The sequence below is a fragment of the Medicago sativa genome, chromosome 6 (assembly GCF_051527215.1).
Source record: "Medicago sativa cultivar Bolivia chromosome 6, Bolivia_mono, whole genome shotgun sequence".
Classification (NCBI taxonomy): Eukaryota; Viridiplantae; Streptophyta; class Magnoliopsida; order Fabales; family Fabaceae; genus Medicago; species Medicago sativa.
Genome location: NC_140754.1, coordinates 75865934 through 75930123, shown reverse-complemented (window position 1 = coordinate 75930123; position 64190 = coordinate 75865934). Strand labels below are relative to the sequence as shown.

At 35.5% G+C, this 64190-nt stretch overlaps 3 protein-coding genes, 3 long non-coding RNA genes and 2 other non-coding genes across 8 annotated transcripts; 3 read left to right on the top strand and 5 right to left on the bottom strand.

Moving 5' to 3' along the window:
- Nucleotides 1–5466: 5466 nt before the first annotated feature.
- On the bottom strand, nucleotides 5467–5573 carry LOC146916876 (small nucleolar RNA R71). Its single transcript, XR_015017078.1, has one exon. It is a non-coding gene; the product is annotated as a small nucleolar RNA R71 (small nucleolar RNA).
- Nucleotides 5574–14115: 8542 nt separating this feature from the next.
- LOC146916875 (uncharacterized) lies at nucleotides 14116–14621 on the bottom strand. The gene is made up of 2 exons (XR_015015346.1): nucleotides 14489–14621; nucleotides 14116–14388 (listed from the first exon to the last, which is right to left on the bottom strand). It is a non-coding gene; the product is annotated as an uncharacterized LOC146916875 (long non-coding RNA).
- Nucleotides 14622–17247: 2626 nt separating this feature from the next.
- LOC146916874 (uncharacterized) lies at nucleotides 17248–17992 on the top strand. The gene is made up of 2 exons (XR_015015343.1): nucleotides 17248–17641; nucleotides 17742–17992. It is a non-coding gene; the product is annotated as an uncharacterized LOC146916874 (long non-coding RNA).
- A 1539-nt stretch (nucleotides 17993–19531) lies between these two features.
- On the bottom strand, nucleotides 19532–20695 carry LOC146916873 (uncharacterized). Its single transcript, XR_015015344.1, has 2 exons — nucleotides 20582–20695; nucleotides 19532–20032 (listed from the first exon to the last, which is right to left on the bottom strand). It is a non-coding gene; the product is annotated as an uncharacterized LOC146916873 (long non-coding RNA).
- Nucleotides 20696–22080: 1385 nt separating this feature from the next.
- On the bottom strand, nucleotides 22081–23476 carry LOC146916872 (uncharacterized). Its single transcript, XM_085718754.1, has 2 exons — nucleotides 23320–23476; nucleotides 22081–23030 (listed from the first exon to the last, which is right to left on the bottom strand). Exons 1-2 carry the CDS (start codon nucleotides 23374–23376, stop codon nucleotides 22422–22424), a joined length of 666 nt encoding a protein of 221 aa, XP_085574880.1. The 5' UTR covers nucleotides 23377–23476; the 3' UTR covers nucleotides 22081–22421.
- Nucleotides 23477–28115: 4639 nt separating this feature from the next.
- LOC146916871 (uncharacterized) lies at nucleotides 28116–29042 on the top strand. The gene is made up of 2 exons (XM_085721760.1): nucleotides 28116–28463; nucleotides 28569–29042. The coding sequence occupies exons 1-2, from the start codon at nucleotides 28116–28118 to the stop codon at nucleotides 29040–29042; spliced, it is 822 nt and encodes a 273-aa protein (XP_085577886.1).
- A 10648-nt stretch (nucleotides 29043–39690) lies between these two features.
- On the bottom strand, nucleotides 39691–41043 carry LOC146916870 (uncharacterized). The gene is made up of 2 exons (XM_085717142.1): nucleotides 40909–41043; nucleotides 39691–40639 (listed from the first exon to the last, which is right to left on the bottom strand). Exons 1-2 carry the CDS (start codon nucleotides 40963–40965, stop codon nucleotides 40031–40033), a joined length of 666 nt encoding a protein of 221 aa, XP_085573268.1. The 5' UTR covers nucleotides 40966–41043; the 3' UTR covers nucleotides 39691–40030.
- A 22236-nt stretch (nucleotides 41044–63279) lies between these two features.
- Nucleotides 63280–63385, top strand: LOC146916869 (small nucleolar RNA R71). The gene has a single exon (XR_015017171.1). It is a non-coding gene; the product is annotated as a small nucleolar RNA R71 (small nucleolar RNA).
- The last annotated feature ends 805 nt before the right edge of the window (nucleotides 63386–64190 follow it).

Below are 64190 nucleotides of genomic sequence, written 5' to 3'. Positions count from 1 at the left end.
AGCAAAATGGTGTGGTTGAGAGAAAGAACAGGACTCTTCAAGAATCTGCAAGAGTCATGCTTCATGCCAAACACTTACCTTATCGTTTCTGGGCAGAGGCTATGAATACAACTTGTCATATTCACAACAGGGTAACTCTGAGAACTGGTACAACAACAACTCTCTATGAGCTATGGAAGAGAAGAAAGCCTACTGTTAAATATTTTCATGTGTTTGGTAGCAAGTGCTACATTTTGTCTGATAGAGATTACAGAAGGAAGATGGGTCCAAAGAGTGATGAAGGAAGACACACAAGATCCAACTTAAAATCAACATCCAATCCATACCAAAAATCACGTCCATATGCGTCAACGGAAGACACACAAGATCCAGCTCAAAATCAACATTACCAAAGCTAACAGGACACTTAGCACACACTAAGGAAGTAGTCACCGAACCACTAGCCGGGGTGTCGATAACCATCCCTCGCGATAACGGAGTCACAACCAAACCCAAACGTTCAACACAACTAACCGCGATAAAAGAATGAGTAGCACCAGTATCAATAATTGCAATCAAAGGAGTACTATTGATAAAACACATACCTCAGATGAGATTATCCGGATGCTCCACCTCTTCCGCATTTAGTGCAAACACCTTTCCCGCCGCCTTCTTCGGCTTGGTACACTTAGTACTGATATGCCCCTTCTTACCACAATTGTAGCAAGTGATCTCCTTCCCAACATAAGTACACTCAAATGCCTTGTGACTCTCTTTCCCACACTTGTAGCATTTATCACCATTATTGCAATCATTAGCAAAATGTACCAATGTGCCACACTTGAAGCACCTAACCTCGGCAACATTCAACTTAGAGCCTCCACCACCTTCTTTCTTCTTTCCGTTATCCTTGTTATACGGTTTCCCAAATCCATGTCCTTTTCCCTTCTTCTCATTCATCACCTTGTAATGGTTCACCTTGACCCTTCCCGCTTCATCAAACATACGACACTTGTGCACCAAAGTATCAAAGTCACGGATCTCCTGAACACACATATACTGGTAGATATTGGGCCTCAAACCGCTCTCAAACTTCACACACTTAGAAACCATAGCATCCTCCGCATTGATGTACGGACAAAACCTTGAAAGCTCTTTAAACTTAGCCGCATACTCAGCCACTGAACGGTTCTCTTGCTTCAAGTTCAAGAATTCCACTTTCTTCTTGGTCCTCAAATCCTCAGGAAAGTACTTCCTCAAAAACTCAGTCTTGAACCTAGCCCAAGTCACAGCCTCTCCACTAGCCTCAAGCCTTCCCATAGCATTGGTCCACCAATACGCAACTTCCTCCGCAAGCATATGAGTAGCCAATCTGACCTCCTGATCCTCACTAGTCACCATAGCACGAAAGATCCTCTCCATGGCCTGCATCCATGTCTGAGCTCCATCCGGGTCATACCTACCTTTGAACGTCGGCGGACTGTTTCACAAGAAATGATCAAGCCTCCGCTCCTCAGCTTCTTCAGGATCACGATGACCAACCGCCGCCTGCTCGTTAGCCTGAGCCAACACCTGAGCCATCGAAGCCAAAGCCTGTGCAATTGCCGCATCATCTCTACCACCAACCATCTCACTTCTACACAAAACCAACCAACAGATAAGAACAACAGCACAACAAAACAAGTATCGAAGGTAACTCATTACCATTCGCATACTAACAGGAAAATTCAACGGATGCTAGTCCGGTCAAGACTGACCAGGCTCTGATACCAACTTGTAACGCCCTATTTCTATTAAAGCAATAAAACACGCGAATATAACAAATATTCAAGAAATAGACGCTACGTCTCAACTAAAACCCAAAGATCATGCATATATATATATATATATATATAAATATCTCAACAGTCGCAGCGGATACAAACATATATCTCCAACATATACATGCCATGGTCAAAATACATCATCATATAAATTCTCCAAATGCCGACAAGTGGGTCAACTAAACATAACATGAAATAAATTCAACAAACAACAAGACACTGACAACCTAATCAGAGCCTAAACCTACGACTCCAACCGATAGCGGAGATAACTCTCGCCATCCAAGTACTCACCAAAAGAGAACTACTCCTGCACAGCGTCTACCCATCCATACAGACAGGTAGGCGGTAAAAACCACTGGAGGTTAGCTTTACATTAATCATAATCGAAAAATAACAATTTGATATGAAGATATCATTTCAATTCTCAATAGTTTGCATGAACAATTAACTTCCATATATCCAATCATACAACTAATCCAAGTATAATAAACAAGCACTCATTAAGTACACTTAGCACCAACAAACATCATTCACTTATCACAACAAGATAACATTTCAATATGCAATGCGCCTATACTCGACACATATATGCATGTGGTACCAAATGTCCTCAAGGTCGTCACCCATGATTCAGCAAAAACATCATATGTAAGAGTACACCTTCTCTTACAAATCACCTATGTAAAAGTACACCTCCTTTTACATTTCACATATGACTCAATATGATCATGATGCATGGACATACAACAACAACCAGATAATGCACCACTTCAACATAACAATTATCAACGACAATGTAAAAGTACACCTCCAATTACATTGAATATCTCAACAATTGCATTATCAAGTATTCATGTCCACACATTCAACAAAATCACGATTCCAATAAGAGTCATCAACATGGATCATCATACATCAACATCAACTACAAAATATCACAACAATTTCATTTACTCCTCATAAACCAAGTAAAATGGAACAACACAACATTTCGTGATAAATATCATATTCAACCTTCAACAATCATCCACATGTCCTCAATTGATCATATAAAACCATTCATGAAATATTTATAAGGTAGTTGGCTTAAAGAAACCACTTTCAACCAAGTTCGTCTATCTTACTACCATTTTCAAAATAATTGAAGCTATTGAACCAAAACCAAGTAAACAAGATCCAATGCCTCAACTAAGTATACCTTTAGGCTACATATAAGTGCAGTAGAGTATACCTTGGCGTTTCACCGGCTAAACATGACGAAATCATGAAATTCACAAAGTTCGTCTCACTTAATCACTTTTCAAGAAAAATCCCGTTTTCAAGGCAAAACAAACTAAGACTTGATGAAACCAATCACAACCATTTTTAGAAATCATATAATCAGTACACAACCTTAACCCTACTTCAATTCCATGAGAAAAACGAGTTTTCCAGAAAATTGATGTTTTGGACCATTTTTCAAAAGTTAAGTGAAATTCACAAAATCAAGTCCAATTCGATTCAAATGAAGTTCCAGTAGGTTTAAGAGTGTAAACAGAGGTTAAACAAGTTAAAAGAAACATTTTAGAAAGCTCGGATTGGTCCCCAAGTGCACAAAACAAAAGATCAAAAATGGCTGAACAGGGCATAGCTCGCTTAAGCGAAGGCTGCTCGCATAAGCAACTAGCTTACAGAAGCTACTGGACCTCGCTCGCTTGGAGCTCGCTTAAGAGAACTGCGTCCAGAAACTTTAGATGACCTTCGCTTAGAGCTCACTTACAGTTCGCTTAAGCGAACTGTGTCCAAAAGGCTCTGGGCACGCTTGCTTAGAGCTCGCTGATGGCTCGCTTAAGCGAAGCTTCTGATGAGTCATTATTTAGTCTATTTTTATATATTATTTAGTTTCGTTTTATTTAGATTTAGTTTTATTTTATTTTAATATTGTTTCCTTTTTGAGCTATTTTACTTCAATTGTATATTTTTATATTTCAGGAATGAATATTGGATGGAAGGTGTCTTGGAGCAAAAGAAAGGAGTCTGGAGCTGATTTGGAGCGAAAATACGAAGATTCGGGAACAAAAATATCTTCCCCTAAGTCAGAAGCTTGGCACGGCCCGTGCCAACATGTGGCACGGCCGTGCCACCTCACAGAAGGCCTTTTGCTGCTTTTGCTTAGAGCCCAAGCTATGCTGTTTTAGTTTTACCGAATAGCCCTTGTAGTTGCTTAGATTTTAAGTCAATTGTAAGCTATAAATAGAGTAGCTCTACATCACAAATATTCATCTTTATTTCATGGAATTCAATAGTGACAATTGTTTTCTTAATAAAGTTCATCTTTTTATTTCTTTACTTTCTTGCAATTTATTTTATGTTTTCTCTCTTCTTCCCCATGTCTATGATGAACATGAGTGAGTAGACTTCTCTTGTCTTGGGATTGTTGGATAAGTCTAATGACATAATCCTAATCGAACCAAGCTTTAACCCTAATTTCATGTAACCTTAATTTCTAATCTAAATTCACCGTTTAAACATGAATTAACCATTATCAAACTGTGGAAACGAAAGTGGAGGGTTTGATAATTGTTAATCCATCATCTCAAATATCAATTCATAATGCGAAAGCGGAGCTTTGATATTGGAACAAGTGAATTTAGACAAGAATTGCAAAGGCAGTGAAATAGTCTTTGCAATTCTTGAGACATGTGTAGTTTCAATCCTTATAAGCTTCTTCTAGTAATCAAGTCAGCGAAATAGGCTTGGTTGCTTGGTGTAAACTCTCACTGGACTTGGTGGGAAAGGTGAGGGGCTAAAGGGAAACCGGTCTTTAGAAATTAGGTGTAAAACATGAAATTAGAAGTTAAAGTCTTGGCTAGTGAAGGACTTGTTATTATGACGAACCAATGACCCCAAGGCTCTTTTTATTATTGTTATTTACTTTCAACCAGCTGAACGTCCTATTTTATAATCTTTCTTCTCCTCTAATCATTCTCTAAAAGTTAGTTAAATTGAACAACTCCCTAGCGGAACGATACTCTCTTTTACTACTACTTCGATAGACCGTGCACTTGCGGTTTGACCTATCAAGTTTTTGGCGCCGTTGCCGGGGAGTTAACTAATTTAATTAACTTTTTCTTAGTGATTAGAATTCTCTTCTTTTTATTTTCTTTTTCTTCTTTTACTCTATTCTTTTCTTTCTGTTATCGTTAACTTCTTTGGTTCTCAATTTTTTATGCGAAAAACCAGAAATCGAGTGGTATTCATTCCCGAGATCGAAAGGTTTTTACATAGAAGAAAGAGAGACGCAGAAAATAATACCGCCATGGCTGATCGCACTCTCAAAGAGTATGCAAAGCCGTCTACGGCTGAGCCACAAGCTATTATTGTGTACCCAACGGTTGAGGATGACAACTTTGAAATCAAGTCTGCCCTACTTAACTTGGTGCAGCAAAATCAGTTTTCGGGATCCCCCACCGGGGATCCCAATCTTCACATCTCTGTTTTCCTACGAATTAATGGAATCCTAAAGGAGAACCAAGAGGCCGTAAGACTTCATCTCTTTCCCTTTTCCTTAAGGGATAGAGCTAGCGCTTGGTTCCATTCCCTTGAAGTTGGTTCCATAACTTCATGGGATCAAATGAGGCAAGCATTCCTTGCCCGATTCTTTCCCCCCTCTAAAACTGCTAAACTAAGGGACCAAATCACACGGTTCAATCAAAAAGATGGGGAATCTCTCTACGATGCGTGGGAGCGGTTCAAGGAATTGCTTAGACTTTGTCCCCACCATGGTTTAGAGAAGTGGCCCATAGTCCACACCTTTTATAATGGCTTGTCTTATACCACTAAGATGTCTGTTGTTGCAGCTGCAGGTGGAGCTCTAATGAACAAGAACTACACGGAGGCATATGCCTTAATTGAAGATATGGCTCAAAATCATTACAAGTGGACCGACGAGAGAGCCATCACTAGTTCTCCACCCTCCAAAAAGGAGGCAGGTATGTACGAAGTCTCTAAGTATGATCACCTTGCTACTAAGCTTGATGCACTAACCCAGAAATTTGAAAAACTAAATGTTAGTGCTGTCACTTCTGCTTCTACATCTCCTTCTTGTGAAATTTGTGGTATAACAGGTCATGTTGGTGTTGATTGCCAACTAGGTAGTGCTATTAATAGCGTTGAGCAAATGAACTATGCTCAATACAACCAAGGGATGAGGCAAAATCAAAATTTTTATAAAAATCCTCAAAATCCCTATGGACAAGTAGCACCACCTGGCTATGCAATCAACCGTCAGAAATCTAATTTGGAAATATTGTTGGAAAATTCTATTGCAAATCAAACTAAACAACTTCAAGAACTTAAAAACCAAACTGGATTTTTGACCGATTCTCTTTCCAAACTCAATACCAAAGTTGATTCTATTGCTACTCATTCTAAAATGCTTGAAACCCAAATCTCCCAAGTGGCCCAACAAGTGGCCACCCTTTCTCAAACACCGGGAGTCTTTCCTGGTCAAACCGAAGCCAACCCTAAAGCTCATGTTAATGCTATTTCTGTTGAGGGTAGTAAGTTAGGAGAAACTATTGCTAAGGTTAAAAACATTGAGAAAGAAAGTGTCCAACATTTAGGTGAGAAAACTGAGAAACCGCTTGATGTGACCCAAGCTCCTTCCCCTTTAAAACTTGCTAAGCTCAACTTGGGGGGTCAATTTAATAAATTTGTCAATATCCTTAAGAAAATTTGCATTAAGATCCCCTTTGCGGAAGCTTTGTCTAGGATACCTCTATATGCTAAGTTTTTAAAGAAAATTTTTTCAAAGAAAAGGGCTATAGAGGATAGTTAGACAATAGCTTTAGCTAAGGACACTAGTGCAATTATACAAAAGACACCCCCTAAGCTTAGAGATCCAGGTAGTTTTGCCATACCTTGTATGATCGGGAGTGAGACCGTTGACAAAGCCTTGTGTGACTTAGGAGCTAGTGTTAGTTTGTTACATTTGTCCCTCTTTAAGAGGATGGGAATAGGAGAGTTGAAACCTACCGAGTTGGTCTTGAATTTAGCTGATCGCTCTACTATAAATCTAGTTGGTTTTGTTGAAGACATACCCGTTAAGATAGAAGGCATATACATCCCAGCTGATTTTGTGGTAGTTGACATTGAAGAGGACGATGACGTCCCTATAATCCTAGGTAGACCTTTCCTCGCAACTACAGGAGCCCTAGTTGATGTTCAAAATGGTAGGATTGTCTTTCAAGTGAGTGATAAAATGATAGGCTTTGAGTTGGAAAATGTTATGAAAGGTCCCGCTCTTTACTCTTGTGCATTGTTTAAAGATCATAATGTGAAAGAACGCTTCATAGCGTCATCTACACAACATGATCTCTTTGATCCATTCTAAGGAATCTTTCTAACTGTCAAGCTAATGACAATAAAAGAGCGCTTCGTGGGAGGCAACCCACGCATTTATTTGCTTTATTTTGTTTGTTTTCTGTTGTTTTAAGTGTTTTGTAGGTAATTGTCCGAGTACGATTCAAGGAAAGTGAAAATTTTTGAAGCCCCTGTGTCCAGAAGGTTGGCACGACCCGTGCTAAGGTTGGCACGACCGTGCCGGACTTTGCAAGCAAAAAGGCCAAAATCCAGAAACTTGGCACGGCCCGTGCCAATATGTGGCACGGCCGTGCCCGACCCCTAACACACTATAACCTCAAAATTTTTCTTTCTTCTTCCTCATTCTCACACACAAACATCTCTCTACCTTAAAACTTCTCTCTAAAACCTCCATAACCATCCACCTTCATACCTTCATATCTCCTTCAAAACTTCATCAAATCACTCAATTCTTTCACCAAATCATTCTAAACATCATTCCACACAAACCCCACCAATCAAAAACAACCTTCATCCACCCAAACCCATAATTCACCAAACCCTTATTCCCTTAACCCTAAACCTAAAAACCATAAATTCTTAACCAATCTCCACACCCAAACTCATAAACCTTACTAAAACATCAACCCCAAACCTAAACCAACCTTTTCCACCAAAATTCCTTCCAAACCCTATTCTTCAACCAAACCACACAAAGTCAACCTAAGGTCAATGGCTTCAAGTAGAAGTGGTAAAGAACCAGCAAGCTCTTCCGGAGGACCTCCATCAAAGAGTCAAGCACAAGAAAAGAATCGTGGAATCAAGTTCACAGACAACAAGCAAAGGGATAGGTATAAAATTCTAATCTCTAAACCCTTGCATCCTTCTAGATATCCTGATTCTTATAGTTTGAATGTGCTAGGCATTAGAGATGATGTTTATAAGTTGCTAGGAAATCTAGGTTGGATTGATATGCTGAGACCTATGCGGGGTTATGAGAATTTCACCTACGAGTTTCTAAGTTCTATTGTTTTCACTAAAGTTAGGTTGAATTTTGATAACCTTAACCATAGAGTAACCTTCCGGCTTATGAACATTGATTATGATATGTCTCTTCAGCACTTTTGTGATGCACTAGGGTTTGCAAATGAGGGGTACATCCATGACTCTTGGGATCAAAGTCTAAAGTAGGTTGACTATCAACCCGTTGCCTTTTGAGAACGTATCACCGGCCTCACGCAATTTGTCACAAGATCCAACAAGGCCAGTAACATTCACAATCCCGTGCTTAGGTACCTTCAGAGGGTAATGACTTGCACTATTTGGGGTAGAACCGAGCTAGGGAACACTAGAACCGATGAGCTCTTCATGTTGTGGGCAATGCTTTATAACCACCCCGTGAACACTTGTTTTTACTTGCTTGATTATCTTGACCATATAGGCAATAGGCCTGCCGAAAAGGGAGAGATAGTAGTGGGGGGGATCATCACATACATAGCTAGGCAATTTGGAGTAGATGAAGATGAGGGGATAAAACCAATCGAGGGAAACAATAGGCTAAACATAGACGCCCTCATTGCTATGAATTTCATAAAACTTCATCCACCCATGCAATACCGACTCAATCTCAATGTGCCTATTTTATTACTACTTCCTAACCCATCTCGGACTAGCATCGAGTTGGAAGAAAATTTGTTGTATGTTGATGATGATCAGGTACATGAAGAGCACAATCTTGATGTGGGACAAGGTGCTAACTTGCACCATGAGAGAGAGCACCATGACCAAGAAGCCGGTGAGCTAAATGACAATGAAAGATGGGCATGGATGCAAGCTGAGATTGAGAGGATGAGCACCGAGCAACAAAGGCAAGGTGTTGAACTATCGGGGCTAAGAAATGATGTCTAAAGGGGCAACCGTATGACGGAAGAAAATAATGAAATGCTCCGAAGGATGATGCACCACTTCAATCTCCAAGGTCCTCCTTATGGACCTCAATAAATTGTGAGCTTTCCTCTTCCTCTCTTCTCTTCTCTCTTTCTCCTACTCTTTCTTCTACTCCTTCTTCTTCTTCTACTTCCTCTTCTCTCTTCTTTTAATCTTCTTTTCTTTTGAATCATTGAGGACAATGCTTCTCCTAAGTGTGGGGGGAGCCTAATAAAGTGTCTAGAGTCCTAGTGTTTCAAAACTCCCTTGAACTTTATTCTTTTGTTTTGTTTTTATGGCGAAAGGCATGATTAAGTAGCTTGTTTTTAATGAAAATTATATGGCATAAATTTTTTTCTTGTCTCTTCTTAAAAGGTTGTTTCTTGTACATGAAATTGATCTCTTGTGTTTTTAGTGTTCTTGCTATACCTACATCATGTTTTATTGTGAAAAATTCTCCAATGAGATAAGCACTCAGTCGCAATTCTTGAGTAAGTGTATGAGTAGGTATTTTAAGGAGCACGTTCTAACTTTAATGGTAACTTAGACCCTTAAAAGTCTTTAGGGTAAAAGTAGTATAAGTTTATGTGGGAAATAATGTGCTTTATTGTTATATTTATAATGTGTTAAACTAAAATGGGGCGGGAGAATGGCACCAACATGTGGAGGAAAGGACACCCTCTCTCTGACTTCCTAAATGTGGTGGTGACTCCCTAATTGAACTTAAGTTCCAAATCCCTCAAAAGAGGAAATAAATTCATCAAAGCTAGGGGAAATGACACCCTTTCCAAAAAGACTTCCTACGCGGAGATGATTAAAATTTTTGCAGCACTACTTAGGGTGATTTAGAATCTAGGGGGAAAGGACATCCCCTCCATAAAGACTTCCTATGAGGATAGATAGCCCCTAAGCAATCTGCAGCCCTAGGACTTTTCTCGGTTACTTTAGTGTTAAGGATAGAACATGTTCCTCATAATATCTGTCTTATATAGGAGAAAGAAAAGGGTTGGACTGCACACACACACTCACTTGAGACTTGTTGGGTTGAATAGGTTCACAAGGAATACTTGAGGTTATGATTAGTGTACATTGAAATAAAATCTTAAGAGAGACATTGGTTTTCAATTGTGTTGCCATATGATATATCTTTTTGTTGCTATACTATGTCTATTGCATTTTGCTTGAGGACAAGCAAAGATTCAAGTGTGGGGGAGTTTGATGAGTCATTATTTAGTCTATTTTTATATATTATTTAGTTTCGTTTTATTTAGATTTAGTTTTATTTTATTTTAATATTGTTTCCTTTTTGAGCTATTTTACTTTAATTGCATATTTTTATATTTCAGGAATGAATATTGAATGGAAGGTGTCTTGGAGCAAAAGAAAGGAGTCTGGAGCTGATTTGGAGCGAAAATACGAAGATTCGGGAACAAAAATATGTTCCCCCAAGTCAGAAGCTTGGCACGGCCGTGCCACCTCACAGAAGGCCTTTTGCTGCTTTTGCTTAGAGCCCAAGCTACTCTGTTTTAGTTTTACCGAATAGCCCTTGTAGTTTCTTAGATTTTAAGTCGATTGTAAGCTATAAATAGAGTAGCTCTCCATCACAAATATTCATCTTTATTTCTTGGAATTCAATAGTGACAATTGTTTTCTTAATAAAGTTCATCTTTTTATTTCTTTACTTTCTTGCAATTTATTTTATGCTTTCTCTCTTCTTCCCCATGTCTACGATGAACATGAGTGAGTAGACTTCTCTTGTCTTGGGATTGTTGGATAAGTCTAATGACATAATCCTAATCGAACCAAGCTTTAACCCTAATTTCATGTAACCTTAATTTCTAATCTAAATTCACCGTTTAAACATGAGTTAACTATTATCAAACTGTGGAAACGAAAGTGGAGGGTTTGATAATTGTTAATCCATCATCACAAATATCAATTCATAATGCGAAAGCAGAGCTTTGATATTAGAACAAGTGAATTTAGACAAGAATTGCAAAGGCAGTGAAATAGTCTTTGCAATTCTTGAGACATGTGTAGTTTCAATCCTTATAAGCTTCTTCTAGTAATCAAGTCAGCGACTAGACTTGGTTGCTAGGGATAAACTCTCACTGGACTTGGTCGGAAAGGTGAGGGGCTAAAGGGAAACCGGTCTTTAGAAATTAGGTGTAAAACGTGAAATTAGAAGTTAAAGTCTTGGCTAGTGAAGGACTTGTTATTATGACGAACCAATGATCCCAAGACTCTTTTTATTATTGTTATTTACTTTCAACCAGCTGAACCTCCTATTTTATAATCTTTCTTCTCCTCTAATCATTCTCTAAAAGTTAGTTAAATTGAACAACTCCCTAGCGGAACGATACTCTCTTTTACTACTACTTCAATAGACCGTGCACTTGCGGTTTGGCCTATCAGCTTCGTCAGTTCAGACTCTAACTTTCGGGTTTCAAGCCCCTTTCACCCCAAAATCCCAATTTTGATCATTCCAAACCCCAAAACTTAATCTCAAAGATGTTTATAGGTCATATACTCTTCAAAACACTTAAACATGCATAAGTTTGGAGATTAAAACATCAACACAACAAAATTCATCAATTCACCAAACTTCAACAACTTTCAACAACAACAATAATTCTCATCACTAATCCACCAATTCATGATACCCAATGCATCAATTCATCAACAACACATTTAACAACAACAACAACAACATCTAATCATGAATTCATCCTCAATCTAACAACCACAACATTACTCATCATCAATTTCACTCAAGAACATGTCATATGCATATATACCATTTTGACATACAAATTCAACCACAACAACACAATTACCATTCAATTCATGTACATAATCATGTCATCAAAATTAAGCACGAATTTGTACAATAAAATTCCAATTAACCACGTAATCAAAGAATTAGGGAAGAACTACAACTATTAATTATGATTAAAGTCTAACCCCCTTACCTTAATTCTTCACAATCACCAACTAAGGCTTCACTTTAGCTCCCAAGACTTGAATCTCTAGCTTCCTCTAGCTCCCTCTAGATCTTCCTCTTCAAACCCTTATCTTCTCTTGCTCTTTCTCTCTCTACCTCGTCTCACAAAATGAAAAATGATGGTAAACCCTATTTTCCTCTAACACTAGAGTTTATATAGGTTCTACTTAATTGGGCTCAACTCACAATGCCTTAATGGGCCTAACCCATTAGAGGAAAAAAAACATATTCATAAAAACCCTTACCTATTGAAGTGTATCCCCAAGGTTTCAGATTCTTCCATACTGGCATAAGCTTCTCCTTCAGAGCAACAATAGTCAGCGACGACGAACCTTTCGACCAGACAACTCTTGAGTGTAGATTGTTCTTACATGTCTCTAACCCCTGTTCATATTCTTCATCAGGTATCAATATTGAAAAGCGATCACCCTGGGTTTGGGCAACTGACTGATTGGGATATCGCAAACATTGGACAGTGCTTGCGCGAACGTTTTATTGTCCAAGGGTATGTTAACTGGTTTGGGGGTGGGTTCGATTTTGATGGATGCAGATCAAGAAATTTCCATGGTATCTCAAATGGTTTGGGGTGTGGCGGTGGCTAATTGGGCATGGCAGTGATGTTGGTTGCAAAACTCATCGAAGAAGGGAAGGAACAATGTTAAGTGGCTAGAGCAAAATCCCTTTTTCACCATCTGGGAATTAGGAAATTATGATTTAGAGAGAATCATGTCTTGGTGTTATACAATTTTTTCATCTTCTAAATCAAGCGATATTAAGCAATTTTTATTTGAGTTGTCTTGGTGTTGGCATGTCTCTAGCTAGGCTCTACCAATTCAACAGGATTTAAGTAGTTGTCTATCTTGAGCGTAAATATCTTTTTTTTTTTTTTTTTTTGTTTTGTTAAGTAGCTTTAGTGCCTAGAGCTCACACAATATGGTATGTTTGGTTCAAAGGAAAGAAAGTGATGAGGAAAGAAATGTTAAAGAAAGAAACACTTTCCATTGTTTGAAAACCCTCTAAAAAGGTGGTGGAAAGAAAGAATCTGGTGGGACCCACGTCAAAATCCTTTCCACTCACTTATGGACGGAAAGGTTGAGACACATCAATATTTTGATTGAAAAGTCAACAATACCCTTACTTTTATTGCTTTTCCCTTTTTACTATTAGTTAAGTGTGTATTTTTCTTTTTCTAATTAACTGCTTTTTAATTTTGTTATGTAGCACTGGGCTTACAATTGCACTATACTCACACCTAAGCATACATTTTTTTTTCCATTGAAATATGTGGACACGTGTTTATATTTTATATATATGTATGCATTACTATATCTCCAGGGGTATTTATGTCAATTATAAAATATAGATCTTTCTTTTCTTTCACTTTCTAATTCAATTTCTCTTATACCAAACAACCATAACAATCCATTCATTTTCTACTTACTTTCTTTCCTTACACAATCTTTCCAATCTCTATCTTTCCTTTCACTTTTATTCCCAAACCAAACAAAGCCTAAATGTGGAGAAGTGGGGTGTAAATGTGGAGAAGTGGGGTGTCCGGGGTTCGAATCTCAACCTCTGCATAGAATATGTATTGTCCCTACCAACTGAGCTAAGCTCACGGAGACTCTTGAGCGTAAATCTTTTAATGTGTTTATTATTCTTTCTTTCTTTTTTTTCAATTTCTTTCACCTCTTTCAAAATTTCAAAATATAATTGCATTTTTTTTTGGTCATTTTTTTTGGTCAGGTAGCCTAGTGGCTAGAATTCACCTTATAAGGTGAATAAGTGGGGTGTCCGGGGTTTGAACCCCAGCCCCTGCATATAATAATCCATTGTCCTACCAACTGAGCTAATGCTCACGGGACTGCATTTTCTGGTTTTATTATAATCTAAAATGAGGTTTTCTCCTACATTTAAAATGAAAAAATAAATAAATAGTCAGAGCATTGTTTTAACAATGGTTAAGCAATGGCTAAATGTTTTTTCCCAAATTGGGATCCTAAAATCCTAAAACAATAGCCATAGTCGTCTCAGCCATGAATCAAAAGTTGCTAACTTCTTTTTTCATTAATTCAGATTCTCAAATCCAGAAAACAAGTATTTCAGGGAACAAAAACAAAGTCATAAGATACAATCAAACACAACATTACATGGGGACATAACTGATGCAAACTGATGACAAGAGAAACGTTTGATGTGATCACCACATGGAACAATGTATATCGTAGCAACATTCATTATTAATACACTTCATAATAACAGGGAATTGGACCTTTGGACAATCTTTGATAGTATCACAACGAGTTTTAACTGCATCGTCAATTAAGAATTTTTTTTTACTAAAAGATAATAAAATATTGTTTATAAGACAAAATAAAAAAAATAGAAAATGGTGTTAAAAATGGCATACGACGGGTTTGCGCTTCAACAAGAAATAGAGAAAGTACAATGATCAAAGCATAAATAAACTTGACAAATTTAGCCATATTTTTACTCCTTTGGAAGTAATAATGAATTATTTTTGATTGTTTTATAAGTAAACATGGCATGCTGTGTTTACTTGAATTAAATAATTTTTAGTACTTTGGAGTTGTAAAAAGTCATTTAAAAAATTATAATTAAATAATTTTTAGTACTTTGGAGTTGTAAAAAGTCATTTAAATAATTCGGCCTATAGCATTAATATACAATTCCGAACAGTTTTCGAACTTGTTCAACATTATGAAACTTATCCTACTACTATAACCTCAGAACTGGAGAACGCCTCTGACTCCAATGGGGATGCATAAAATCATAGTAAAAATACAACCCAATGGCCGTTGGAGTCACAACATGAGCTACTTATTCTGCTATGCGCAACTAGGGCCGTTCCGATCAAATTGGAGGCTAGGTTCTAATAATAAAAATCGGCCACTAGTAAACAAGTGCAACATTTTTTAAAAAATTCATCATCTATTTTGATTATAACAAATAACATAACATAAACATCCTTTGTAACTAATATTTATAAAAAAAATTGGGTTCCTAATCATGTAAGTTTTATGTAATTTTAAGATAATTAATGTCAGAGTGCTCATTTGGTTCATTGGCTTTCATTAACCTATTTTGGCTCAAAGGCTGCCAATTTTTTTAGCAGATAGTGTTAATATTAATGATAAAAAAAAAAATCAAAATGGAAAAACTGGGACTTGAACCCGCATACATCAAGACTAAAACAATTGCTCTGTCAGTTTTGCTATACTCAAAATCATATCATTAGAGTTCTACTCTTTACCCAACAGTTAGTACCTCTGCGTGAGTTAACTCATGCTACCCATGCATGCAACGTGAGTTAACTCACGCACCTTTGGCCGGTGGCATGAGTTAACTCACGCAAATTGGCCGGTTGTTCATGCACCAAGAACACATTTTTTTGGACGGTGATCAATGAAATTTAATTGATTTTACACGTTTTTTTTATAAGTTTTTACACGTTTTTTGACCTCATTAAGTGTAGTTAAAACCTATGTTTTAACTCACGCAGTTTTAACGTATGTTTTAACTCACGCCCCCAAAAAGACACGTGGCACCTCACTTAGGGTGTCACATCAGCGTAGACCGAGTCAAAATTCACTACTAGAAAAAGCAAAATTAGAGAGGGAAATTAGTGACGGAAAAAAGAAAATCCCTCACAAATTCTTTGGTCGCAAAATTTAGTGACGGAATTTGAGAGGGATTTCGTGTTTTTCCTCACTAATTTTTGTTTTTTTAGTAGTGATTGGTCTTGGGGGCCAAAACTGCCACAGTTGCAAAACTTAGAGGGCGGTTTTGTAGTTTTTTTTTCTTAGGGGGCCAAAATCGCAACTTTGGAATAGTTAGGGGGCTAAAACTGCAATTAAGCCTTTTTTTTATGCAGATTTAATTTTACCTCATTGTAAATGAAACCATTATATCAATAAAATGAGATTTTATGCCCATTATTTTTATTCATTTATTTTTGTTTATATTTGCATTTATTTTATGATTGCGTATGGAATAAATAAATTTGAATAAAGTGAATTCGAATAAAAATTGCGTATTAAGTAAATAAATTGGAATAAAGACTAAATAAACTCAGCGTGAATTCTAATAAAAATTGTGTATTGAAGAAATAAATTTGAATAAAGACTAAATAAACTCAGCGTGAATTTGAATAAAAACTGCGTATTGAATAAATAAATTTGACAACTACACAATTTTATTTAGTTTTAATTTCATATACATTACATTCTCCCCAAATATATGTGGTATCATCATGATGTTGGATTTAAATTTAATTCTTGAAAGTTTGCCGAAAATGTTGGCATTGAAGTGGTATACTTAGTGTAAAAATTTGCAAGTCTGTTCGAAAACTCAAAAGAATGAAGACAACAACACGTGTATTCTACAAAATCATCTATATAGATTTTCACATTGAATTCCCTCGTATAAAATGAGTAGGAACGTAAAGGAATGAGGTGAATTCCCTTACGTCTCACTCATCTTATGCCTTATTTAAGGTAAAGATTCCGACATCCTATTATGTCTTATCTGACGAAGAAGCATAAGAAATAACTCAAACAACTCAATTCCTACAACATTAGATCTAAGGGTAGGTAAACCCAGTGGTGGTTGAGCAGCACCTTTTTCTTTTAGAGCCTTTTTTTTATTTACTTTTTTCTATTTTTTTATTTTTTTCCCTTGTTTTTTTTCTTTTCTTTTTTGAGTGTTTTTTTAGGGGCTCTTTTTTGAGTGTTTTGGTTTGTCCCGACCTCTTGTATATATTTTTTCCATTTTTTAATAATATATTTGAGTAGGCGGCATATGATGGGGTGTCTTTTAGACTCACCTTAATGCCTCACCTATCTCTTGGCTTTCCAAAAAATTAATTAATTGTCTTTCTTTCCTCATGCAAGATAACAATATTTTCTCAACTCATATAACATCAACATGTAATATGTAGTAAGTTTAATATAACATGCTCGAAAAAAAAAAACTCATCCAATAGTATTTTAATTAATAAAAAATGTGCTCTCACCTCTTCGATGCGTTTATACATATATTTTTTTTACCATTCATTTCTATCATATACAAAAGGCTAAAATATATAAATAAAAAATATATTTCCTCCATCTCTAATTATAACTAAATAATCGGTCTTTGTTGAAAAAAAATATAAATAATTGTTCTAATAAAATGGATGTATTTGGTCCTATTTAGAACCAAAATCAACTTTCTTTCACCAATTATTACTCGATTAGAGACATTTAATATTAATTATAATTTTGTAAATGGCTTGTTACAACTCGAAAGTACAACAAAAACACATGTCAATAGGTCCAGACCTTAATCCTGGTTGGCTTTTTATTTAATTGGTTACGATAAAAAGAAATTCAAGGTACTAACAATTATTTAATTCATGTCAGAGCGTGAAATTTTACTTATAAAACGAACAAAAATAATTACTTTTATCACATCCAAAGGAGGAAAAGTATGGCACAATTTCTCATCTTTGTTTATACTTTGATCATATTTCTTTCTCTATTCCTTGTTGAAGCGGAACATCGTATGCCATTTTTCACACCTTCTTATACTTTGATAATTTTTTCTTACACAATATATTTTACCACCTTTTAGTAATAATTTTTTCTTAATTGAAACTGCAGTTAAAATTCGTTGTGTTACTGTTGATGATTGTCCAAAGGTGACAAAGCCTATATATATGTGGTGTATTAAGAATTTTTGCAAGTACGATATATCAGCTAGTTAAAACATAATGATGTTATATCTAAGTGAATAATATTATTTGTGCGTCCTGATATTTCAATTTCTACAATTCAGTTCAAATTTCGATTTGTACTTTCTCTAGATTTTCAATTCAATTGTATTTGTATGAAATGCACTCTGTTTTACTTCACTTGATATCATCCCACCGAGTGCTCCTACACTACATAGAATTTAACATATACAAATGGCAAAAACCCATTAATAAATCTTAAAAAAGCATTGGTATTTAGTTATGTCAATTTTGATTTCCTATACCAACGACGAAGTTCTGTCCCAAAAGCATGTACCTACACGATAGATTTACCTACCACATGTTTTCGTGGGTTTAGGGCGACATTATCCGTTGGTATAGGTAATTTTCTTTTACAAATAATATTGTTGCGTTAAATAAATATATTATTTTGTAATAAAAGGTTTTTATTATTTATTATATGTACTACAAAATATTTAAAGCAAAATGGAATTATAATTCAATTATATTGTCAAACTAACAAGTCTTACAAACTTCTGAAATGAACAAGTCTTAGAAACAAAACATCTACAACAATAAAGAACACAACATTGTATAAGAGAAAATAATCATATTCTTGAGGTTTTTCAAATTGATTATTCATATAATATTACATGTTAATTTTTCCCCAACATTGTAAAATTTTCATCCCAAAATTTTTGCCATTTGGAAAAAATATTTCTCACAAAAATAAAAAACAAAAACCTCATTTGCATACCTAGGAAGAACATGTCTAAGACAAACTTACACTGTCTATTAATTTCATTCTAGTTCAGTTATATATTTAACCCTATAAATGATATGAGTAAGTGGTTACTTGTTTGGTGAAATATTTTCATCATGATCTTTTAACATAAGAACTCGCAAAAACAAATTTCAATATTTAATCTCTATGATCCCTAAAAAAAAATATCTAATCTCTATGAGCTTCAATATTAAGCCAATATCGACCAACTGGTTAAATAAAATGCAACCATTACTCACCTCCCAAAGAATCCACAAAACCAAATCAAATTCCAAATCATAGCCAAAGCAAACATATATAGAATAATGTAAATTCCTAAAACCTTCCAGCGAGAGAATCTCCAATTTCTCTCTAAGTTCACTTTCTCTTTCACTCATTAAGGAGGAGTGGTTTTTGGTCATTTTTGAACTAAAATCATCTCACTGCATCTTTTTTCCCATTTCTTTCGATATGAATAAGTGATTTTCACATATCAAGTTTTTTCTTGTTTTCTTTTATGGTTTCACCGTCTGAGTGCGGTGTTGTCTTGTTTGTCGTCTTGTGCGGTGTTGTTTCAATTCACATCTTGTTGCGGTGTTTAATTGGTTCATATTGAAAGATCAACTTCAGTCAATCACAAATTCAATCAATAATTTGGACGTCAACGTTGCAGATCCAAGATCATGGATATTCCGGTGATTTAGATTTTATCATATTATTTGTAGCATTTTGTCGTTGTATGCTAATAACTTGTATACTGCGAGTTTGTTTGCGATTCACCCTTTATATTTTTAACGATGTTGATCATATTATTGTATCTGATGTATTTTATCAATTTGAATGAATAAATATCGTTTTGTTTTTGTAAAAAAAAAAAACATTATAGAAGATATCTTCTTTAATTATATCACAACGTACACAGTAAACTACGATAGTTCAGAATGGTGCAAACATTATTATTATTTTTGACAGAAGTTCAGAATTGTGCAAACATAGAAAGGCTAATATTGCAGCTGAAAACTAATGAAAACATAAATAGTCAACAAAAAGTCAAAATCTAGTCCGGATGCCCCAAGAATTGAAGACAAGCTTTGATATGAAGACAAGCTCTAATGGATGAAGTCAATGCTCTGAAGAACATCAAACAAATTTTGTCTTCTTCTAATATGGACTTAATATGAGTGGATTTCACGATGACCCATGAACGAAATAATGGAAAATACAAATTGATCATCAAAGTATACTAGGTTGTTGTCCCCAATACACCATACACGACATATTCTCTCTTCTTCCGATCTGAAGAGAACTTGAGGCATAAAGGTACTGAAATTGAAGTAATATAGCAACCTCCAATTTTTGATTGGATTAAATGTATATGTGATGGTGTTGCAATTGGTTTGAGCGGATTGGCGGGCTGTGGAAAACAACCTAGTATACTGGAGGAAAATTTGGTTAGAAACAGATTCAAAACTTGTTGTCCAAGCTTTTAGTTCAAAGTCTTTAACAATGCCTTGGAAATTAAGGCAAGGATGGTACCACTGTCTGCTTATTACTAAGTCTATGGATTTTTCTTCTTCTCATATATATATAGGGTAGACAAACTTGCCAATATTGGCTTGTCTGCACAACACCTAACTGTGTTTAGCTATGTACATGAGGATATTAGGGAGGATTTTGTTAGAAACAAACGAGGGCTTCCTAGCTTTAGGTTTGTTGCTTACTGGGATTTTGGTTTATGTCCCCCATCTTTTTCCTCTTGATGTACTTTGGTTACCTTCTCTTTTAATTATATTATGGGCAGCTCTTTACTACCCTTTTGCAAAAAAAAAAAAAAAAACACACACACACATGCAAATAATTAAACTATATAGAATTGGTAGACCCTAGAGGCATGCCAACACCAAAATAGTTAAAATAAAAGTTTGCATAATATTGTTAGAATTAGAAGATGAAAATTTTAGTTGGTCATGTTATATTAAAAGTACCTGTGTGATTCTTTCTGCTCTAGGAAAACCAAACAGAGATCTAAATCATATCAAGTTGCTTCCTCTGCCAAAAACATTGACAACAAGGGGAGAACCCCATGATTTAAATTTTTGTCTACTGGTCTCTATTAATTTCTTAATATATGTTATAAGATATATAGTTGTCTGATTTTTCTAGTCAAGATGCAGGCAATTATTTGGTGGAGGGAAGGGTGTGGAATCTAACTTTCCATGTTGTTTTATTCTGTATATATTAACTTACAAAATTTATTTACCTAGTTTCCGTGTTAGCTCCAATGGATCAATTACAAGATTTTAATAAGAAGAAATGAAAAATAAATAATAGGTGAACGTGCGGTTCCTAGAGGGATACATGCAACTTGCACAAAATATATTTCCAATAGAATAAAATAAGTATTGTACTCGTGAGTTTAGATCAGTTGATGGGGACATTACAGAATATATGATTGCATAAGTATTGGCTAAGGTTTGAACCTAGATACCTTACTTCTCCACATTTAAGATGTGTGAGCTTCAGGAAACTTGAATGCTAATTAAATTGTTTGCAAATAAATAATTTATGCAACTAAAGGAATACTCTGGTTCTTTTTATAAGAAACATTTGACTTTTTTGATTTATTGTATAAATGACGTATTCGATTTATAATTTAGACAAGATACATTAATTCTACAATAAATTTAAAAAGTCAATTTTTTCTTATAAATAAGATCGGAGTATTATACCTTAACGTACTCAAAGTGTTAGATGTATGCGGTACAGGCTGTTACATGTACCTTGCTTCAAGCGGATGTCTTATTAGGTGTTTCTTTCACATGATATGTGAGTTCCACGACACTTAAAAAAGTCATATCCATCAATAATTGACCCTGTATTAATTGGACTAACAATGTAAACAATTAATTCATTCGAAAGAAACTCAGCATCTTGTAACAAAAAAAAAAAAAGGAAAGAAGCTCAGCCTCCGCCACACTTAATGTACTCCCTCGGTTGCTGATTATAAGTAAATTTGACTTTTTAGGTTCATTCAATTAAAGATGTATATAATTTTCTTTCAAAAAAAAAATGTATATAATTCATATTGTGGACCACATACATCATTACTAACACCTTTTTTTTTTTTTTTTGAGAGAAACCTTATTTTTTTTTTTGAGAGAATGTACAAACACCTTATATTTGTAATCACAAAACTTTGTATCTTACCAAAGGACTAATTCAAATAGTAACTGGTCAAGAATCATAACATTCCAATTTTCGAGTTAAACTCAATTTCCAATAGAAAAACATACAAGAGTTTCTTTTCAAGATTTTCATGTACCTTTGTGCTCAATATCAAGGAAGTTTTTTGTTAGATGTATTTTGTTGTGGACTAGTGGCCGTTCCATGTGTTACAAAGAAAACAAGGACAATATTAAGTCTATAAAGATTGCATTTCATCTCTTTTAATTTAGAATATATGTAAAACATGAAGAGAAAAAAATTAAATCAATTTTTTTAATATATATGTATATAGTTTTCTTTGTACAATTGAATTGAAATTAAACTCACTCCTAGTTTCCTTATAATAGAACAAAATTGATCAATATTTCCTATTCCCAAAAAATTAAATGTAGAATCAGTTGCTGATTTTGAATTCTCTGCGATCACACCATTATCGATATGAACTGTCAAATCAAGATTGACCCATTTATGTTCCACCACACATTTTGAACACGATATATCAAATTAGGAGTACAATTCGTTCGATTTTGATCCAATAACGGTCCAGATCCTAATCTAGTTGACCTTTTCCCCCCAAAATAACCACTAATGTAATAAAACTTAAATCACTTTTCCTTGAGGAAGTCTAACTCTATAAACATGTTCTTCACCAGTACATTTATCAACCTTCACAATCCAATGACTTCGAGGACTATTACTCCTTTCAGATTCAAATTTAGGACTAATAGCATTATTCTCTCCAAATCTTGTCACCAACAACCCTTGTCCAATAGGAAGCAATTGAGTTTTTGTTCCACAAGATCTCCATGACCCTTTAGAACTAAATGCATTGTAACCAACAACAACTGTACCTTTTTGTTTACAACAACCAATTTGAACACATTTAACAATCTCTTCATGATTCATAAGGTTGCAATCAATTAACACAAAATCAGCTTTGTTTAACACCAATAATTCTCGTGCTCCTTTTCCAATCATGAATTGAACTTGATTAGAAGCTACTCCTAGGATTTTTTTCGATGTGGTTAGATCTTCGTTGGTAGGAACAATGCATATTACTTTGCCATTTGTTTGATTAGCAGCAGCCACTAATGCAAGTGTTGTTGAATCTGCTGCACCAGCACAAGCTACAACCATTAATTGTGCATTGTTTCCAGCTGCTATTGCGGATATAAATTCAGCTACAGCAGGTTCTTTTGCCTTTTGACCCTATTGAAAAATAACAATTAGATCAGAAAAGTATGAGAAAAATTGAGATGAAAATTTATAAATGGTGATTTAGTGACTGATTTAGCGATTGAGTTAGAGTAAAAAATGTCAAATTAGTCGTTAACATTAACAACTAATGGTTGGCGATGTTTTTCAAATCCCTCTCTAAATTGCTAAATCGATCACTAGACACTGAAACATTTTGGTTATTAAATCGGTCAAAAAATATCGAATTTTAAATAGTCAAGGTAGAAAAAAATGTAACAAGAAAATATTGAAGAATACTCACCATTTTCATAGTGCTGAGATAGGCTTTTGTGGCATTTTCTGCTGACCAGTAAGCCATTGTTTTGATGGTATTGGAAGAGAGGATTTCTTCAAATGTTTGATGCAAATGTTATTGTGTTGAATTTGGTTTGGGAGGTTACACATATGTGTGTGTGTATATATAGGAGAAAACATATGCCGGACATATGCATGTGGTGTTTCACTTGGCTAAGGAAGTGAAGGAAAATAGTATATTATTTATAAAAATAATAAATGGGGCTGTTAACTTGCACCCACCTAAAAACACTAAGGTGCAAGTTAACAAGCTGCACCTACTTGTACTTTACTAAAACACCCTTTTGTCTCTATTAAACTTTATTTTAATTAAAAGGACATTTTTGTAAATAGCATAAATAATATTTGTTTATAATAGAAAAACATGGGTGTTTTGGTAAATAACTAGTAGGTGCAGCTTGTTAACTTGCACCTTAGTGTTTTTAGGTGGGTGCAAGTTAACAGTGGGGGCTGTTAACTTGCACCCACCTAAAAACACTAAGGTGCAAGTTAACAAGTTGCACCTACTTGTACTTTACTAAAACACCATTTTGTCTCTATTAAACTTTATTTTAATTAAAAGGACATTTTTGTAAATAGCATAAATAATATTTGTTTATAATATAAAAACATGGGTGATTTGGTAAATAACTAGTAGGTGCAGCTTGTTAACTTGCACCTTAGTGTTTTTAGGTGGGTGCAAGTTAACAGCCCCATAATAAATATACTATATTATAATATAATGGAATTTAATTTAATGTAAAACAAAAAAACAGAACTAATTTTAGGTACAACTTGGGCAGGTTTATGTAAAAAGTGTTAATTTGTCAACAAAAAAATGTAAAAGTCTTTTTTGTCAACATAAGACTTAACTATGAAGGAAAAAAAAAAGTCTTAACTATGAAGAAAATACAATATATGATGGAAAGAAAAGGCGTAGTAATCACAAAAAGACAAAAGGAATTTTTTTTATTTCCCATAGAAAAATACGTGTCATTTGTAAACTAAGTAAGTGTATAAATATACCTCACTTTATTTTGTCCTCATTTTAATTTAAAGGATCTTTTTTAATAGAGATGTAAAAGTGCTAATTACTTAATTGGCTACACTCCAAAATATCATTCTCTTTAACATTTTCAATATAGAAGACTTAACTTGGAAGAAAGCACAAAATTTGATGGAAAGAAAAAAAAGGCTAGAAATCATTTTGATTTCACATGGAACAATATATGGTTTTTTTTTTCTTACAATGAAACAATCTATATTTTACTTTAGTATAAAAAATTATGGCATTCTTTTTTAGTTTAAAAATATACTGCATATGAAAACTAGTTTTTACCTTTTTTCATGGAAAAATTTATATCTTAAAAAATAATTAGTGTGTGTATATATACATATATATACACAATAATTTCTAATATTAGAATCAGTATATGCACTCTTTTATGGAAAAAAAAAAATTATATGTACTCTTCCAAAAAAAAAAAAAAAATTGGTGTATACATAAACTTTTTTTAACGGAAAATAATTATATACTTATCTTCAAATGATTTTTGGATTTCTAGAATGACATGTCTAATTATATTCTATTTTTAGTAAATTTTAATAAAATTAAGAAAATAAGAATTTTTTTTTATTGTTGTTCTCTATTTTTTATTATTATAAATTCATTTTCATTAAAAATGATGAAGGTCCATCTTTAAAAATACCAAAGAATTTTGTTAGTTTCTATGTCAACCAATTGGAACTTAGGTGTGTGCTTCCTGAATCAATATAAAGCGTGAAATAAAATACATTTTAATGGTAGCTAGGCTGATAGAAGATTAAACAAAGTTGAGATTTTCTTAATAAAAGTTAAGCTAAACCTACTCACGTTCAATATTCATGATGCATGTATGAACTAATGTGTATAAAAGGACAAGACAGTTTAGGAGTTAATTAAACGCAAATCTGTTTAAAGACTTTAGGAAACAAGATGGCAGTTTCCAATTTGGATTTTCTACAATGTGAAGTAGTGAATTAAGGCATTCTTATTGAGGCAGCTCTATTGCTAGTTAAATTTTTTGTTACCATGGTATAACAATTTTATTTTTTTTAGAAAACCAAATTAAACAAATAATGTCACGCTTGCATTTTGAGAAACTTCTGAAGGACTCGAACTGATCTAAATGATCTGAAATACGAAACAAATTAAGCATGAAGAAGCTTAACCAATCGGAAAGAGTGATGCATATTTATAGGAAAAAGTCACAGTGAATAAAAAGATGAGCCGTGCACTCTAGATTACCTCACCCTCCCACACAAGATTGAGAAGTTCCTGGAATCACCCCTCACTTGAACAAATTATCATTCGTTGGAAGGCGGTCGAGAAGAAGACGCCACACACAAAAATTGACTTTTAGACGAATGTCTTTATTGCAAACTACCAGATTGTCAATTGCAATGTTATGTTGAGTTGTTGATTGATCAAGAAAATTATAAGCACTGTTGATGGTGTAAATTTTTGATTTTTGGTTATTCATGGTTATTCGGTTCGCGGAGCATATCATCTTATTACTACCACAGGGACAACTGTTGATCGTAATTTGGTTGATGATGTTTGGCATAGGTGCATTCCTTCAAAGGTCTCCTTGTTTGTTTGGCGACTCGTTCATGACAGATTGCCTACTAAAGATAATTTGGTAAGACGGAGGTGCATCCCAGCATCTGACATGGCGTGTTCGAATTTTTGTGGTAATTTGGAAACTTCAAAGCATTTGTTTCTGGATTGCGCAACTGTTAGCTCTCTTTGGTCTCTTGTGTTACATTGGCTAGGCATCTCGATGGCTCTTGGTGGTGAGCTTCGACATCACTTTGTTCTATTTATTAATATGGCGGGTATGCCTAGAATCATACACTCTTATCTTAGGGTGATTTGGTTTGCTTCTGTTTGGGTGATTTGGAAGGAGCGTAACAACCGAGTCTTCAATAATGCGGTGTCAGTTCCTTCTACTCTTCTTGAAAAAATCAAGCTGAATTCATTCTTGTGGTTGAAATCAAAACAGGCCGCTTTCAGTTACAGTTACCATGATTGGTGGAAACACCCCATGTTGTGTATGGGTCTCCATTAGTTTACTGCTTACTGTTTTTTGTTGGTTTCTGATTTCATGAGGCTGTTTTTGTTGTAAATACTTTTTGTTGTTTCACCTTTTGCACACCTTGTGCGGGGTGATTCACTTTTGATTATATATATATATATATATATATATATATATATATATATATATATATCATTTTAGTTTGTTCAAAATTTTTTTTTGAATAGTGCAAATTCCACCTCCACCTGTCATTAATATCATCCTACAAAATAATAAAATTCATCAAATCACTACACTCCCTCAACTGCTCCTCCTCCCATGTTCATTACCTTCCACGCCACTTCCAGACCTCACCACCCTTACCCTACCCTAAAAGCATCATCTCAACCACCGTAACCATCTTGTTATCAAAAAGCTCAAAAAGGAAATTGAACCTATCTTTCAAAGTTACTCTTACTCCTTCCAACCAAGGACCCCACCAAAATAATATGGAATTACCTCTAACTCACACAAAGAATTATCATCAATCATAGTTCCTACATATGTGCCAACACCACGGTCAATACTAACTAAATTGCTCCACCACACTCTATCTCCCCCCTTTAAGTGTAAAAAGTGGTCAACATCCCGAAACCTAGTTCTCAATACTCTAAACCACAAACCACCACGCTCCTCCTTCAACCTCAACCACCATTTACCTAACAAAGTCATATTGAACTCCCTTAACCGCCTAACCCCCAAACGTCCTTTCTCTTTATTATAACAAACAATATTTCAATTTATGCAAGAAATTTTCCTAACATCCTCACTTCCCCCTCATAAAAAACAATTAAAAATAGATTTGATAGAAAATGATACATGTGGGAGCTTTGAAGAAGGAAAGAGGGAAGACCGAAAGAGAGGACAATAAACAGACTTCAGAAAAACCAATCGACCACCCAAATAAGATATGTCTCTGCTCTACCAACTCAACAATCTAGATATAATATGGTCAAGGGGTGGTTGCCATAAATTCATATTACGGGAATCACCACTTATAGGAAGCCTCAGATGAAGGAAACAAATGTGCCTAGTTTTACAATTCAAAACAGAAACAACCTTAACAAACCAAGAAAAAATCACATTAACACCAACCAACATACTCTTATTGAAATTAACCTTAAGGCTTGATATTGCCTCAACCTTGAATAAGAAATTGTCACCTATATTTTATATAAATCAATTTTTTATCTTATCATGTTCGTTTCTAACTCAGCTCATGTTCAAGATAAATTTTTTAGTATTAGATGCAAGAAAAATATCTTGAGTTACATTTTAAATCCGTAAAAAAAAATCGCACTTTTCAACCTTTGTAAACTTTTCTATCAATATTTGTAATCTCTTTTAAATTTTCCATCATCTTGAGTTACATTTTAAATCCGTAAAAAAAAAAATCGCACTTTTCAACCTTTGTAAACTTTTCTATCAATATTTGTAATCTCTGTTAAATTTTCCATCATCTTGAGTTACATTTTAAATCCGTAAAAAAAAATCGCACTTTTCAACCTTTGTAAACTTTTCTATCAATATTTGTAATCTCTGTTAAATTTTCCATCATCATTTTGACGAAAGAGGAGTCTGGAGGGAGTGGAGGCGGTAGCCAGTAGGTATTGTTTGGTGGTTGTGATTGGGGTGCAGGTTGGTAAAAATGAGGATTATTTCTTATAATGTGAGGGGTTTAGGTGGTTTTGAGAAGCGAAGCGAGGTGAGGAGGATGTTGTCTGAGAAAAAGCCATATGTTTTATGTTTACAAGAAACTAAGTTAACTATAGTTGATGATTTGTTGCTTCAGTCCTTATGGTCGAAACCGTCGGTGGGGTTTTCTTTTCAACCGTCAGTCGGGGCGTCTGGTGGTATTTTGACGGCGTGGGATCGTAATTTTGTTGATGTTTGGTCGACATCCAGGTTCCCTCATGTGTTGGTGATTTGTGGGCGGGTTATTCAGACTGGTCATGAATTCATTATTGCAAATGTGTATGCACCTTGTGACACGCAAGCAAAACAATTATTGTGGGATACACTATTGCCTTTTGTTATGCACAACAATAATGCAAATTTGTGCCTTTGCGGTGACTTTAACTCTGTCAGATAAATTGAGGAGAGGAAAGGCCGGGGTACTACTTTTCGTCAACATGATTCCGACATTTTCAATAAATTCACCGATGATGGTTCTTTGGTGGATTTGCCTATTTGTGGGAGATTATTCACTTGGTATCGTGGCGATGGGTACTCGATGAGCCGTTTGGATAGGTTTTTGTTGTCAGTAAACTGGTGTTCTGTTTGGCCGAATAGTGTTCAGGTGGCAAATCAACGGGGCCTCTCCGATCACGTTCCGTTGGTGTTGTCAGTTGATGACGCCAATTGGGGACCGCGTCCGCTTCGTATGTTAAAATGTTGGGCCGATTTTCCTGGATATTCTCAATTTGTCCGGGACAAATGGAGTTCTCTTCATATTAATGGTTGGGGTGGCTTTGTCTTGAAAGAGAACCTGAAGTTGATAAAAGGTAGCTTAAAGGAGTGGCATCAGAGACATTCTCAGAATCTGGAGAGCAAATGTTTTGTGGTTAAGGATTAGATGTCATATCTAGACATCAAGGGAGAGACAGACGCCCTTATGGAGGAGGAAGTGGCTGAACTCAATGAATTGTCTGTGAATTTGCATTCATTGTCGCGAATACAGACAAGTATAAGGTGGCAACAGGCGCGTCTCAACTAGTTAAAGGAGGGTGATGCTAACACAAGATTTTTTAATGGGGTCATGTCTTCTAGGAGGCGTCACAATGTTATACAGTTATTACAGGTTAATGGTGTCCAAGTTGAGGGGGTTCAAAATATCCGTGAAGCTGTTTATTCTCATTTTTCATCTCATTACAAAGCCTTACGTATGGACAGGCCAGGGGTGGAAAATTTACAATTTAACCGTTTGACTGGGGCAGAGTCGAGTAATCTTATTCGACCTTTTACAATGGATGAGGTGAAACAGGCGGTCTGGGACTGCGACAATTTTAAGTGCCCAAGGCTGGACGGGATTAGTTTTGGGTTTATAAAGCAATTTTGGGCAGAGTTGAAGGAGGACTTTCTGCGTTTTGTGTCTGAATTTCATCAAAATGGGAGGTTGACCAAGGGGGTAAATGCCACTTTTATTTCTCTTATTCCCAAGGTTGTCAGTCCTCAAAGATTAAATGACTTTCATTCTATATCCTTGGTGGGATGTCTGTACAAGGTTTTGGCCAAGATTCTTGCCAACAGATTACGTGCGGTTATTGGAAGTGTGGTCTCAGATTCCCAGTCAGCTTTTGTTAAGGGGAAGCAGATTTTAGATGGTATTTTGGTGGCGAATGAGGCGGTTGACGATGCGCGTCGCCTTGATAAGGAAATGTTGCTCTTTAAGGTTGATTTTGAAAAAGCTTACGACTCGGTTGACTTAAAATACCTGGAGGCAGTAATGGTTCAAATGAACTTCCCAACATTGTGGAGGAAGTGGATGTCAGAATGTGTCGGTACGGCCACAGCTTCGGTGTTGGTTAATGGTTGTCCCACTGATGAGTTTCCCATCAAGAGAGGTCTTCAACAAGGTGACCCTTTGTCTCCGTTTCTTTTTCTGCTGGCTGCTGAAGGTTTTCATGTTCTAATGTCATCGTTAGTGGAGGCAGGACTGTTTCACGGTTATCATGTGGGTCGAGGTACTGAACTTTGTCTTTCTCATTTACAATTTGCTGACGACACTTTGATTATTGGCAATAAATGTTGGGCGAATGTGCGGTATATACGGGTTGTGCTATTGATTTTCGAACATAAGTCTGGTCTTAAGGTGAATTTCCAAAAAAAATTATTGACTAGAGTGAATGTATCTGATTCTTGGTTGAATGAGGCATCTCTTTTGTTGAATTGTCGAGTTGGGACTCTTCTCTTTGTGTATTTGGGCCTTCCTATCGGAGGGGATCCTCGTAGGTTGGATTTTTGGAAACCGATTGTGAACAACATTATCTCTAGATTGTCGAACTGGAAAAGCAAATTTCTCTCGTTTGGTGGTCGTCTGATTCTCCTAAAATATGTCCTGTCATCTCTTCCGGTTTACTTTCTTTCCTTCTTCAAGGCCCCCCACAGGTATAATTTCTTCTATCGAATCTTTATTTATAAAATTTTTTTGGGTTGATTGGGACTCTGTTTGTTTACCGAGGGAGGAGGGAGGTTTAGGTGTCAGAAGATTAAGAGAATTTAATATTGCTTTGTTAGGAAAGTGGTGTTGGCGTATGTTGGTTGATAGGGAGGGTTTATGGTACCGGGTCTTAAAGGCTAGGTACGGGGAGGAGGGTGGGCGGTTGAAAGAAGGGGGTCGGGAGAGTTCGAAGTGGTGGCGGATGATGTCTAGCTTTCGCCAGGGAGTCGGTATAGGTGTGGGGGACTGGTTTGGTGATAATGTGCGCAGGGTGGTAGGCAGAGGTGATAGCACATTTTTTTGGATTGATAACTGGGTGGGAGGAGTGCCTTTAAGGGTGCAATTCCCACGCTTATTTGACTTAGCCGTTGACAAGTGGGTGACGGTGAAGGAGATGGAGAGTAGGGGGTGGGTGGATGGTGGTGGTGCCTGGGAGTGGAGGAGGCGCCTTCTGGCTTGGGAGGAGGAGTCCGTTACAGATTGTTCTTTCTTGCTACATGATATTGTTTTGCAGGACACTATTCTGGACAGATGGCGGTGGCTCCTTGATCCTGTTGCCGGTTACTCCGTAAAGGGGGCATATCAGTACATTACGACACCCGTTAACGCTCTTGATCGGGGTAGGTTCGATGTTGTGTGGCAAAGGCAAGTTCCTCTTAAGGTCGCTGTGTTTACTTGGAGGCTCCTTCGTGATCGATTGCCAACTCGAGATAACCTTCTTCGTAGGGGAATTATTGATCAGGATGGCACTTCTTGCATTGGGGGGTGCGGATCTGCTGAGACTGCGGAGCATCTTCTACTTTGATGTGACATCTTCGGTTCCGTGTGGCACTATGTATATCAGTGGGTTGGCATTTCTTTTATAGCTCCAGCTACAATTGGTGATCACCTTCAGCATTTCGGTCAGTTGGCAGGTTTATCAAGGGTTACTCATTCTTTTCTGACAGTAATTTGGCATGCTTGTGTCTGGGTTATATGGAAGGAAAGAAATAACAGGATTTTTCAGCATAAGTTACTGACATCTGATCGTTTAGCAGACAAGGTCAAGTATATGTCTTTTATTTGGCTAAAGGCCAATATGCCCAGCTTGGCCTTCTGTTATAACGACTGGGGGCGACATCCTTTATTGTGTGTGGGTGTACTGATGTAGCTTTTTGTTTGCTTTCTTCTGTTGTTCGTTTTTGCTTTTGAATTCAAACTGTAACTTGTGTTGTGTTGGGTGTTCTCTTTTGCACATCTTGTGCGAGATGAACCACCTTTGGTAATTTAATATATTCCATTTTGGCTTGTTCAAAAAAATAATATTTTATGTCCCTAAAAATGCAAAGGAAAATGATACAAGGTTAGAAAGTGTAAATTTTTTATAGGAGTTAAAACCAAATTTTAAATCTTTATAGAGATCATTTACTTAATTAACCCTTTAATACTTTAATAGAAAGAAGAAAAAAAAGATCTGAATCACAATTATTATAATAGTACCAATATATTCTTCTGAAGTAGTTCTATTGTCCTGCTAGTACAAAGACACAACACAAAGATATCTGTATAGTACTAATCATCAATTTAGCCACAGAAGATTTAAGGTTTTTTTTGTCAAGTTGTCTAGTGGGTTCACCTTTTTTAAACTGAATAAGTGGGTTGTCTGGGGTTCGAACTCTAGCCCCTACATATAACAATGCATGTCCCTGCCAACTGAGTTATGGGAACAATTTTTTTTTTTTTATCAACATTGGGCTACTTTCAAAATTGACAACTTCATAAATTAAATCCGGTTCTTTTTTATGAGAGTCGTATTATCAACTCTTTCAACATCTCTTAGTTGTTTCTATTAGTTTTATTAAAAGACAAATTGACTAATGGCCATTTTATTAGCATATGCATACATCTTTTTTCATATCCAGAATTTTTATTTTCTTTTAAGCAAAATGGAAAATACATATATAAAATAAAAAAAAATTAGATACAGAGACTGGGGGACATTGGACCTGACCCAGGTACAACCCAAATTGAAATAAAACAAGATAATACAGACCCGGTAGATCAACTTTAATTAATCCCAACAAAACCAACACTCCTCAAAGGCGTAACCAAGCGGATTTGCGTACAAACACGAAACCAAGTTACAAAAAAATATGATGAGTGAATGTCCGTAAGAAAAAAAGGATTCATAAAAGATGAATGGATTGACCGCCAACACGGTATTACGATCCACGTACCAGCAACCCCCTAAACAAACAGGAGGTATAAACGCTCTTTTAAGCATATAGTCTGATAACAATCATAAAGATTGAAATGGATAACAGGACAATACCGGAGAGGTGGCTACCCTAAAGTCTTGAAACCTGCAGATCTCAACCGACCTGAAATATCAGAGAATCAAGTCCAGGACCAAAAACTCAACCGGTTTCAAAGAAACAACCCTTACAGTTTTAAAAGAACAGAACCTTTCAGGTTTACAAAGTCGAACCACTACAAAAAGGCCACATCTAATACCACCTGAAATCTCTGATCTGAAACAAAAACATTAAAACAAACAACAAAACGGAACAATACAAGAAAAAACATGATACAAACAGATGACAGAAAACACAACACGGCTGAGCAGACAGCGGCATCCAGTGACCCACCGAGATCTCACACCAAAACCCATGGCAAATCCGAACAGAACCCAAACCCAAACACAACAACCTTGGATTTACGAAGCCAAACAGTCACCAACTCGGATCTAGATTCACAACCACCTTGTTCCTTGCAGACAGCGACAATCCAAAGGACGACGACGGAGGAGGATTAAACAATGGAGACGACGGTCACCGGAAGGAGAAAATGAGAGAACCCATAGATCGGAAAACTACCACCGTGAGAAACCACCGGCGTTGTGGCCACCGGGAGCAACGCAAGCGAGGTGATGCAGATGGCCACCGTTGATCGACACCTCACCTCATTGTAGAAGCTACATCGTGTTAGCTTGAGGTTGGATTGAGGGAAGGGAAAGGATGAGTAAGAGGCGGCTGTGTTTGTGTAAAGAGAAGGCAGAGAGATTTTTCTAGAGAGAGAAAGTTGTCTTTTCATATCGAGCTTGAGTCATAGTAATCTTATTTTCAAAGAGCTTGTTACGGATTAAATTAAAAGTGATTTTGACATTAAATAATTTAGAGATTAAATTTTAGAGATTTTATAAAATATGAAAATCTATTTTGAGTTTGTTTATCGTGATAAAAATCAATTTTTTTAAAAAGTAATTTATTTTGTTTAGATACAACTATATAAAAAATATTTTTTGTTACAAAATTAGTTCAATATTTTGACCCTTATTTTCTCTTTCTTCTAAAAAAATATATTTTATAAGAAACTACTCTTAACAGGTTCTCGTTTGAAGTTGGTTTTAGATTTTTTTTAGATTCGGTTTTTTTTTTAATTGTAACAAACAGATGCAATACTATCTCATTTGAAGTTGGTTTTAGATTTTTTTTAGATTCAGTTTTTTTTTTTTAAATTGTAACAAACAGATGCAATACTATTAAAAGTGATTATTATTTTTTAAAAACGTGTTTTTTTCTTAAAAAAAAACTATAACAAACGGACTTTAATAGATGATGATGATGATGATGATGATGATGATGATATGAAGGTATTTTTTTTAATAAAAGGTATTATTATTATTCATATTATTATTATTATTATTATTATTATTATTATTATTATTATTATTATTATTATTATATTGGAGGTGAGGGAGAACGTTGGAAGCAACAACGATATATAATGTTCTTAGACCAACAAAAGGAAATTTGCACTTCTCCTTTTTAAAATTGTTCATTCTCTGAAAAATGTTCAACGTGAGTTAACTCATGCACACATTTTTAAGATCGGTGAATGAGCAAAAACATAAGGGAGAATATGAGACATCATTTCTCAATCCAAAACATTAATGCATATATGAGTCACATATCTTACATATCCAATATATTACTCATTTTAATCAATGTGGGACTAATCTCTCAAATTTGAACCCAACAATCTTTACCTAAATTGTGAGTCTTACACATCCTATATTTGATCCAAAGGTCCCACTTTTGCTTTCCCATCAAGCTAGACCAAGCCCTTGATAGTATTGTTGGGTTATGAGTGATGCTCGATGAATCATCATACTGGGCTAAGAATAATTACATAAAGAAAATTTGAAACCACATCTTAATCCAAGTTGGATTCAAGTGTGAATGATTAGTCTCACATCAACTATGAATGAGTTAATAACCTAATTGTTATCTATATTAAGAAAGGTGACAAATATACTTAAGGCTTTATGGCTTTGAATGCAGATATGTTACCTTCCTCTCTTGTGATCCTGCAACATTATTCAGTTACTGCTACTAGCACTGCCCGGACTTGTTGGATTAATTATTTAATTAATCAATTATGGATTGACAATAATCAATTATTATAAGTTAATCTTATAATATAAATTATGGTCTATTGTGTTAAGCACTAATTAGTTGATGAATATGTGTGATTGGGCTATTGTTACTAAATGGACCGTGATGGGTTGGACCATTTAGATAAGCCCAATGAGAGGTCCCTGCCCTCAGCCGTTTAGCTATTTAAACGTCATCCCATTAAACGGTTAATTATTCTGAACAGTGTTGTGAAAACCTAAAGCTAGACGGAATGAGGGTAGTTATCCCTCTCATAGTTGTCGGGGTTGTCTACATTTATTTTTCATCAACCTAATTCAAAGGTACACAATTTCTTGTTCCTTCTTTTGTTACTGATGATATGCTATAATTTGTATCTATTGATCCATGGCTAAACACTAAAACTTTCATCAGGACTCCCCCAACAACTGGTATTATAGTCAATGGTTCACCTAAAGGGGATCAAATCCTTTTATCGAAATTCTTCCTGAAAATGGTGGTACAGAGTGCGGAGGCTGGTGGAGTGTCAAAGGCAGAGCATGTGTATGTGGATGAAAAAGCTTTCGTTTGAGGGAGAGCATACCCAGATGAATGGATGGATTGACACTTGAAGAGAAGATTGTTGTGTGTGAAGTATAAGTTAGATGTCTCATATTTGGTGGAAAGGTAATGTTGATCGATATATAAATGAGATGACACATATATCTAATATCTTAAGGTTTTAGACAAACATATTATCTTAAAATTCTCTTTTATAATTCATCGAGATTTCCTCGCGACCCAACAATATCTTCATGGTGATATTTTATCGAGAAAATAATTTCAGTGTGATATTTTTTCAAGGAAAATATCTTCATGTTATATTATATTTTGTCTTTGTTTATGATGATCGGTACATATGCCAAAAATTAAGTTTTCGTCTGGTCTATTGCATAAGATCATGTCATAATTAAAGACAAGAATCTTTGTTAAACACACAATATATATATATATATATATATATATATATATATATATATATATATATATATATATATATATAAAATTCCATTTTTTTATCGAAAGCTACATAGACCAACTTTATAGCCAGATTCCATTAGCAATTATGCATACTATGTATTGAAACCATTATTATTTACATTGAAGATATACAATTATTAGAAATACACACGCAAATAATTAAACTATTTAGAATTGATAGACCCTAGAGACATGCCAACACCAAACAATATATCTTCAAAATTTCAAATAAAAGTTTACATCATTTTTAATTAGGTAAGATAAATAATATTAGCTGGCCATGTTACATTAAATTAAAAAGTACAGAATGATTCTGTTTGCTATAGGAAAACCAAACATAGATTTAAATCACATCAAGTTGCTACCTCTACCAAAAACATTGATAACAAGGGGAACCCTGTGATTTTATTTTTTGTCTAGTGGTTTCTGATTAATTTCTTAATTCATTTTGCTGGTGAAGATGCAAGCAATTAATTGGTGGACCTCGTGGGAAGGGTTGAATGAATTTTTTTCTTCATTTATTTAATTAACTTACAAAATTAATTTCCCTGGTTTCCCTGTTATCTCCACTTGATCAACTACAAAATATCTAATAAGAGGTAGGGAAAATAAAATAAAATGTGAACGTGTGGTTCTTAGAGATATATAGTCGAAACGCACAAAATATAAGGTTTTTTTTTTTTTAAGAGATTAAAGTGAGATATATAACTGCCAGCGGAGTATCTTCCTAGTACAAGATGTATTAGAAAAGAGAGCCAGAATATACGGCAAGCGTTCAACGGTGGTGTACTTGAAAAAGTACAATAATGGAATTTAGGGTTAAGAATCGTATTCTAGGGTTTTAGAACTGATTATTGGATGCCTTGAGAGTGATCTCAAGAGTGGTATTTATAGGCTTCTTGTGGGCTTATTTTGGCATGCCTTCAGCCCCCAGGAAGCTGGGTTTTTGGTACTTTTGGTTTGTTTCGGGCAGTTTAAGGCGACTTCTGGAAGCTTCCAGAAGCTAAGAAAGGCGGCGTCCTAAAAAGGACACGCCTACCCTTCTTAGAGCCCATCCGAAGTGGGCTTAACCCTCCATAAGGGCTTTTAAGCCTTTCTAAGGGCCTTTAAGCCTTTTAAGAATATTATGACGGTTCAGGTTGCAAACAGACATTAGCCAATACCCAAACATAAAAAAGGGTTTTGACACCAGTTATGAAATTGATAAGGAAAAACAATAAATTTGGCTTTAAACCACCAAAAGGAAAGAAGATTTATATTCTCCAAAAGTTGAAGTGGAGAATATTTCTTTGCTACGAATAAGCCTATCATTATCACTCAAGTACTAGCAAATCAGATCAAAAATATGAAAGAACACCTTGATTTTGCATAACTTGAAGAGGTATCAAACGGAATAAAATGATCCACAAGGGTAGATGGATCTGCTGAATAAAATATAGGGTTAATATATGTTTACCCCCTATAATGTTAGCGGTTTCTGATTTACCTCTCTGTAAAAAAAAATATTTGTTTAGATTCCAACCTGTAATTTGAATATTCTTTGGTTTTGAACCTTAATGAATTTTGACCGTACAAAATTGATGATATGACAAGGGGTAAACCAAAATTTCGTCAAATTACAGGGAGCGAAAGTACCTTAAATTTTGCAATTTGATGTCATGAAGGTCCTAAAATATATGAAAACAATTGGGTTTATTGATTATTGGGTCGATATTTTTTGGGTATATCCACAAGAGGGATGAGAAACACTCTCGAGAAATACTTCTACGATCATAAGTCATAACCCCAAATAATAATCATTTAGATACACAATAAAATACATATCATATAATTATTTTTAAAATATATTGTTTTGAACCGAGTAAACACTTAAAAGACCCGATTTCAATAGGCCTAAACCAATCCGACTGAATACCACATTTGGGTTAATTACTCCTTATAGACCACCTCTCGGGGGGGCTACTTGTAGCACTTCGGGAGACTCATTCAAACTGAATGGTAACGACCCCCCACCCTCCCCACACTTGCCGCGAATTTTGCTCGACGGTTATAATTTCCACGATTCTGTAACTGTCGAGTGTCACGAAGTGCCCTATAACGGATCCTGTACTTCACATTATATAAAGGGACATTTAACATTCCTTAAAAGTATGATTCTATTCAATTCTAAGCCCCCATATTCTTTCTTTACTTACGTGAGTGTCACAGTCTTTGCATGTACACATCCTCCCGTCTTTGCATGACGTGGTACAAAAATCTCAAGAGGAACTTCATCAACTCCTGGGATGAACTTTGCCATAGTTCACCACGCACTTCATAGCTTTGAGGACCCAACCAAAAACAGTTGTGTCCCTCGAAGCTATATTACAAGAAAAGAAGGAACCTCTTCGAGACTATATCCAAAAGTTCAACAAGAAGTTATGCAAGTCCGAGGAGCGGAAGAAAATATGAAAAAGTAACTGATCGAGAAGGGCCTTCGACCAGGCACTGATATCAAGAAGGTCATCCAGCTCGACGAGCCTGTATCCCTCAGCGAGTTCCTTACGATATCAAATATATATATTAGGTATGAGGAGAAGTTGTACGATAATAATTTGAATAAAGCGAAGAAGGAAGACCCGAGTCTTTCAAAAAGCCCTTCCAAGAGAAAAAGAATGAAGGGAAACCAGCTAGAGAAGGAAAATGACATGTTGGTCATTTTGTCGACTACACACCCCTCGCAGTGTCAATGGAATAAAATACTTGCTGAGATCACTTCCGCTAACATGAAAGAATCAAAAATAAAGTAAACTAAGGATTCTCCATCGAAGGCAGGACCAGATAAAGGTAAATATTGTCGTTTCCACAAGTGTCACAGGCACACCACTAACGATTGCCATCCACCTCAAATATGTGATCGAAATCCTCAAACAACGAGGTAGGCTAAGGCAATTCACAAAAAAGGCCTCACCTGAAAGGAAAGTTGTTGAGCTAGTTGTTGATGAGGACCCAACGATTGTGATGGTTATAGATTGATTGGTAGACATCCCCCACCTCCCAGAGGACGTCGATGTAACCCCCTACTCCTATACTTGGGAACAATTTCCCACCATCAATGTGATCATATGAGGAGGAATAAATAATGCTATAGTCAGGACCATTAAAGGGAAGTTTGAAGAGACGTTGAACATAAATCATCTAGTCATCACCTCTGCTCGGGCGGCTAGACGACCGCCTCTTGCATGCTATGACGATGAGCTTTCTTGTGGAGCTCCTAACTCAGCAATCCCCTTGCTCGTCCAAGCATACAACTTTGATGTCCGCCAAATTATGGTCGAAACCAGGGCTTCTTGTGACATCATGTACACTAGCCTATTCAAGGCTCTCCATGTGACAGATAAAAATCCCTCTCCTTACGTTGGATCCAAACTCTACGGATTTAACAGTTCCTCGACAAAACCCTAGGGGTATGTGGAACTATTGGTCATTTTCAACCAAGGAATGACGAGAAGGATCGTGAAAATTAAGTTCTTGGTGATTGACTGCTCGTCCCTCTACAACTACATCATCGGGAGGACTGTTACTTATAGTAGAAGGAGTGTCCCTTCCGGCTAAGGAGGAGCGAGAAGGAGTGTGAAAGCTGATGAAAAAAAAAAGTTAAACCAATTTTTGCAATATATATGTCTATAGTTTTCTTTGTACAATTGAATTGAAATACGACTCACTCCTAGTTTCCTTATAATATACAAAATTGATCACTATTACATTTCCTAAAAAAATTAATGTTGAATCGGTTTTTGAGTTCGAATTCTCTGCAGTCACACCATTGCCGATATGAACTGTCAAATCAAGATTGATTCGCTTATATACATTTTGAACACGATTTATCAAAGTTGGAGTACAATTTGTCCGATTTTGATCCAACAACTGTCCAGATCCTAATCTAGTTGACCTTGGGCACCCTAAACAACCACATGAATGTAATCAAGCTTAAATCACTTTTCCTTGAGGAAGTCTAACTCTATAAACATGTTCTTCACCAGTACATTTATCAACCTTCACAATCCAACGACTTCGAGGACTGTTACTCATTCCAGATTCAAATTTAGGACTAATAACATTATTCTCTCCAAATCTTGTCACCAACAACCCTTGTCCAATAGGAAGCAATTGAGTTTTTGATCCAGAAGATCTCCATGACCCTTTAGAACTAAATGCATTGTAACCAACTACAACTGTACCTTTTTGTTTACAACAACCAAATTGAACACATTTAACAATCTCTTCATGATTCATAAGGTTGCAATCAATTAACACAAAATCAGCTTTGTTTAAGACCAATAATTCTTGTGCTCGTTTTCCAATCATGAATTGAACTAGATTAGAAGCCGCTCCTAGGATATTTTTCGATGTGATTAGATCTTCGTTGGTAGGAACAATGCATATTACTTTGCCATTTGTTTGATTAGCAGCAGCAACTAATGCAAGTGTTGTTGAATCTGCTGCACCAGCACAAGCTACAACCATTAATTGTGCATTGTTTCCAGCTGCTATTGCTGATATAAATTCAGCTACAGCAGGTTCCTTTGCCTTTTGACCCTATTGAAAAAAAACAAAAGATTAGATCGGAAAGAAAAAATAATAATTGCTGTTCATATGAGAAAATAGAGATGAAAATTTATTAATTGTGATTTAGTGACCGATTTAGCGATCCAGTTAGAGTAAAAAAGGTCAAATCGCTCTCTAAATTGCTAAATCGATCACTAGACACACTGAAACATTTTGGTTATTAAATCGGTCGCAAACAGCGAATTTTAAGTACTCAAGGTAGAAAAAAATGTAACAAGAAAAAATTGAAGAATACTCACCATTTTCATAGTGCTGAGATAGGCCTTTGTGGCATTTTCTGCTGACCAGTAAGCCATTGTTTTGATGGTATTGGAAGAGAGGATTTCTTCAAATGTTTGATGCAAATGTTATTGTGTTGAATTTGGTTTGGGAGGTTACACACATGAGTCTATATATATATATATATATATATATATATATATATATATATATATATATATATATATATATATATATATATATATATATATATATATATAGGAGAAAACACATGCTGGACATATGCATGTGGACTTTGGTGTTCCAACTGGCTAAGGAAGTAAGAAAAATAGTATAGTATTTATAAAATTGATAAATATACTATATTATAATAAAATGGAATTTAATTTAATGTATAACATAAAAACAGAATTAATTTTAGGTACAACTTGGGCAGGTATATGTAAAAAGTGTTAATTACTTAATAAGAAGACTAAACTAAGAAGAAAATATAATATATGATGGAAAGAGAAAGGCTAGTAATCTCAAAAAGACAAAAGGAAACATTTTGATTTCCCATGGAAAAATATGTCATTTGAAAACTAAATAAGTGTACAAATAATATACCTCACTTTTTTTTTTTTTGACCGAAAATATACCTCACTTAATTTTGTCTTCATTTTAATTTAGAGGAATTTTTTCAATAGAGATGTAAACGTGCTAATTACTTTAATAGCTACACTCCAAAATATCATTTCCTTTACCATTTTCAACATAGAAGACTTAACTTGGAAGAAAGCACAAAATTTGATGGAAAGAAAAAAGGCTAGAAATCATTTTGATTTCACATGGAACAATATATGGCGTTTTTTGACAATGAAACTATATTTACTTTAGTATAAAAAATATATGGCATTTTTTTTTAGTTTAAAAATATACGGCGTATGACACACACTAATTTCTAATATTAAAATTTGTATATATACGCTTTTTATGAAAAAAAAAATTATATATACTCTTCCATAAAAAAATTAGTGTATATAAAAACTTTTTTTATCGGAAAATAATTATATACTCTTCTTCAAATGATTTTTGGATTTCTAGAATAACATGTCTAGTTCAAATGTAAGTACTACTATTTTTAGTAAATTTTAATAAAATAATATGTTTTTAGCAAAAATATATTATGTTGTTCTCCATTTTTTATTAATATAAATTCATTTTTATTAAAAATGATGAAGGTCGATCCCTAAATATACCAAAAAATTTTGTTAGTTTCTATGTTAACCAAATAGAACTTAGGTGTGTGCTTCCTGAATCAATATCAAACGTGAAATAAAATACATTTTAATGGTAGCTAGGCTGATAGAAGACTAAACAAAGTTAAGATTTTCTTAATAAAAGTTAAGCTAACCTACGCACGTTCAAGATTCATGATGCATGTATGGACTTATATGTATAAAAGGACAAACAAAGTTTAGGAGTTAATTAAACGCAAATCTGTTTTAAGCCTTTAGGAAACATGATGGCAGTTTCCAATTTGGATTTTCTAAAATGTGAAGTAGGTAATTAAGGCATTCTTGTTGAGGAAATAGTATGACAATTCTTATCGACTAAGACCATCTATAATGGTTGGTGCTTCACTTATTTAATACCATGCTAACTAACCATCTCTATGGTAGAACAAATAAATATGGTACTTATAGATAAGCGTGGCTATATGGAAGCATCCTCTCTCTCTTCACTTTTGAGATACCCTAAATAAATTGTATTAAAATAAATGAATTTTGTTGAAATTTAATGAATTAGAGTTATTGATGCGACTAATTTAGTAATTTTTTATGAGGTATTGTGATGAAGAGATAGAGTGCTAATTGATAATGTGTATGTATATGATCCACTTAAACACCTAAAATGAATGCTCCATTGTAATGGTCTAAACATGTGAGTGAAAATGTGGAAAATTGCTTTTCTCACATTAGTTATTTCCTAAACACACATGGAAACGGCAGTTTTACCCGCCGGTAGTTAACTACTATTGGCATAATCGATAACAACTAACTACCGATGCGACCTGTAATTTAACACAGTCAAACGCCCACATTCAACATTGTTTTTATCATTCGACTATTTTTCGACTTTTTTTTATCTCTCAACATTTTTTTTATCATTCAACATTTTTTCAACATACTTTTTATCATTCAACAAATTTGTTATCATTCAACATTTATTTTAACATTCAAGAGTTGTCTATAAAAGCTCATATTTTGCAAATTTTATCATTCAACATAAACTTGATTATCCAAATTTTCTTGCAAATTCATCCAAAATCATCCAAATTTTTCAAGAAAATCACAAGTAAGTAAGCCTAATCATATTAACATGCAGCTTAGTTTGATTATGGTGTTATTTTGTTATGAAAATCTAATTATTTTTGTATTGTTTAATTTTTGTAGTTATGTATGAGAAGGAGGCTGGTGCTGAATTGAAAATGGAGCTTGAGGCCAGCCAAGTGATACTCAAATGAAAAAGAAAGCAAAAACGATCATGACGTGGCACGACATCAAATGCGAATGATCTGAAAAAACAAGCAAAACGAAAGTGCTAGTCTACAATTTGAATAAGCTGAGAAGAAGTTGAGGGGCGTGTTATTTTGGTCCACAATCAAAATTAGGTGCCCCAAGAAATTTGAATAAGCTGAGAAGAATGTTATTTTTGGATATTATTTTTATGTTTTTGAATAAATTTGAATAAAGTTGTGTATTAGACCAAATAAATTTTGAATAAATTTTGCATATTTTGAATGATTGATATCCTCCTACTCTATATTACATGCTAGTCCCAGTATTTTCAATCATCCTCCCTACTGTATTGACTCTATTATTTTAGATGAAATGAAATGAGCCATCTTTCCTTCAAAAAAAAAAATATCCTCCTTCTCTATAACCGGCGTATTTTAAATTTTGTGTATTTTGAAATAAATTTTGAAAGGAGTGATAGTTAACTACCGTCGGTTTCAGCGGTAGTTAACTACCACCGGTCCAAGTAGTAGTTAACTACAGCTCACACCAGTAAATGCAAACAGTGCAGTTTGCATTTTATTTAGAGCCACTTTCGGTTTGTTTTTACCTGTAATTTCAAACAGCAATTTCAGATGAAATTCAACCAATACAACAACAACCACCAACTACTAAACAACAACATTGCATAATTTATCAATGATTCATTAACATTACACATACGACAGTATGTTAACGTTACACAAATGTTTGAAATTCGACAAAAGTGAAGCATTATGCAACGCATTACACTAAGTGACATCAAATCTCTCGTGAACATTCTAGGCACCTGCAGTTGGAACGAACACAGAGAAGTAACACATTATTTTCAACCATCGTCCTAAACATAAATCATACGTCGCTATCATCACGAGTAACCCAAGGATAATAAATCGTTTTCCACATGTCTTCGTCTTTGTTCGTCCTAAGATCTACACACGGTACCTGTACAAATACATGAGATGTACCATGATCTTCACCATGAAACACGAAGTATTTGTTAAGTTGTGTCTTCAAGTCATCCAATGTGTCAGTCTTAGTTAAGAAAACTTTAATCGTTTCCTTGAAAGCAGAATATGTCACATGACCTTCAATTTGTGCATTTTGACATATGTTGAACTTCACATAAGTTAAAAAAAAAAAAAACAAATATCAGAATAAAACAAAATGAAAGGTAAAGTACATTAATGCGGAAACTTAAACATATATTTATAATAAATGCGGAACATTAATAACTGAGTAAAATGTCGGTGTCTTGTACACAACATAAAAGTCATATATATATATATATATATATATATATATATATATATATATATATATATATATATATATATATATATATATATATATAAGGTTAGTTACATTTTGGCCACAAAAAATTGTGTTACATTATATATCCAAAAAATACATCGGTGTATATCGAAAAAAAAAAGGATGAACACCGACAAAAAAGTGTCATATTTCATCTAATGGAATTGAATCATCTTCATATTCCACAATAACTTCAAATTCTTCATTTACTTATTTTAGGAATGTCACACAAAATTAGATTGGCTCTCTTGTGTATATATCTTCCATTCCATAGATGATGGAGGTAGTAGGCAATCATCTTTAAAAAAAAGAAAAACAAAATGACTTGGGATTAACACAAGACACATGTGGCTTTTCAGGTAAATCATAGGCCTACATTGTTCAAGAATGAATGATTAGTCTCATATGAACTATGAATGCAAATGTGGTACCTCCGTTTTATGATCCTGAACCATTGTTCAATTATTACTCCTAGCATTGTCCGAACTCCGCCAACAATTGGTATTATAGTCTGTTGATCTTTGGATTTCCAAACTGTTGAATTTGGATTTCCAAATTCTATTATCTACCGAAGCTGTTACTAGGTTGAGTCACGACCAGGTCGCTCTCTTTAAGACGTTTCGTTGCACTACCCAAAATTGTGCAAGGTAGACTATCAACCACGTCGCCTCCAGGATAAAAACAAGCCCAGCTACAACTGTTCGATTAACTACTGCACTGTAGAAAATCGTTTGAGAATTACACCGTCAAATATGGTACTAAGACCACTCTTTAATACTGAAACCATTTTAATATGGTATCATTACCATTCTATTATGGTGCTAAGACCACTCAAATATGGTGTTTCCACCATTCTAACCTTTAAGTTCTCCAAACTATCAATATGGTACTATGACCACTCAAATATGGTGTTACCACCATTTCTCCTCAAATAAAATTATTGAATAATTTTTATATACCATTAATATCATTCTTGATTCCGACGGGACATTGTTTATTCCAAATAGGGACTATGATTTTAAAAGTACTCTTTATTCCGAAGGGACATATATTATCGAAGGGACTATGAACTTAATACCATTCTTAATTCCGAAGGGACATTAAATCGAAAAGGGACTATGGTCTTAAGAACACTCTTAATTCCGAAGGGACAGAAAGGAGTAGAAAAAGGAGAAGGACTTGTTAAACAAGTCGAAGGAGGGAGAAGAGATGAAAGACTCGTCAACACAAGTCAAAAAAGGGAGAAGAGAGAAAGAGTTTCCGACAACTCAATGAAACTCTTTGGTGTGTGGAATGCACTGTGTGAGCTCTCTATTTATAGAGAAAATTCACAACTAATAAGTGAGAAACTTTGGGAACAAGTAATATGAGAAACTTTGGGAACAAATAACATATTACTTTGCGATTAAGGAATTCACATATTAGATCTAGTACAAAATATCTTAATTGAGTACTAAAATATATTAAATTTAGTACAAACATATATTATATTATGTACCAAAATATTTTAGCAAAACTTGGGGACTAAGAAAGCACTTTCTAATAATGATTAAATTAATTATTTAATTTATCATTTCCAAATAATAAAATATATATCAAAATATATTTTTTTTCTCTACTGCTTATGTACCCCCATTAATTCGAGGTACACACCCACTATATAAACACTACTAATGTGTGTGTTCCATCCGATGTGGGACTTCCACTTTTTTCAATTCACACAACACTAGTTCTACCCAACATGGGAATTTGTGTTTAGTCTTTTTTACTCAATTTCCACACATGTTCCAACAATCCCCCACTTGAATTTAAAAAATGGTTTCAGAAATAACGTCAAAAACGTCTCCATAAGATTTGCTAGTAAACAAAGGTGTCGCCTACAACTTGAACCTTTGCATAGCGAGTAAAATTCTGATTAACAAGAGTTACTTACAGCATTGAACTCTATCTCAGACATAGAACCCACACACAAACCTTTTCATAAGGTGTATTCTAAAAGCCCGTGCGTTTATGGCCTTGCACGTGTATCCCGGTTTAACGAACGCTCTAGGTATTCTGCCCCGAATCCCATAGGAACCGGCCCTTAGTTCCACATTCGTATAGGTGAGTCTATCAAGAGTACTACTGTAGCTATGTACTCCACTCCAAATAGAGTATAGATCTCATTAAGAGTTTCTATTATCTCATCCTTCTATCGCTGCAGGAATCATGCTTTCTTACTTTTAACATAGCATGTTCTATCACTTGTGACTTGTTATTACCCATTGAACCTATTTCTTGGGATCTCCAGTCATGTAGGTCGGGTTACCATCACTTGTGACCTTTGGGCATTAGTCCCATCCTATTGGATGTGTTTAGGACTTTCTTTTTAGTAATTCCTTTCGTCAAAGGATTGACTAATTCTTTATCAGTACGTACATGATCTACTTTAACCGTTCCTTTTGAGAGTAGCTAGATCTCTAATCATTTATGTGTTCATATGCCTTAATTATCGTCTCTAACGATTCTCAATTTTTGTAATAGCTGCAGACTGTCACAATGATTTAACACTTCTGGAAACGGTTTTATCCACTAAGGGATCTCAATTAGCAAGCATCTTGTCAACTTGCTTCTCCACTAGTTTTCTCTAGTGTTCTCATCTCAGATTCATTCCATAGTGGACTGAGTCAATATCATTTGTTTTAACAAACAACTCCTCTAGTGATGCTCAATATACAAACACTAGTCGCTAAATATTCATCTGAAAGATGTTCTATTTTATATCTTGTACCATTTAAGTACAATAGGTTACTCCTAGTGAAGTAATCTTAGAGTCATAGTTTTCTTAAGGCACCTCATGACTCTTTCTATAGCATGGCAATGCTTCTCATCCGTCTTGCACAAAAGTTTCACGACATTAGCAATGTCGGGTCTAATACATTCAATGGCTTACCTAAGGACTGCCAATGATGCTCGCATATTCTGTTTGTTTAACTCCATCTCAAGTGTTCTTACACTTGGATCATAATATATGATTGCAAGTTTACGGTGAAATAATAATATTTCCTTAAGAACTTCTCAACTTTGTGAGATTTATCAAATAAAAATTCTTTTTTCTGATCTAGTAATCTTGAAACCAAGAATTACTTCAACTTTGTCTAGGTCTTTCTTATCAATGTTATTGATAAACAATGATTTCACATAATTCATAACATGAATCTTTAAATCAAATATGAGCAAGTCGTCTTTATAGAGACTTATGATCGTGCAAATATTATTTGTCACTTTCATTCACTTTATACTCATTCTATAGCATTAGAATGTCAAATTTTTCATGTCATTCCTTAAGAGTTTATTTTAGACCATACAAATAATTATCTAACTTACAGACCTTGTTTTCTTGTCCATGAATCGCAAAACTTTCAGGTTGTTTCATATAGATTTCTTCTTCTAGTTCACCATAAAAAGAGGCAACTTTCACATCCATTTGGAGTACTATCGAGTTATGAACGACGGCTAAAGGGAATAGTACTCTTATGGATATGATTTTCGTGACTGGTGAATGAATTTCGAAGAAGTCTATATTTTTCTCTGTCTAAAACCTTTGACTACAAGGAGAGCCTTGTATTCATCAACCGTTCCATCAGGTTTTAGTTCCTTTTTCCAAAATCCAAATACAACTGATTGATTTTGCAACTATGAGACAAGTCAACCAAGTGTCATGTTTTGTTAGACTCTAGAAGATTCATTTCATCGTTTATTGCTTTTTGCCATAATTCAGCATCCAATGAGGATATAACTTCTTTAAGGCTTAATGAATCTTCTTCCAATGTATAAACCAAGTTCATACTCTTTAGCATTTTTAGCTTTCTTACCTCCTTGAGGTTCTATAACATCTCGTATGATGTTTTCATAACTATTTCTAATTACATGAATGTGATTAGATATAGTGCCCCCACTAGTTCTTAATTTTTAGAAGGGAATTTAGTTTACCCCCATTAGTGCCCCCACTATTCTTTAATTTACAAGGGTACTTACTTCATAGAAATCAACATCTTTTAATTCTATGATCACTTTAACATTTAGGTCCTAAAACCTATATGCTTCGTTATTTATAACATACCTAATGAATACACATTCATAGGCTCTACTAGTGATTTTAACTCTCTTGGGGTCCTGAAGCCAAATATAGTCCGGACAATCCCAAGTTCAAAAATAAGACAAGTTGGATTGTCTTTTCTTCAAAAATTTCTTAATTAGAATTTTTGTCCTTAGACTTGGGTACTCTATAAATTTCAATTTTCGTTATAAAAATTGAACATTCAAGCATGTCAATTTTATTTTCCAAAATTCACAGTCATCAATAAATATGATAAAAACATCATTTCATCATTTCTAATTTATGTGTCATCAAATTCACACATATCATAATTTATTATGTTTAGAGATTCATATTCTCTAAATTCTGATTTATACGAACTTTTGGTTCATATATCTTGACTGCAATAAATAAAATTGTCTAATTATAACGTTGGAATTAAATCCAAGTTACTCAAATTTAAAATTAAAAGCTTGTTCACATGTCAAATATTAAAATCACACAACTAATAAAATAGAAGCAGAATTTAATTTTGATCATGCCATCAAAGTGCAGTCTTTTCTCATAAGAATGCATAGAGTACAAGTCACTAGACCTGTTCTTATAGGATTAACATTCTAAAATAGTTGAGTGCTCAATTTTATATCCGTCTACCAAAAATTGGTGCTCCAGCATATAGTTATATCAATAACGTAAATATATGTTTCTTGCTTTAATTTACCAAAAGAAAAATAGTTGATTCATGAGTTGAACCGAAGCAATTTTTGGTAGCACAGGCACAGTGTGCTTCTAACAAGTACACTCAACCTTCGAGTTTAGAACCTAGCATCGTTTTTATTTGCCATCGTACTGTATAGATTTTTCCAATACTTGACCATGCTTTTCCTTTCAATCCATGCGTTACCGACAATTTGTTGTTTCAATTGTCAAGTGGAAATTTTAAGCACGATGCATAAAACCAAAGCAACACACGAGGTTCTATTCTTCAACTATTCACAGTCCGATTCTTATTTCGAAATTAAATTTCAAAGTCGTACATGTGAATTTCATAGTGTTGTTTGTTTACAACAACACTTCATCGTTTCAGTCAAAAGATGTATTTCTAAAGCTTGATTTATCCTTTTTTTATATTAAGGGACAACGCAACCCCAATAAGTAATTTCTTCGGTAGACATAGCAGATAAAAACGTTTTAAAATTGTTGATTTTTGGATTTCCAAACTGTTGAATTTGGATTTCCAAATTCTATTATCTACCGAAGCTGTTACTAGGTTGAGTCACGACCAGGTCGCTCTCTTTAAGACGTTTCGTGGCACTACCCAAAATTGTGCAAGGTAGACTATCAACCACGCCACCTCCAGGATAAAACAAGCCCAGCTACAACTGTTCGATTAACTACTGCACTGTAGAAAATCGTTCGAGAATTACACCGTCAAATATGGTACTAAGACCACTCTTTAATACTGAAACCACTTTAATATGATATCATTACCATTCTATTATGGTGCTAAGACCACTCAAATATGGTGTTTCCACCATTCTAACCTTTAAGTTCTCCAAACTATCAATATGGTACTATGACCACTCAAATATGGTGTTACCACCATTTCTCCTCAAATAAAATTATTGAATAATTTTTATATACCGTTAAGATCATTCTTGATTCCGACGGGACATTGTTTATTACAAATAGGGACTATGATCTTAAAAGTACTCTTTATTCCGAAGGGACATATATTATCGAAGGGACTATGAACTTAAGACCATTCTTAATTCCGAAGGGACATTAAATCGAAAAGGGACTATGGTATTAAGAACACTCTTAATTCCGAAGGGACAGAAAGGAGTAGAAAAAGGAGAAGGACTTGTCAAACAAGTCGAAGGAGGGAGAAGAGATGAAAGACTCGTCAACACAAGTCAAAAAAGGGAGAAGAGAGAAAGAGTTTCCGACAACTCAATGAAACTCTTTGGTGTGTGGAATGCACTGTGTGAGCTCTCTATTTATAGAGAAAATTCACAACTTATAAGCGAGAAACTTTGGGAACAAGTAATATGAGAAACTTTGGGAACAAGTAACATATTACTTTGCGATTAAGGAATTCACATATTAGATCTAGTACAAAAATATCTTAATTGAGTACTAAAATATATTAAATTTAGTACAAAAATATATTATATTATGTACCAAAATATTTTAGTAAAACTTGAGGACTAAGAAAGCACTTTCTAATAATGATTAAATTAATTATTTAATTTATCATTTCCAAATAATAAAATATATATCAAAATATATTTTTTCTCTAGTGCTTATGTACCCCCATTAATTAGAGGTACACCCCCACTATATAAACACTACTAATGTGTGTGTTCCATCCAATGTGGGACTTCCACTTTTTTCAATTCACACAACACTAGTTCTACCCAACATGGGAATTTGTGTTTAGTCTTTTTTACTCAATTTCCACACATGTTCCAACATAGTCAATGGTTCGCCTAAAGGGGATCAACTCCTTTTATTGAAATTCTTCCTGAAAAATGGTGGTGCGGGGTGCGGAGGTTGATGAGGTGTCAACGACAGTGCAAGTGTATGTGGATGAAAAACTTTCATTTGAGGGAGAGTATATCCATATGAATGGCTAGATTGACACTTTAAGAGGTGATTGTTGTGTGTGAAGTAAGAGTTAGAAGTCTCATATTTGATGGAAAAGTGAATGTTGATCGACATATAAATGAGATGACTCATATCTAATGTCTGAAGGTTTTGGATAAACATGTGATTTTAAATTCTCTTTTATGATTCATCGGGCTCTCCTCATGACCCAACAATCCACAAAATAATCTTAGTTTGATATTTTTTTCAAGAAAAATATCTTCATGTTATATTATATTTTGTCTTTGTTTATTCTTTTTTTAGGGGATTTTGTCTTTGTTTATGATGATCGGTACGTATGCCAAAAATTAAGTTTTCGTCTGGTCTTGCATAAGATCATGTCATAATTAAAGACAAGGATCTTTGTTAAACTCACAACATATATATATATATATATATATATATATATATATATATATATATATATATATATATATATATATATATATATATATATATATATAATTCCAAACAAATATTATCGAAAGCTACATAGACCAACTTTATAGCCAGAATATTCCATTGGCAATTATGCAAACTTTTTGTATTGAAACCATATTATTTTTACATTGAAGGTATACAATTATTAGAAATACACATGCAAAGAATTAAACTGTATAGAATTGGTAGACCCTAGAGACATGCCAACACCAATCCAATATATATTCAGAATTTCAAATAATTGATAATTAGGTAAGATAAATAATATTAGCTGGCCATGTTACATTAAATTAAAAAGTACAGAATGATTCTGTCTGCTATAGGAAAACCATACATAGATTTAAATCACATCAATTTGCTACCTCTACCCAAAACATTGATAACAAGGGGAACCCCATGATATTATTTTTTTTGTCTAGTGGTTTTGATTAATTTCTGAATTCATTTGTAATATAAGATACTACATAGTTGTCCGATTTTGCTGGTGAAGATACAAGCAATTAATTGGTGGACCTCGTGGGAAGTGTTTAATCTACCTTTCGTTGTTTTTTTTTTTCATTTATTTAATTAACTTACAAAATTAATTTCCCTGGTTTCCTTGTTATCTTCAATTGATCAATTACAAATATCTAATGAGAGGTAGGGAAAAATAAAATAAAATGTGAACGTGTGGTTCTTAGAAATATATAGTCAAATTGCAAAAAATGCATGTGCACTAGAATAAAATATATAAAAACTTTGAACAAAAAAAAATATATAAAAACTGTTGGCTCTATTGATTCATGGGTCGATGTTTTTTTGTCTATAGAGTTAAAAAGATACTTTTATTTCATTAAAAAAGACACTTTTATGGTGTATAAGTTTTGGATATTTTGGCATACATGGGAGGAGGGGGGGTTGAGAATTTTTCAATCACTAGATTATGATAATCTTAATTTTATTGTGGAATCAGAAGGAAAAGGTCATTTCCCTGTATTTGGAGGGGTGGGGAAGGAAAGACTCTGAAAAAGTATTTTTTTTAGAGTGATAAATTAATGTTTATGATTAATATACTTTAAATTTTCACTGCCAAAAAAAATATACTTTAAATTTTAAGAATATTATAACAACAAATATTAAATTTGAAGAATTCATATAAACCCTCCCAAACCCCCCAAAACCCTCCTCCAATATTTTGAAGAAAAATTAGCCCCCCCCCCCCCCCCCCCCCCCCCCACCCCCAAAAAAAAAAAAAAATACCCCCCATTCCAATGTCCTGTATTTCTTCCACTTACTCCTTCTTCTTTTTTTCCAAGTCTTTCCTTCCATTCCTCTTCAAACTCGCAAACAAAACCTTAGGGAAACCAAATTGAAAGTATAATTTAGTGAAGAAAAAATAAATTTAAATGCACAATATATATATAAAATATTTAAGAAATTATTTGGATATATTCAAAATTATAAGAAATTTCAAGGATACAAGAAAATTGAGTACTTTGAGGTTTGTGAGAGAATGACAAGAATAAAATGATCTTTAAATAGCATAGGAAAAAATATGAAACAAAAAAATGCAAATGTATGAGGATGCAATCGTGACCAGTAAATCATTGGTAGTTGTTAAGGGTCCCATATAAAATTGCAGACACTGATTAGATATTTCAAAGAGCAATTGCAACGAGGAATCATAAACTGGAATTCTAGTTAAGGATTACAATTCTTCTACAGATTTTAGGAAAGAAAAAAAAACATCTACTTTATTTTTCAGTGTTGAAGATTTTAGTTAAGGATAAATGCAATTAAGCCTAAAAACTTAGATGATTAAGATCTAATATATTGAATCAAAAAAATATCCATATACAATAACGTATAAAGTTAAAAAATTAATATCGAGACCGAAAATAAGAGTGCATTGCTCAGTCATCAAACTTATATGTTTAAGGCTCAATATATATTGAGTCAAAATTCGCAGTCCTCATCTTTTTGTGTTTGCGCGAGTCTGATTACTCAACCAAACCGCCATCTCCCGCCGCCTGCGCGTTGTCATATCCATCTCCTAACCTCCTACGCCAACATCCGCTTTATAGCAGTCATATCCTTCCTCTTAATTTTCCTCTGTAGCACGCCAGAGGGATCGCTTGTAGCTTGTAGCATATCACTCCGCAGCTTTCTTGGCCTTCATGTCAGCCAAGTACTTCTTCCTCTTCGGTCCCGATAAAGGCATCATTGGTTCGACCAAACAAAAATACAAAGGGGCAAAAAAGAAATAAAAATAAAGCAAAGTAAAAGAACGAAAGACAATACATAAACAAATAAATGCACTCACACAGATATGCCTCAAGACTCTTAGAATCTCCCTCTCGGTTCAGAAGCTCATGAATATCCTTAAGCAAAAATTTCTCCAAAAAACACACCATACTTTGCTCATATGGCATCATCTTACTGAAATCATACCCCATCATTGAAAACGGAACACTAATCCAACTTAAAGGGAACTTAGGTTTTCCCTCCACCATCACAGAAGCAGTTGAGCACCTAGGCGCTCCATGTACCCTAGCAAAGGAGTCCCGCCAATCATTCTTAAAGATTGAAGCATAAGGAGAAAAGAGTTTTTTACCAGGATGGGCGCTAATTGAAACCCATGTCCCCTTGCTCACATATTTTGTTCCATAAAAATGAAAGAAGACGCCGACATAAGGTTCCAAACTAAAAGCTTTACAAAATATCTCAAATCCATGTATAAACGCCCAACTATTATGACATATTTGAGAAGGCACCACATTTAAGAACTTTAACACATCCATTTCAAACGCAGTGAAAGGAATCGTCAAACCATACTCCTCTATCACCGCCATGTACATAAGGAACGACTCGTTAGCGTTGCCCTCCAAGCGTTGGTCACACACTCTTTCGCCGGCATCACAGGGCGACACCGTTACGTCTTTCTCATCATCGGCAGCAGAAATATCCGTCTTACTTCGAAAGAAGATAATTTATGAGGCTGAAACGTATAGAGAACCAGTTCGAAGAACTTCTTCAACGAATTGATTAATCTCTAATTCACCAAGATATGTCCAAAAAAAAAATCTCTTTTTTAGTGGATGGAAAAGGTATATAGCGACAAATATCCTAACAAGTTTCCCTCTTGTGATCTGCTCCTGAAGTAGCATAGAGAAACACACAATCATTATCACTACTATCAGAGCTATCGCTACTAGTGTCACTATCACCACACAAATTCCCCAATACACTACGACCGAAAAACCTTAATTCATACAATCCCTCCTCAGTTGATTCCTCTCATCAGAGTTAGTAGGGAAAATCACCCTACCCGTATTGTCGCACTCCCTAATCAGAACCATCGCTAACACTAAGCTAAAACTAGAAAAGCAAAAAAGGAGAATGGAAGAATACCTGAAAAGTCGAAAGCTTGAGATTAGATCTAGAAAATCATCTAGCAATATTACGCAAAGGCAGAGAGCTCAAAGGCGAAAAAATAGGAAATGAAGGGACGACGCGTTTTTATAGGACAACAATTAAAGTCGCCTCGAAAAACACGATCACCCTCGTCTCGATTGGAGACACGTGTCAGAAACGCCAGAATTTGAACACGTCAAGATCATTGAAAGGTCACGCAATCTGAACCGTTTGGTCACTCAAAAAAGCAAGGAACTCGCCTCGTATGCCTTTGAGAGTTTGCCTTTAAACTCCTCACAAAAGATCAACTCGCCACAAACCACTTCGCCTTGTCCCAAGACTAGTGCTTGGGGGGCTGTGAATGGTTAACCTATATATCAAATCAAACGTATACTCCTTGGGGGGGGGGGGACTCTGAAACAAAGTAGAACAACCCTAGGGGAGCTCTCGAAACTCAAATGATAGCATCCAAAATTTTAGAAGTAACTTAATCACTTCGCCTTCTCCCAAGATTCATGCTTCGGGTTTGTGGACTGTCAATATCTTCCTAAGGACCTATAAGCCCTTCCAAAGACCTGAAGACCATCCTAAAAGCCTCAGCGCCCTCCAAAGGGGCTCCAAGACCCAAGGTGCGCCATTCCCAAGGCGCCGCTGTTACTGTAAATCTGCAAGTGCACGGGTTTACCGTAGTAGTAATAAAGAGAGAGTATCGATCCACAGGGAGTTATTTAAATTCCAATCAAAAGTAGTAAAGGTTAGGGAGAGATCGAAAATTAGGGTTTCAAGGTAATCTAAATGACGGTTGAAAACAATAGCTAAAGGCAACCTAGGGATTATTGGTTCACCCTATGGTTGACCTAACATCCTAATCCTAATCCTTGTTTATGTAAATCCTAGTTTTTAAGAACGAATCTCTCTAAAGCCTATCCCCTTCTTCGTTCGATATCCGGGGAGTGTGTCTCTCAAGGTGTTAGACCTATTCTCATGGCTAACTCCTATATTAAGATCCTTGATTGTACGAGATTCTATAAGTCCCAAGGTTCACTAGGCTATTCTCATGCTTCGCAATCCTTGTCTAAATTCACTTGTTCGGTTATTAAGACTTCTTCGTTCGATTCATCACCTTAATAACTAGGGTAACGAATTAACAAGTACTAACCCTCCGCGTTCGCATCCAAAGTTTGGTACTTGTTAATATCGTTGTGAAGAACGGTGAATTTAGATAAGAAAAGTAGGGTTACATAAACTAGGGTTTCGGATTAGGATTGTTGGATCAAGCCATAGGACTCTCCCAACAATCCCAAGGTCTAAGGGAATTACTCACTCATGGTTGGTGTTGCCATGAATGAATAAGAAGAAAACAATAAGAACAATTGAATAAAAACGAGAACTTTTATTGAGAAATAGTATTCTATCACAATACAATATTCAGAATTCAAGATGATAAAACAAGGAGAACAAGCTCTCTATTTATAGCCTACTAATGACTTAAGCCCTAAGAAATAACTGAAGGAATATTCTCTGAAGATCCATGGGCTTTATCGTCAAAGCAGGCTGCGTAGAAAACCGTTGTTCGGAGCAAAAAGCAGCTAAAAGGGATGCTGGCAATCGCGCACGGCCGTGCGCCTTGCAGGCGTGGGCCGTGCGCCCTTCACTGACTTGGGGGAGCGAATTCTGATTTCTTCAAGTGCATATTTCGGTCCCAAATCTTGGAAATCTCCTATTTTTGTGCTCCAAATCCCTTTTCTTTAGCTCCAAGCCTTGCAAATCATATATTTGATCCTGAAATATAATATTGGATTCTTTGAAGTAAAAAGCTCTTAAATATAAATAAAAACACATAGAATCTAATTAAATCTAAATAGAATTAAACTAAATAACTTAATTAAAATACGTAATAAATCTACTTATCAAACTCCCCCATACTTGAATCTTTGCTTGTCCTCAAGCAAAAGGCATAGACATAGCAGCATAGAAAACATTTAAGTATATGACAAAATTAAAACACATGTTTCCTCCAAGGCCTTGTCCTAAGCATACACTAATCACAACCTCAAGAGCCCCTTATGATTCCTATTCAACCCAACAAGAGAAACTAAGTGAGTGTGTGTGTGTAGTGCATCCCCTTTGCTCCTGTATAAACAGGTATTATGAAGAAACAGGTTCTAACCCCAACAGTACATCAACCGAGAAAAACCTCATTTTCATTCCATATAAGCAAGGTGGGAATTAAGTTTAAGTTGGTTCAATTTTAAATTGTGGACCATATTTTTCTTTTCTTTTGGTCTCTTTTGGGGCTACAGATGCCTAGGGGATATCACCTTTTCATAGGAAGTCGGAGAGGGACTCACTCCTTCCTCCACTACTCCGGCAATCACCCTAAGTAGTGCTGTAGTTTGTAACTTCTTTCATAAAATTTTTTTATTTTTCTTTTCTTTCTATTTTTTTCCAGAAGTTTGTAGAAGCTATACAATCACTAAGGAGGTACCATCCTTCGCGTAGGAGTTGTTCGAGTACACTATCCTTCCCTCCATGCTCCGGCGGTGTTCTCAACTTAGTGAAAAAGTGAAAATCATGCTTCCCCCCATATTATTTCAACGTTAAATAAAGTTAATTAAATTTCCCCACACAAGCTTATACTACTTTTACTCCTAGAGACTTTAAAGGGTCCATGTACCATTAAACTTAGAACTTGGTCCTTAAAATACCTATTCATACACTTACTCAAAGGATGCACTGTGAATTTTCTCATTGGAGAAGTTTTGTTCACCTAGAATCAATGTGGGTCTATTGGAAAAACTTAAGGCAACAAGAAGCTATTTTTATGTACACAACAAGAACATTATCTAGCCTATATTGAAAGAGAACTTAACAAAAGATTATGTCATATTTAACAATTAAAACAAGAAAACTATCTAGCCGCTTACATGCCTTTCGCAATAAAACAAAACAAAAGATAAAAATTCAAGGGAGTTTGAAACAATACGACTCTTACTACGACTCTTACTACCTAGACACTTTATTGGCTCCCCCCCATACTTGGGAGAAGCATTGTCCTCAATGCTTAAAGAAAACAAGAAATTAAAAGGAAGAAAGGAAGAGAAGAGAAGAGAAAGGAAGAGGAAAGCTCACATTTTTAATTGGTTTTTAGAAGTGAAAAACAGCTCTTCCTATGTGCATAATCGCGCACGGCCGTGCGCGATTATGCACATAGGAAGAGCTGTTTTTCACTTCTAAAAACCAATTAAAAGTGCACGGCCGTGCGCCTTCCAGGCGTGGGCCGTGCGCACCTTTCTGCCTTCCTGTGGTCAGATTTTTTTTTTCTTTTTCGAGTTTCCTCAGCATTTTGGACGTACACATACAAAGCAAGCTTAAAACAAAACAATTAAATGCGTGGGTTGCCTCCCACGAAGCGCTCTTTTAATGTCAATAGCTTGACAACCAAAACCTAAGCAAGGTCTTTGAAAATTAAGGTTTCCACCTCGACTTCTTCACTAGCCCTATAGATTTTTAGCCTTTGGCCATTGACCTTAAATGTTCCGGTCTTTTCCGACCAGATTTCAACTGCCCCAAAAGGATAAACCTTGCGGACATGAAATGGGCCGGACCATCTTGACTTTAGCTTACCTGGAAAAAGTTTCAACCTAGAGTTGTATAGCAGCACAAGATCACCGCTCTTAAAATCTTTTCGAATAATACGCTTATCATGCCATTTCTTTGTTCTTTCTTTGTAAATACGGGCATTCTCATAAGCGTCCATTCGAAGTTCCTCTAACTCAGTTAGTTGAAGTTTTCTTTTTAGACCTGCTAGCTTTGGGTCCAAGTTTAGGTTCTTGATTGCCCAATAAGCTCGGTGCTCTAGCTCGACCAGTAAATGACAAGATTTCCCATAAATGAGTTTAAAGGGTGTCATACCAATGGGGGTCTTGTAGGCTGTTCGATAAGCCCAAAGAGCATCATCAAGCTTAGTTGACCAATCTTTTCTAGATGCAGAAACAGTTCTTTCAAGGATGGCCTTGATTTCCCTATTTGAGACCTCAACTTGGCCACTTGTTTGGGGGTGATAAGGTGTTGTAACTTTGTGTCTCACTCCAAATTTTTGTAGCAATTTTTCAAAATGTTTGGATATGAAGTGAGACCCTCCATCGCTTATGACAATCCTTGGCACCCCAAACCTCGGGAATATGATCTTTTTGAACAATTTTATAACAACTTGTGCATCATTGGTAGGAGAAGCAATGGCCTCAATCCATTTAGATACATAATCCACCGCAACCAGTATATATTGATTTCCAAAGGAGGAAGGAAATGGTCCCATGAAGTCAACACCCCAAACATCAAAAATTTCTACTTCTTGGATGTTGTTCAAGGGCATTTCGTTTCTCCTGGTAATATTACCGGTGCGTTGGCATTGGTCACAACGCGAGACAAAGGAATTGACATCTCTAAACAGGGTTGGCCACCAGAAACCGGCTTGTAAGATTTTAAAAGAAGTTTTCTGAGTGCCGGCGTGGCCACCATAAGAAGAAGAATGACAATGTTTAATAACATCACGTACCTCATTTTCCGGGATGCATCTTCTAAAGACACCATCTGAGCCTTTTCTGAAGAGAAAGGGATCATCCCAGTAGTAATGCTTGAGGTCATTGAAAAATTTATTCTTCTGGTGATAGCTTTGACCTGGAGGTAGTACTTTTGCTACAAGATAATTCACAAAGTCTGCGTACCATGGTGCAGCAGCTGTTGCTAATGAGAATAGTTGATCATCCGGGAAGGAGTCATCTAGTGGTAGTTTATTCTCATCGGGCTCTCTGAGACGGGACAGGTGGTCAGCTACAACATTTTCAGTACCCTTTTTGTCTTTTATCTCAAGATCAAACTCTTGTAGGAGTAGGATCCATCGGATCAATCTTGGTTTGGCATCTTTCTTGCTCAACAAAAACTTTATTGCCGAGTGATCGGTGTAAACAATGATTTTTGACCCCACCAAGTATTGTCTGAATTTATCGATAGCATAGACCACCGCTAAGAGCTCCTTTTCTGTTGTTGCATAGTTCATCTGAGCTTCGTCCAAGGTCTTACTTGCATAGTATATGGCATGCAACTTTTTCTCCTTTCGTTGCCCAAGTACCGCCCCAACTGCATAGTCACTAGCATCACACATTATCTCAAATGGGAGGTTCCAATCTGGTGGTTGTATTATAGGGGCACTAGTTAGAGCTTCCTTCAACCTGCAAAATGCCTTTAGGCACGAATCATCAAAGACAAACTCTGCATCCTTAAGGAGCAGACTGGTCAGTGGTTTAGTAATTGAAGAAAAATCTTTAATGAAACGGCGATAAAAACCAGCATGTCCTAGGAAACTTCTTACTTCTTTGACCGATTTAGGAGGTAGCATGTTTTCAATGATTTCAATTTTTGCTTTGTCTACCTCTATTCCTCGTTCAGAGACTAAGTGCCCTAGGACTATACCTTCTTGGACCATGAAATGACATTTTTCCAAATTTAAGACTAAATTCACCTTTTCACATCTTTCTAAGACCCTTTCTAGGTTAGCCAAACAGTTATTAAAGCTGGATCCATGTACAGAAAAATCATCCATAAAAACTTCCATGATGTTTTCAACAAAATCAGAAAATATAGACATCATGCAACGTTGAAAGGTGGCTGGGGCATTACAAAGACCAAAAGGCATCCTCCTATAGGCAAAAGTACCAAAGGGGCATGTAAAAGTAGTTTTCTCTTGGTCATCGGGATGGATAGGTATTTGGAAGAAACCAGAATAACCATCTAAGTAACAAAAATGTGAATGCTTAGCCAACCTTTCTAACATTTGATCAATAAAAGGGAGTGGGAAGTGATCTTTACGGGTTGCTTTGTTAAGCTTCCTATAATCAATGCACATTCTCCACCCTGTGACAGTTCTTGTAGCAATGGATTCATTTTTATCATTTTTAATAACTGTGAGACCACCCTTTTTAGGTACTACTTGAACAGGACTAACCCACTTAGAATCAGAAATTGGATAAATAACACCTGCATCAAGGAGTTTCAAAACTTCTTTTTTCACAACTTCTTTCATGTTTGGGTTTAGCCTCCTTTGAGGTTCAATGGAGGGTTTGTAGTCATCTTCAAGTAGTATCCTATGCATGCACAATGAGGGATTTATGGCTTTGATGTCCTCAATAGTGTACCCTATTGCCTTAGGGTATCTTTTGAGGACTTTGATCAATTTTTCAGTTTCATCCTCATTTAGGCCTGCATTTACTATGACAGGGTAAGTGGAATCAGGGCCTAGAAATTCATACCTTAGATTTTTCGGGAGCGGTTTGAGCTCCACCTTTTGTGCTTCCTTTGCGCGAGGTTCATCCTTCTCCTCACTTAGTTTTTCCACCTCCAATGATTTCACTTGGGGACTTTCATCTAGGAGCCTCTCATAGGACTTAGCATCTCCTTCAAGTTGTGTACCTGCATCACCAATCAAACATATTTCCAGACCGTCTTGTGTAGGTGATGCTAGTGAGCATTCTTTCACGCAACGGTCAATCATATCTATCATGAAACACGAGTCCTTAGAGGAAGGACCTTTCATTAGCTTAGCAAGTTCAAATTCAACTTTTTCTTTGCCAACATTAAAGGCCAACTTACCATTTTTGACATCAATTATGGCTCCTGCGGTAGCAAGGAAAGGTCTCCCTAAAAGGATGGGTACGTGAACGTCTTCTTCCATTTCCATCACAACAAAATCAGCCGGGATGTATACTCCTCCTACATTGACTGGAACATCCTCAACAATTCCGGCTGGGTACTTAACGGAACGGTCTGCTAGTTGAAGGGTCATCCTAGTGGGTTTGAGCTCTCCTATTCCCATTCTCTCACAGAGAGATAAGGGCATTAGGCTGACACTTGCTCCTAAGTCGCACATAGCCTTTTTTATAGTCTCGGTTCCTATGACACAAGGTATGGAAAAACTTCCTGGGTCCTTAAGCTTGGGTGGCAACTTATTTTGGATGATGGCACTACACTCTACAGCGAGGTTTACTGTTTCTCCTTCATCAATCTTACGCTTATTAGTGATAATTTCTTTCAAGAATTTAGCGTAAGTTGGCATTTGGGTTAATACCTCGGTAAAGGGGACATTAATGTAGAGCTTGTCCATCATTTCAATGAACTTTTTGAATTGTGCATCAAGCTTGGACTTGGCTAATCTTTGTGGGAAAGGGACCTTAGGCTTGTAGGTGGAAGGTTCGACCGAAGGGGGTGTGATAGGAGGAGGTGTGACCAGTTCTTCAACTTCTACCCTAGTTTCCTCGTTCCTCTCATTATTGCTCTCCTTCACATTTTCGTCGGCTTGTGGTTTGATTGTAGGACCAGGCAGTTGCTTACCACTCTTAAGAGTGATGGCATTCATTCGCTTGGTATTAGCCTGACTAATGTGGAGGACTACAAGGGAGAGTTGTTCTTCTATGAGTTTGTTATGGATAGCGATGGAATCAACTTTTGATGCAAGCAAGGCAACGGAGTCACTCAAGAGTCTATTTTGGGTTTTTAATTCCTGATTTTGTTCAGCTTGGTTTTGAATAAAACTCTCCAAGAGGAGCTCCAATTTAGACCCTTGGGTGACTTTATTGCTCTCTATAGGATTATGGTCAAATACCCCATAAACCCCTAAGGGTGAAGAAGCGGGGTCATTGTCTATCCTATCAATTTCAAGTGATAAAGTGTCAATTTTGGCAGATAAATCATCAATAGAGGAGATTTCTTTCATACATGCTTTCTCAATGGAGGAGGTGGTTGAATCGGTTGTGGTGATCTCATCTCCTGACCATTGGTAGTGATTTTGTGCCATGTCTTCAATCAACACATAAGCCTCCCTGAAGTTTTTATTCATCAAGGTCCCACTTGCAGCTGCATCAATGAAAAATTTTGTATTATATAGCAAAGCATTGTAGAAGGTGTGGATAACAAGCCAGTCTTCCAACCCATGGTGGGGAGAAAGCCTAATTATTTCCTTAAAGCGTTCCCACACTTCATATAAAGATTCTCCTTCTTTTTGGGCGAATCGATAAAGTTTACCCCTTAGATAAACGGTTCTAGAGGGAGGAAAGAATTTTTGAAAGAAAGCTAGCCTCATTTGCTCCCAAGTGGTGATAGAACCGTGTCTTAGAGAATAGAACCAAGTAAGAGCCCTTTCTTTCAAGGAAAACGGGAAAAGATGAAGCCTAACGGCCTCTTGGTCCGCTTTCATGGTCACACTAAATCTCCAAAAATTTGACATATGGAGGTAAGGGTCCTCCGAGGGACATCCGGAGAATTGGCTTTGTTGCACTAGAGAGAGGAGTGCAGGTCTTACTTTAAAATCAACTCCCTCAACTATCGGGTACACGATAGGAGAAGGTGGTTCATCTGCAGAAGGGTTAGTAAAATCCTTAAGGATACGCTTTTCAGCCATGACTGCAAGTAGAAAAAAATTAGAAATAACAAGAAGAAATCGATTAGAAGAATTAAAAGACAAGAGGGAAGTAAATACAGAAAGAAAACCTAACCGTCACCAAAGTTAATCGGAATTTGGTCAACTCCCCGGCAACGGCGCCAAAAACTTGTTACCGTAAATCCGCAAGTGCACGGGTTTACCGTAGTAGTAATAAAGAGAGAGTATCGATCCACATGGAGTTATTTAAATTCCAATCAAAAGTAGTAAAGGTTAGGGAGAGATCGAAAATTAGGGTTTCAAGGTAATCTAAACGACGGTTGAAAACAATAGCTAAAGGCAACCTAGGGATTATTGGTTCATCCTATGGTTGACCTAACATCCTAATCCTAATCCTTGTTTATGTAAATCCTAGTTTTTAAGGACGAATCTCTCTAAAGCCTATCCCCTTCTTCGTTC

Excerpts from the sequence above, each read along its gene's own strand:
- LOC146916872 (XM_085718754.1), bottom strand. The coding sequence starts at position 23,376 with ATGGCTTACTGGTCAGCAGAAAATGCCACAAAAGCCTATCTCAGCACT. Across the intron at positions 23,031-23,319 it reads ATCTCAGCACTATGAAAATG|GGTCAAAAGGCAAAAGAACC; the intron begins GTGAGTATTCTT and ends ATTTTTCAATAG.
- LOC146916871 (XM_085721760.1), top strand. The coding sequence starts at position 28,116 with ATGAGGATTATTTCTTATAATGTGAGGGGTTTAGGTGGTTTTGAGAAG. Across the intron at positions 28,464-28,568 it reads ATGCACCTTGTGACACGCAA|AGGAAAGGCCGGGGTACTAC; the intron begins GCAAAACAATTA and ends TAAATTGAGGAG.
- LOC146916870 (XM_085717142.1), bottom strand. The coding sequence starts at position 40,965 with ATGGCTTACTGGTCAGCAGAAAATGCCACAAAGGCCTATCTCAGCACT. Across the intron at positions 40,640-40,908 it reads ATCTCAGCACTATGAAAATG|GGTCAAAAGGCAAAGGAACC; the intron begins GTGAGTATTCTT and ends TTTTTTCAATAG.